Here is a 72,089-nt window from a genome sequence, read left to right on the forward strand (position 1 = left end):
ACTTAATATACATATGTTCTCCAATATTAAAAGAAAACAATTGATTAAATATTTGCTCATTTTCCATGCAGCGAAAAAATTACGAATATTTTTTTACTCATTGTATCCAGCATTGAATAGTTTACAACGCATTGAATAGCTTAGAACGAATTTCATATTATATGCCAACTAAGGTATAAATATTTAATTTTTTCACTTCAAACACTATTTTTCATCCCTTGCACTAATAACGTAGTCGTATAAAAATTAGCTTTGCACCAATTTTTAAGATGATATTTTAACTGTTTATAATTAATTTAAACGAATTTAATACTTAGAAAGAGTTGATTTTTTTTTTAATTTCAAACCATGTTTTTACGGTAATAATTCGTTTCATCAAATATTGTTTCAGCCAATGTTTTAGATAAAGTTTATGATTCATAAAATAAATAATGACGGATATGATAGTATATCTATTTACAAAAAAGTAATGATTATTTTTTTTACTTTCAAACCTTGTTATTGCAGTAATGGTTTGGTAAACAAAAATTTATTATAACAATAGTTTTAGTCAATATTTAGACAGTTAAACAAACAATAGGGTTGGATTATATAGTGTACTGGGTAGGGAAGTATTTATTTTCTCCTTCTAACCCCAAGTTTTTTCAACCCCTTGCAATAATGGTTTGTATTATCAAAAATTGTTTCAGAGAAAAGTTTTCGATAGAAATTATAAGATTTTCAAACAATTTGAACGGTATTGATTGTGTCCTGACTAGGGGAGTTATAAATATTTTTTTGACTTCCAACCCTTGTTTTATCCACCCGTTTAAGTCATGATTGGTGGTATGGAAAACTATTTAAGCAAAATATTTTAGATAATACGGTTGGTTTACAAACAATTCGAACATATTTAATAGTATGCATATTAAGTGAGTTATGAATTTGTTTTTGTCTTTCAAAGACTATTATATTCCATCCCTTGCAGGAATGGTTGGTCATATAAAAAATAATTTTGGACGAAAGTTGTAATAATATTTAAAGGTTTTACAATAAAAAGGGAATGGATTTAATAGTGTAACATTTACTGATTTTATGAATTATTTAATTTAATTTATTTTTAAACCTCTTGCAGCAATGGTTTGGCTTATAAAAAATTATTTCAGACAAAAGTTTTAGATAAACATTATTAGATTAATACGCAATCTGCACGAATTCGATGTTGTTCCTATTAAGGGAGTTATTTTTTTCCCTCTAACCCTTTTTTTTAACCCCTTGTAGTTAAGGTTGGTTGTATAAGAAAACCTTTTTTAAGAAAATTGATTTTGGTATTACTCCTACTAGTTATAATACATTCAAACGGATGTGATATTTTCCATATTATGGGAGTTACAGCGATTATTCTGTTCAAAAAACCTTCCCCATTTCCCCATTACTACCCCCTTTGTTGGATAAATCCCATTAACAAACTCGACCGTGATTTTCCACTACTTGATTTTATATATCAGTTTGGAATTGATTTGAGAAAAATTGCTATAGTTATCGTGATCACAAAATTGTGAGATATATATATATATATATATATATATATATATATATATATATATATATATATATCAATGTTTAAGTTGACGACTGCTTTGGCGTCTATGAACCATGAAACGAAAAACCATATAGAAATTTTCCGAAAGTCGCCCAATGGTAACGGCTACAATAGGTAGTATTTCTTTGAAATCTACTTAATAAAAAGTGTATTTTTTGTGTTGCAGACATTTTTTCCCCCCGCTCCCAATTTATTATTATACACTATGAAACAAAATTTTATTACGCAATCATGAATAACTTGCTAGGTTATAATAACAAATATTTCTACAGTATTAATAGTCAAAGTTATCCAATTAAAGCTGCATAAGTCGTGCAAATAATTGCCTCCCCCTTTTTTTTAGATTATAGCAGGTTAGATTTTATTTTGAATTGTTATCAATGGTAGTGCTATTTAAGATTGCGCAACGAAAATGTGTAGTCACAGGATATAATAATTTGGTGCTAGGTGAGGATTTTAAAACTCTTTTTTTAAAATTCATATTTAAAAATAGTTTTTTTTAGAACCGTCATTGATCGTCCAATCAACTGTTATCGGCTCGACGATGAGTTCTGGGACATTCTATAGGTAAGTAAAACAAAAGCCATGTTTAATTAGGTAAAGTATTTCTCAGATGAAGTTCAGGAGCCACGCTGGTCGAGGGGTGAGAGTCGTCCTCCGTAGCCATGTCGGCAACGCGGGGGCTCTGGGTTCGAATCCCCGGGAAGACATGGATGCAATATTTGTGTTGTCCTTGGCGCTTACCCATACGTAAACAACTTCAACAACAACCACAATCACACAACCACTCGGAGTTACGTGAAAAAAAAATTCAACATTAAGTGTGGTTAGGGGCGCTGGTTGGCTCCATGGTGACTGCAAAACTTGCCAGTGTGCCTCTCATCTTAAAAATAATAAATAATAAATAATTGGTAAGATGATTCTCCTTCTACCAAGGTGACCAGAGTTCGATTCCAGGCGGTAGTGGTACCCGGGGGGTAGGTACTCTAGAAGTGCTCCCCTTTTCTCTACCAACTCATTTCGCCGATGCTCTGTACCTAGGTATCTCGTGCCACTTCATGCTGGTCGGAACAGGCAGGACATCCAGCTCCTACGGCTGTCGAACCCATGCAACTCTGTTGGTGGGGAAACTACATTTAGATTTTCATTATCATTTTCAGATGAAATTTTAATACCAACTCAATACCAAAACTTTGTCGAAGTTACATTCAGCATAATACATTTGTCAGTATGTAACTTCCCAAAATCCAGCTTTATTTTACTCGTGATTATATACAAAAAAAAATTATTTCTTTACTTTGTTATTTAATTACCAAAATGTATATTTTAAAATTATTTTTAAAAACTATATATACCTAATTCTAACGAGTACTAAATATTTTTTGCATTGATTATATGAATATCTAGTTTTATTTTTTAAAGCAAAATTCCAAGTCACATTTTTCACGAGAATTAAACTTTATATATATATATATATGCATAACTTATTTTAATTATATTTTTCAAAGTTTTAATTATCAATACCAATATTTATACAAGACAATGAGTCACATGTTAATTTATTCGATCGTGCAAGATAGTGTCTTCACACTGTAGTTAAGAAACTCACTAATTTATGTATACATTTTTAAAAACTGTTTATATTAAATTTAACGACAAAGAAAATCTAACAAACACATAACATTTTGCTTTTGTCACAGAAGTTTTAGCTTTATGGCCTTTCTTCTTTTACGTGTAGCCCATGTACCTCCAATAGTTAATGTTATTTGTAAACTGTTCTTTAAATAGCTTTCCAGTATTAACTGCGCACATTAATAAGCATTATAAAATAAAATAAAGTTCATTTTTTAAATATTGCATAATCTTTTCCGTGGTTATAGAAACGAGCTTCAACGAAACATACACAAAATTACAAAATTATGCGCCAATTTTTGTAAGAAATACTCAGCAATATCTTGAAAAGCGTATTTAATAAATGCAAAAATAACCATAGCCATTTTTTTCCCTTCAAAATTTACACTATATCTCTTGTACTACTATTACAAACTATCTGTTGGCAACTGGATTCCAAAGGAATTTTTTGTAAAGTACAGAAAATTATTTTCTATGTGATATGTCTAAATGCAAGCCTTATTGATAAGAAGCCATAAAAACTTAATGTGTGTATCACATATGTCGATACGAAAGAAAAAAATAAACCTTTTTCGTTAGCATATTGTGCGCTTTTTTTTAGAACTTTATAACATTTCATTTAGCTAATATTACCATGGGAGTTTGAAAAAAAAATGCACTTCAGTGCTGTTTGGTATTTTGTACTTGTTAATTACCCAGAGTGCATATAGAGTTCACGCGTATTTCACAAACATTCCTTGCAGCAAGCACGCTGCTCACAATCTCCACGTCATGTTTTTTCGTCTTGCCAAGATTCAGAATGTGAAACACGTAATGGATATTCAGAATTATTTTTGTGTCTCTCATATTAATATGTTATAACACATTGAGCATATCCTATGGTTGAAAATAATTAAAATAAAATTTTAAACCCCTAAAAATAGGTAAGTAACATAGGCTTGTAAAGTTTTATTTATTTTTCCAAGGTTGGGTGTAGCGTATTGATATTGGAAAATTTGGCCCTCTGCGTCCTGACGTGTTTCGTGTTTGACAGTGAGGGTCTAAAGGCCTTGTCACACTGTCAAATATTTGTCTTCAATATATTTAACAAAAGTGTTGGAGAGGTAGTAGTGGACGGAAAATGGCATCTGATTTTCTCAATCTATACTAATATTATAAATTTGAAGAGTTTGTTTGTTTGAACGCGCTAATCTCAGGAACCACTGGTCCGATTTGAAAAATTCTTTCAGTGTTGGATAGTGCATTTATCGAGGAAGGCTATAGGCTATATTATATTATCAATAACATTAGGGATCCTTACTAAAAGTCCAATTTAGAATCAAATGCGTTGGAGGGGGTTAGATACAACATGCAGTACACGTACGAAGTGTGTGTTGACGATGCCGCAGGCGCTAGAAGTTATCGACTATTTCATTGTTAGTGCAGTCCTCAAAACCCGTTGAAATTTTGCGGGTACTTTAAATATCAAAAATTGCCTTTTTTTTTCAAGTATATATATTTTGCAGACTTGAAACTTCACAGTAATGTTCCTTATGTTACGCAGGATAATTTTTTCCGAAAATTAGATCCCATGGGTGGTTAAAACCAGGAAACAGTGGGTACTTTGTCTGCATGAGAACAGGATTTTGCATTGTTCATGCCTTCTGCGTCTCCATGGCAACGGGCATCGCGCGGCAGTGGCGTACCCACAAGGAGGGGCATGTATAATGAGCGGCGCAAGAGTGATCTGCCTGTAGACTGCCGTAGCGAAGTACGGGTACATCAGTTGTACGTTGCGTGCACGAGTCGGGAAACCATCGGTGCTATTCATTTTCTCTCCGGAACATTATACAGCATTGTAATAAATTTTCACTGAATTTTTTTATTTACCATTACTGTAAATGGGAGATGTGGCTTAATTTTTTTCCATTAGTATAGCCGTGCGAAGCCGGGTCGGGCAGCTAGTCAAATATATTTGGTCAGATAACTTCAAACATGTTTTTAATCATGTCACAAAGTTGATTTTTGGTGTGAGCTATCTCAAACTTTTCATTTTTAATCTCAATTTTTTGAATTAAATAATGCATCACAATGCTGGATGTAATTTTCGAACTTATTATATATGCACTTATTAAAAATTTTTGAGCATGAATAAATGTCAATCACAATAATATTCGTTTCACAACGAAACAAATCATCATTGATTTTTTATAGTTAGAGAAACATAATTTAATTTTTACGCATAACATGTTTTCGCATATAACATACATAAGCATTATTTTAGTTATTTAGCTGTTATAACATCTTTAATCGTCCACGTGCACTTCGCCATTTTAAAGTTTAAATACCCGTTATGACGTAAACGGATGACATTTCCGTCTTCGCCAGGAGGCAGGATTTTGATTGGCCCGATCGCATCGCACATTCAACATATTTTAGGACCCGTCCTACGTGCAAATATGTTTGTTGGGAACTCATTCGACTTGTCAAACAAACATAGCTGCGCCTGTGACGTTTCGGTGACGTCACAACCGTGTCCAGCTTTATTCGCCGCAGCATACTGGAAGGCGTTGGAAGCGAAAACTTGACGGCGTGGTAGGGAAGTAGTCTGAACTATAAGACCGCGGAGGAAGGATGGGGTTGAGGGAAAGGGGGAGATAGTGATCGGAGGGGGGATGTGATCACGAACATCCCTGCGCATGCGCGGCGGCACCAGCGCGCTGGTTCAATACCCGCCTGCCTCGCAGACTCCAGACGCAGCGAGAACCGCGCACGGATCGCAGCCGGGCGGTGGTCAGTCCGCGCTGTCCGCTGTCCGCGCCGAGGAGTCCTGCTGGGGTCGCGACAGCGCGACGGACGTGACGGACGCGACGGACGCGACGGACGCGACGCGAAAGACGAGATGCCACAAAAAAAAAAAAAAGCGTGTTCGTTGACATTTCGTTTCTTACTCGTACGACACACATAAATAAACCATTATTAGAGACCCGTGAATTTCGCGGATTCATTTCGTGTTATGCTAAAATTCATATAATTATACCTTAGTGCTGCTTCTGTCATTGGTTCTCTGTTAATCTGGAGGACTGAGGGCCAATTAGAGACCCTCACTCATAGAAATGTCGAATCACAGTCCACCCAGTCGAGACGACTCACAAGTCAACAGCCAATGAACAGTTGGCATTTGCCCGAGTGTGTAGAGGATATTGGAGTCTATCCTGGAGGTCATTGAATCCGCGAAATTCACGGGTCTCTAACCATTATACATTTCATTTGAAATTTTGAAGTTATACTTCTAATGCGACTTCCAACAAGGTTGCGTTAAACGTTTAACGCTACCATGGAGAATTATTTGCATGCATTTAAAAACTATTCTTTAATGATGCCAAAGAAGTATAACTTCTCACGCGCGTACATAAGTACACGCACCCATTTTTTTTGAAGTTATACTTCTAATGCGACTTCCAACAATGTTGCGTTAAACGTTTAACGCTACCATGGAGAATAACGCTACCATGGAGAATTATTTGCATGCAATTAAAAACTATTTTTTAATGATGCCAAAGAAGTATAACTTCTCACGAGATTTGAGATAAATATGTTTAATCTAAAGTTAACGATCGTTCGGAAAAATCAAACGAGAGTTAACACATTTCAAAAACATCACAGAAAATTAAGTAAAAAAAAAACTTTACGAATGCAACAGTCCAGCCATTAATCGAAAAATAAATAAACTTTTTTTTTAACAAGCATTTATGTCACGGAAATAGAAAATCTTCCTAACCGTAAGGTATGTAGCGCCCGCGAATTTCGTCGCGCTGACGTCACTGTTCGTCGAACGTGGTTGGCCTGAGAAAACATTTTATTCGCGTCGCGCCCGTCGCGCTTTCGTGATTTCAGCATCAGGCAGCTCCAAAAAATCGATCCACCGAATCGATCTCTATGGTTCCGAACAATGATAGATTCCGAGCGTGAATAATCGCGCTCCCTCGTACACTCGACACGACGGTGTTGCGTAACCTGCAACAGGCCGACAATTTCCGAGCTCCTGTTCACGTGGGATAAATAACAAGCCACGATTATCATACTTGGTTTAGGCATTGAATATATATATATTTATATATTCAATGGTTAGGGTTGGTTGTAAACCAAATACTTTAGAAATCAATAACGGACACACCTATGCTATAAACACATGCCAGCGTGTGACAAATAACCTAGTGCCATGTTGTGATACTGCAATCATTTTTTTTTAGCCATAACAATTAACCGATGCATCTAACGATCTGAAGCGAAGATATTTCCATTAGGAAATTAATTATTACAATTCATTTGTTTAACTGAAGTTAACAGGTTTTGCCAAGAGAAAACAAATTATAATTTACTGTATTTAAGCTCGAATCGTGTAATTTAATTAAACAAAAAGTTAATACGTAGTGCACATATATTCTACTATCTATTTACCTGGCTGTGAAAAAATAGCAGATTTGTTGCACAAAAATCGTGAAGCAATCGTGAACTGGTTTATAGTGCACTTGTGAAAGCACAGGGGGACGCTTGTGCTTCAACATTGCCTATTGTACCACTTTAACACTGACAGCAAAAAATATTCCATTTGATTTTCTTCCAGGAATTTAGGAAATTAACAGAAAGCCATACAAAGTCTAAAGATGTTCACTTGTATTTATTAAATACTAGCAACCCTACGCTTTACTAACCGACTTCAAAAAAAGGAGGAGGTTATCAATTCGTTCGTATTTTTTTTTAATGTTTGTTACCTCAGAACTTTCGACTGGGTGAACCTATTTTGATGATTCTTTTTTTATTTGAAAGCTTGCCGTGTGGTCCCATTTCAATTTGGTCCAGTTCTGACAATGGAATCCATGAGAAAACCATATAAGTCTTCAATTTGCATTAAGTATGTGCGCGACTAATGGACGAATAACTCAATATCACGCTAACCGATTTCGATGATTCTTTTTTTATTGGAAAGGATGTAGTTCAAGAGTAGTTTGATGAGAGTTTGGTTAGGTTCTGATTATGGGATCCATGACAAAGTAACGGAACTCTTCAATTCTTAGGAGCAAATTAACGATACTCGGCCGAATCTTTTATAGACGCTCCGGATATTTGAGTCACCTACCGTAACGTGGATCAAGCTGACACGGTTTGCACGTTGCTCTTCTGTCTCTTTGGATAGACGATCGTGTATCACGCTGAGTCGGTGGGCACGTTGCCCTTCCGTCTCATTCGATAGACGATCGTTGATCAAGCCCAGACGGTGACTACGTTTTTCGATATTTTCCCTGTTCAAAACTTTTTTCATGTAAAGCCGCATTTTCGAAAGTCTATTTTTGCGCTCTTCGCAAGTCTCTTTTGAAATTGTCCTCGAGGTAGATTTCCTCTGTTGAGATAGGCGTTTCTCCCTAACTTCGTTTGTTTCATTTAAACAGCGCTTTCTCATATGAGCAGCACGTTTAGTAGGTTGACCCATTTTCAGACAAATTAGTTAGTGTACGTCGCAGATTCACTAAAAATAAAAAAATAAACATAAATTTTAACAAAAAAAAAAGACTTAAAAAACTATTTCATAACAAATTAATATGCACATAAAAGTAAAATAATAATTGCGTATTCTTCTAGAACTTAATAATCAACTGACTTTTTATACTCATTGATTATTACGATAATATAATGTAGTTACAATTATTGTTATTTTTGCAGTCGGTGTCAGCCAAGGAAATACTACAATATAGGGGAGACTGGGTACGGTTGTGCAAATTTTCATTTGATCGCCCATAATGTCGTAAGTATTCCAGTTAGCTGGAAGTAAGGTGTTTTTGGTAGTGAAATGGACATTTGCCTACAAATAATTACTACAATTTTTTCTTTAAGTGCAAAGGTAAACTTATAGGAACCATTTGAAGAAAAAAAAGGAAATGTCAATCGTCCCCACCCCAAGGACGGTTGTGACAGTGCCTGTGGTCGAAAGTGACAGGTTCAAAAATACACATAAATGATCTTTAATCAGCTTTATTGCACGTAACAAATGTCATACATTATTTTGTGATTAAATACATCGGTAACCAAGAAACATTTGGATCAATTTTGTAGCATCTTCAATTATTAACAGTCTTCACATTAATCAGCCAATAGGTTACTAAACTTAATGTCATCTTAAGATTAAAATACACATAAATGGTCTAAAATCACCTATAAGGCAAGTAATATATGTCATACAATCATATTGTGGTAAAATACAGGAAACAAAGTAACATTTGTATTACTTATAACTAATAAGGCTCTATAGCATCTTTAATTATTAACAGTCTTCATATTAATTAGCTAATAGTTAACTAAAATTCTAATCAGCTGTATAACAGCTTAAATAAACAATTGTGTAAGTGAACATGCAACAACAAAAACAAAATCAATAAAATCTAAGGAAGTTCTTACTTCTAAAAAAGTAACCTACTGAGATCTAGTCAAACTCTTCACAGTTATGACAAATGTAATGGCGACTACCATATCTGTGCACTCAAAGTGGGACCAGAGCTTACATTTTCCTTGGCATTTGATCCATCTAAAAGAAAAAAAAAAACAAACATTGTTTACTTATGTCACAACATTACCCAGAAAATATGGCAAAACCGTACCCATTGCATTAATTCGCAAAAAAAAAAAACAGTTGCCATGACTATACCGGATAAACTACGTTCAAAATAATCATTGCTATTTAACCACTAATGTTTGTTTTTACGAGAAAAAACACTTATCTATCTATCTGTATTAATAAAAGAACAATCACACAAAGAAATCGAAAGAAAACTTACTTTTCATGGGAAAATAGTAATGTGGAACTCTGCAAGCCGCTACGCAATACTGTGGAACACGTGCGGACAGGCACGCCGCTCCTCTCTTCCCCCGCACCCCACCCCCCTCCCCCAGTATTCCTTATAGTTCCGCCAATACGACGACTGTCACGCCCGTACCCGGGCACAATCGTACCCAGTCTACCCTACCTAGCAATAATAATACGAGAATACTGTAACAAATGTTTTTTTTTTGTTTTTACAAATTAACATTTATACGAACGACAATATACCGTGAGTACTGTGACCGAATACCAATACCTAATTAAACCCATTTACAAATTAACTTTTATTACGACAACATACTGTGACAATATCTGCGACCTTTAAACGACATAAATACCAATACCTGATTAAACCAAACAAACGAACTTTAATACGACACCACATATGCTGAGACATAATGTAGCAAACGGTGGTACGAAAATATAGCCAATATTAAACACAAGGACTTACCGTAAGAAGGACGGTGTGAATATAGAACGAGAAAAGAATCTGAAACGGTTCGTAATGAAGTGACTGGTATCTGGCGCGGCGCGTGCCCGCGTGTCCACTTGACAGCTGCCCTCCCGCCCCGGCCCGCTCTCGCCTATCGCCTCGTCAAGTCGCGCGTGCCTTACCTATGACTAGAGACCCGGAAAATTCGCGGGTTCAATGACCTCCAGGATAGACTCCAATATCCTCTACACACTCGGGCAAATGCCAACTGTTCATTGGCTGCTGACTTGTGAGTCGTCTCGACTGGGTGGCCTGTGATTCGACACTTCTATGAGTGAGGGTCTCTAATTGGCCCTCAGTCCTACAGATTAACAGAGAACCAATGACAGAAGCAGCACTAAGGTATAATTATTTGAATGTTAGCATAACACGAAATGAACCCGCGAATTTTCCGGGTCTCTACCTATGACTATGTACCTACCTTGGCTGACACCGACTCCAAAGATAACAATAATTGTAACTACATTATATTATCGTAATAATCGATGAGTAGAAAAAGTTAGTTGATTATTAAGTTTTAAAAGAATACGCAATTACTTTTTTTTTTTACTTTTTAGCGCATATTAATTTCTTGTGAAAAAGTTTTTTTTAAGTTGGTTTTTTTTTTAAAATTTGTGTTTATTTTCTGTCATAGAAAAATACAGTTGTGTTGGGAATAGTAGTCTTTTGAATTGCTAAGACATTTTGATAGCTGGATAGCAATTTGACAAAAAAAATTGGTTGTCCGTAAAGTCGGTTTACGGACGATAGTTTAACGTGACGTCATAACAAAACATTGATGAATTGATTGCATAGTTTTATGAATAAAATTGAATCGTTTTTATTGAATTATCACTATTTTGTATGGATACAAAGGAGTGAAATGAAATCTACAATTTAATTGATAAATTTACTTTTATTTGCACTCATTAATTCAAATATGTTTATTAATTTAACGTAGATTATTTTAACTATAACTTTTATACATGTTTGCTATTTAACTTCTTCCAATCTGTGTTATTCTGTTAATGATAGGACGATGATAGGAAAAGTAGGAAACGAATGGGAGTGTTTAAAGTTTAATGTGCCTCGAAAACGTCAAATCGATGGTTGTTCCAATCGAGTGGAAGAGAGATAGATGCGGCGCAAGCGTACAATGAGCGTAACGGGACAATGTGCGTAACGGGACACTTTTTCGTGCGTGAAGCCGGCGTTCATCGATTTATTAGACGTTGTCACGTCAAAAATATCGTATTGCGCAGCCTTACAAAAATTTGAAAATAAATATCAAAGTTGCACATATAAAGTTCTGGTAATTCTATAGTATAGCATTTATTTGATGTATTAGTCATGTATGAGGCAGCGTAAGCCACGGAAGCGCCCTAAAAGCGCCTATTTACGACTTGATTACAAAACATCGAGATTTATCTACTACGTTTAAACTTAATTAATGTACTGTACACATAAACTTTCGGAATTAAGTATCTAACTGATGGTAAAAACCACATAAAAATTCATTGCGTAGTTAAAGAGAAGTAAGCGAACAAACAGACAGAAGTGGATAGCGCATATATTTTGAACTATTTAAAGATTATTCAGAACTGAATTTAAACAAGATTTCTTTTAAAGAGTTTGTTCCCTGCTTAGTCAATATTTATTTACAATTTTATGCATTAAGAATGCAAAGATAGAATTTTCATTGTAAGTCAATGTTTGAATAGCCATAATTATTTATTTAAGATCTTACAATAATTTAGCAGATTAATTTCATTCCATTATTTATATTCCATCATTCATTATTAATAACTGGCTCAGGCTCGTGAAGGCCGTGTCAAGAGCTCAAGAGGTCTGTAGTCATCGAAGTGAGGCGGATTAGTCCGTACTTCAAGTCTACTTTGCTGCCCAATGAAACCCCGATAATCGAGGCTCTACTTACAAGTTAATTATCTTTCACGAAATGTTCAGTTTTTATGTAGAGGTTAGAGCCAAAATTTAATTATATATGGCCAAGAAGCTGGGTTTAAAATGCCGTTAAATTTTTACAATATTTATCTAAGACTTATTTAATGCATGAAAATAAAAAAATATGTGGATATAATTGGGATCTCGCTTCTGGTTTGTATGTACAAGTATACTACTCTGTTCATGCTTGTAATGCCTTCAATTTAAATGACAGAATTATTCTTTTTGTGTGACAATTATATTTTATTTCGCGGTTTTCTATCATTCCCACATTTTTTAAAATAAATTTTATTGCGTGCTTGAAATAATTCAAAAATATTATTATTTTTCACTTTGTTATATATGTACCTCCAATCTCACAAGTAATGTTTACTAACACATCGAATTTCACATTTCATCGAATCTCACGTTTGGGGATTTTGTTTCGCCGACAGCCAGGTAAGTAGAGACAAAAAAAACAAAGATAATTAGATCAATACATTGGAGGATGAATGGGCTACGGTAGCAAGGAACAAAAAATGCCAAGAGTGAATTCTTAAAAACCACGGAAAAAGAAATATCCAGAATGGTCAAGCCGGGATTCGAACATGCGTCGTTTGTAATGCCAGTGGAGTGGCTTAACCACTGTGCTACTTCCCTCCATTACGTAACACAAATACAAACCCATCAGATCGACTGCCGACTTTATGGTCATAAACCGAGACTACCAAGTAATGGAACTAGAACGATTCTCATCATCATGGTCTTGCGACGTTCACGTTATTATTTTTGATGACGATCTGGAATGCAACTCTGTGTACACTCGAATGACCCTTGTCATTGAATCACGAGTTTTTTGACAAGCCCCGGAGGACTGGAAGATTATGATTAGAGGTACGGAATTTTGAAATAATGCATAACTTCACACTCTCACACTGTGTTCATGATTGGACGGCAGTTATTTGGTCACGCCCCTCTACGACCACGAGCCAACGAAGCCCAGCTAGGAAAGAAGTAAGCGAATCAGATAGTGCCAATTAACAAGGATAAAAATTTTCTCGCTAACAAATCAAACAATGAGAAAGGAAACATGGATTAAGCACACCTATGACTTTGAATAATACTCTGTGGTCAGAAGAATCTGTGGAATTTCTGGGTCTCTAACAATGATAAACAGCTTTAGAAGGTGAGATGTTACAGCAGCCAATGAACTTACTGTGCATACGTTCATCGAGTTGAACCTTGCAACAGAAAATTACGAGAATAGTGCGGGGGCTCTACTCATTACTAGAGACCTAAAATTTTCGCGAATTAATTTTGCGATAGGCTAGAATCCAAATACGTTTGCCTTTCTGCTTCTTCAGTCATTTTGGCCAAAGTTTATCTGAAGGAATCTGGGCGAATGAAAAACCTTCAACAAAAGGACTATCAAATCACGAGCATCCCAGTTAACAGGTGTCACGCACGATTCATTAGCCAATGAGCAGATGTATTTTCCCAAAGAGGATCATTGAGCACCGTATAGGACATCGAAATCGCGAATTATTCCGGCCTCTACTCATTACTAACCGTTATGGCACATCAGGCTCCAGTTTTGTGTTGCAGAGGGTCCTCGGTGCTGGTTTCAATCCCAACTTATCCGAACGACTCAAATTAATGAGCAACGAGTAGAAAAAAAAGTGGCGCTTAGCCAACTATAATCCAGAAGTTGATGTCCTATTAAGTCCCTGCGCAATTGCGCAAGACCTTGCGAATTAATTAAGGGGCCAAAAAATAAGCAAACTATGATGCCGAACTACTTTTGGAGCGCGTCTTTAGAATCTACTTCTTTTAAAGTAAAAAAAAAAAGATAAGCTATTCTTTTCGTACTCGCCAGATATGTCTAACATCTAGTCTTTGTAACGAACAAATTCGTGTGTTCTGATGTTGCAAATATACTTATAATACCAAACTCGGACACGAAGTTTAACGTAGGATTCTTTAAAATAATGCTAAGCGTGATAATTATATATGTAAATGGTGTATTCAACTTCATTTCTGGACGCGAAACACAGGTAGTTTCCGCACCCGCCACTGGATTCGCAGCCATAGTAGTTACGTCGACTATTGAATCATTTGATTAGCAGACAGAAATTTCAAACTTTATAACTAAACGGCTCCGAGAAAAGTGATAAAAACCTGAAAAATACTAAACCCCTGCTTTAGGCTTGATTTTCGTCACGGAATTTTATTTAAATACTGCCTTTAATTTTAAAATTCATTAAATAGTTAATACTATGAAGTTTTTCCTTGTATTTGTGAACTTTGGTTTGCACCATCCACCCCAGATGGCAGCAACGGGGTTATTACACATTTCCGATCCTTGACTTCCATCGCATTTATTGCCGTATCCCAAAAGCTAAGATGTTACATATCAAAAAATGTTATGTATCGAAATTGAAGTGGAGTCGACGCGGCTCGAACAGCAGTAAACTCTGGGTCTTTGTTATGAGAATCGCCATATCTGGCGCTCGTGTGCAGGGAACACGGCACATCCTGCACTCATGGTTGGTTGTATACTTTGTCAATATGGTGTTCCACGTAACCGGGATCCAGTGTATATACCGTAGTTCACGATAATGGTTCTAGCAATATACATAAGCATTACCTGACCTCTGACATATGTTCATTGACGTGTCTCCTTCATCTACATGTCCTGCATACATACTCCCCAATTTTGACGCGTATTTGAAGTACATTCTGTGTACCTTAGCGTACCTCGTCCCCTTCAGAGTGTGCTGCGGTATTTCTCGACCCCTCCTCTGTCTCATCCGAGGGATGCTTCCACCCTTCTTGCTTCCTGTAACTTTTTTTTTTCAAACATGTTTGTTGAAAATTGGTTTTTCTCCCTACGGCTCAGAAGAAAATTAGTTTTGCCTTCCCTTGTTTCCGTCTCTTCAATTAACTCCCGCCCCCTCGCTGCGTAGAATGCGCGCACGTGTCGAGACAAACTCACGCGGGAAAGCAGCGTCATTAATTAAACTGTCGATCTGACGCGATACCACGCCATACGTTCAAATCGTTCCACGTGCAAATATTTGTCACTGTTCGTCATTCCTTTCCCCTTTATTACCGTTTCCGTGACCATTTCGTGTAGAACATAAAAAAGAGTAGTTTGCTACACTTTGCTTCAAAAAATCTCACAACACCCGTCAACACCATTCAGAACATTGGCAAACACAATATAACACAGCCGCACCCCCATAAACTAATAACTAACTACCACCCAGGCAGGCCACCCTGACTGGGCAGCAACAGTTAACCACTAGCAACGGACACCAACCAAAGTGCCAATGCAGTGACCAAATACGAACGCCCAGCACAGTGTCGTAAGTGAAATAGTTCAAAGCAATAGTGCTCCATAATGTATACAGTTGTAATGTAAATTGTTGTGTAAATAATGTATATTAAAAAGTGTTGAAAGTCAAGAAAAAGACATAGAGCCAATGAAGGCTCCAAATAATAAAACAAAAGGTTTTTAAAAAATTTTCCTTTTATTCAAACCAATACTGTAAATAATATGAATCATTGTAAATAATTATAAAATAACTTTGGCAAAAGAGCACTGCGTGCTGGGGTGCCATTCCAAAAAAATGTCCAAAACATGTAAAGTGTGAATATGTATGAATAAAAACCTATTAAATTGTAAAAATTGTACACTTGCGCTTCATGGAACAGTACTTACAATATTAAAAAAAAAGCTTTTTCTCTTTGGCAATTCTGATTTCGACTCTTTGTTTTTAACTTAAAACGTCTTTAAAATCACAACGAAACATACGCGGACCAGAACAGAAATTTGTACAGTAACGAAAAGGTCTATATCGTCTTGCTTTAATAATTCCCTAACTATTGATCTTAGAGACGTAAGTGCGGTGTCATTATTTAACGTATACAGTCAACTCGCTGACAGGACCTTGAGTTTGCGTCGCGGGTGGGCGGGGAAGGGGAACAGCGCTGATTGGTCAAAACCGACGCTCTCCCTACTTTATACACAGCGCAGCTCACGACTCAGACGTGATAGCGCGGTGATTCGTGTGTTGTGGATCGAGTTCATTTAAATCGCTCTATTTAAGCCCAATATAGTGTATTTTGGACAACATTTATAAGCAAAAATGTAAAGTAAGCCTATAAAAAGTATACAAATACAGCCCTGCAAGAGCCAGCAGGAAATATAAACCACGCCTATGGTTGGCAAGAGGCGGCTATGGAAGGCCAGTGTCTCTGGAGCGGCGCGAAGCTGTCACGGCTCGCTGAGTGAACCAGGCCGACTCCACGAGTACCTCCACCGCTGTTGTCCTGCACCAGTGGACATGTCGAGTGAAGATTACACCAAGAGCGACTCGCTGGCACAGACGTTTCACGTTAAACCAACGGCCTTGTCTCCCGACGCAGCCGCACACAATTTGTCCCTGAAAACACTCCAGGCAGAAGATGAGATGGTCTTCTGGTTTCCCTTTTACCTTGTATTTTGATGTTGTAGGTACATGAGACATGTCAGTCCCTAAGCATCACACCGTCGTGACAAAACTAAATACAAAAAAAATAAATGTAAATGTTAGCTAGTACAACCTCAATACACAACTTTCACCTACAAGAAATGATGTAAATGTAGGGGGTTTAAAATCATGTTGATCATTTTTGGACATTATTTGTTTTAAGGGATATTCCTGTATATTCATTACCACAACACTTACGATGCGTAATATGTTACACAAATGATTATGTATATGAACACTTACGTGGCCTAATACCCCTTTGAAATAACACTGAAGGCTTTGTCTCTCTCGCTGTTTCAATTTCTGATGTGTAAACATTTAAGCTCTCAGTATCCGGCATCTGGTAGGAGTAATTTCATGAATGGAACGGAAGTCACATGAAACTGAAATGTGTAAATATGGTGCTTGCATCTGTAGCGGATGGCGTGAAACAAAGTTCAAAAATCCAAAAATAAACTCTATAGTTTTAACCGATGAATTTTAACAATTTGGGCAGTATTTTATTAAAGTTATTTGTTGAAAATCAAGTCCAAAGCCGGGGATATGTTTTTTTTCAAGTCTTTTTTAGTCTGCTAGAGCCGTTTCATTGTATAGTTTAATCTTTCGCTCTGCAAATCGAATGATTTGATAGTTGACATAACTGTTCCGATAGCGAGTTCTAGCGGCGGTGCAGAAACTACGCGTAGTTCGGGTAAATAAATGTATTTGAAGACACCATTTTCGTATATTTATCACGCTAGGCAATATTTAAAAGAATTACACGTTAAATTTCGTGTCCAAGTTTCATATTATAATTGTATTTGCAACATGATAACACATGAATTTGCTCGTTACCGAGGTCATATGTTTACACATCACTGACGACTATTGAAAAACTCGCTCACATTTTTTCTCCTTTTTTTCCTTCATTATTAGTTTCTTTAAGGCCTATTTTAAAAATATTATCAAGATACATCACTTGCAATTGTTGATCTGCTATAAATATTTTAAACAAAAATACACTTAGTGCAATATCATGGATATAAAAGGCCCGTAAGTGTTCGTATTTATCATATTTTGCGCGCACTTGATCATCCATTATATTACACGATTTGAAGACCCGTTGAAAATGTTTATGGCACAACAAAAAACGCAAAGGATATGTAAGGTTGAATATTTCATAAATAGCCCTTAAAAACAAATTATGAAAGAAAACTGTACAATACACATGGCGTGTAACACTGAGCCGTAAGCTACTAAATGTCTGGTGACGACAATTTCTGACGAAATACAGTATGTCAATAGAAGAAAATCTTAGTAATAAATTGTATTATTATCAACTGTAAGAGATGTAGAGTGTTCGTTCAAGGTCACAATTAAATAGTAACTCAAAAAGTTTTAGATAAGCGCATACGTGAATACTTCTTTGTTGTTTTCTCGCTTGCAGCGCGAAAGAATGGCTCTTTCCCCAATTAGTACAGGGTGCACCTGTAAACTTTATTTGGCAACCGGATGGAGCTCCTCCTCATTGGAATCTCTTTGTACGAGAGTGGTTGAACGTCCAAGTCTCTGACAACCATGAGATTGGTCATAATATCGAGATGACAGAGCGCTTTTTCGCTGGCCTCCTTCCTGACATAATGCCATGCGATATTTTTACTCTTGGGGCTTTATAAAATACAGTGTCTACGTTCCACCGGAAACTAATTATTTGCTAGAGTTGAGACACGGAATTGAAGAGGCTACTGCTTCTATTACTCCGGACGTGTCAATCAAAGTGTGGTAAGAATTGGACTTTAGGTTGGATATGTGCTGTCTAACTAAAGGTGCGCATATTGAACATTCATACGACCAACCAGGTTAGCTTACCTTCACTTTGATGTTTGATTTATTGTTCATAATCTAATTTAAACTGTTTTAATATATCATTGAAACTAGAACATTATTTTATGGCCATTCTGTTTGAAATGTTAGAAATATATTGTGATAAAAAACCTTCAGTTAGTAAATATCACAAGAAAATTAGATAACCGACGTGGAATGCGAGACCGAGCTTACAAGATTACGATTGTTCTGAACAGTCAGGGTGTCAGCTCAGTGCTCATAAACTTGAGTAGAGCCGGAGGGTGGATTCGAACCCACGCCCTTCGTCGCACGAGCGTGACGGGTCGAGCTGGATTCACAATGGCGCGAAGCGACGGACGTGAAAAAGGCAATTAAATAACCAATCATGTTCGACATACCTGTAACGACAGCGCGATAGAAATCCGCGAACGCTAAAGACTTTCCGATTTGAAAGACAAAAGTTTTATTCCTATCACGTGGTGACCACGAAGTTACTGAAATGAGCGTCAGAATTTTCGATTTCCAAAGATGGTTAAGCTGGTACATTGAAAAAAATATCACTATTCGTGTACTATTAAGGTTCTGTGAACTAAATTATTTTGTGGAATATTTTACTACTTTCACGTACAATGATATTTTATCGAATAAATATTAAATTCTGAAACAGATAAAACAAATTCAAAAAATGAATGTTTGTTGTAAATGGGTTGCGTTTGTAATAGCAAGAAACGTTTTATAACTAGTGGCTTGTATCTGTTAGTTGCGCAGTTATAAATGGCATGCTCACATTAATGTGATATTTTGCTGTTACGCTATCGTGATTCCCGCACTAGGTTGTAGGAATCGGTGACTTTTCGCAAGAGTTTCGGAAATATTGTTTGCGCAAGCGAATGCAACATATTAATAGTCTATCTTTTTTTTAATTATTAACGTTGAGCTTCACGTCTGGTTGACCACCAGGCCATTGTAGAGGAAAATACTCAACGACACAATTCGGTCATGACTAGTTCCTTGAGGCCGAGAACGTCGAGTTGCCTACCTTCGAGGCTTGAAACCAGTCGCCTACCTTCCAAATTTAGTACGAGTTGCCTTACCTCCAGGCATAGTACGAGTTGCCTAACTTATAAGATTACTATGAAGAGTTGCCTATCTTCGAGGCGAGCTCTTTGCATTTCTTGGCATGTCTTATCAGGGCAGTTCCACAAGACAGACGTTGATTACCACATCTCTCACACACATGAGTCTTCTCTATTTATTACAATACTAGCTGCCCGACCCGGCTTCGCACGGCTATACTAATGGGAAAAAAAGCCACATCTCCCATTTACAGTAATGGTAAATAAAAAAAATTCAGTGCTAAAATGTATTACAATGCTGTATAATGTACTGGAGAGAAAATGAATAGCACCGATGATTTCCCGACTCGTGCACGCAACGTACAACTGATGTACCCGTACTTCGCTACGGCAGTCTACAGGCAGATAACTCTTGCGCCGCTCATTATACATGCCCCTCCTTGTGGGTACGCCACTGCCGCGCGATGCCCGTTGCCATGGAGACGCAGAAGGCATGAACAATGCAAAATCCTGTTCTCATGCAGACAAAGTACCCACTGTTGCCTGGTTTTAACCACCCATGGGATCTCATTTTCGGAAAATGTCATCCTGCGTAAAATAAGGAACATTACTGTGAAGATTCAAGTCTGTAAAATATATATACTTGAAAAAAAGGGCAATAAAAAAACAAATTAAACACAGAGAGAGGAAAAAAACAATAGTTTAGGTTTGCGATTTAAAGTGATAAAAAGTATTTAAATACTAATTGAACTCTTATGAGGGTACTGATTGCTTCGTTGTTAATATCACACGGGTGTTTATTACTTGTATGGGAAAATTAAGAATGATAAGCCATATAGTGCGAGGCAACAATGTTAATAGGCAATAGGAAAAAAACTTCTAGCGCCTGCGGCATTGTCAATACACACTTCGTACGTGTACTGCATGTTGTATATAACCCCCTCCAACGCATTTGATTCTAAATTGGACTTTTAGTAAGGATCCCTAATGTTATTGATAATATAATATAGCCTATAGCCTTCCTCGATAAATGGACTATCCAACACTGAAAGAATTTTTCAAATCGGACCAGTGGTTCCTGAGATTAGCGCGTTCAAACAAACAAACAAACTCCTCAGCTTTATAATATTAGTATAGATATTTTATGATGCCTTGTATTGACGCTGTATACAAATGTCTTGACACAAAAGGTACAGATGGCCTACGGTGAAGAACCATCCCAAGCATTCGCTTTCGCATAATTGTATAGTTATCGTATTATTGTTGTTTCATTAAATTTTATTCGTTAAGCTGTATTAGCAGCATGTTTTTTTTTTTCATCTTCTCTGAATATTTCTGCAGACGTTTATTTCCGAGTGTAAAATACTGCATTGTATTTTTTTTGTAAAGGGAAGAATATTCATGTAAAATTACAGATATTTGTAAATTTTTACACTTAAATGAAAACAACTGTATCACTTCATGTAATAATGTTAGCAGTAATACTATATTCAGATTCTTACCCTGGCATTTATGCTGGGTGTTATCCTAGTACCTCCAATAAGCAGTTATTTGTAAACTGTTCCCCGACTAGCTTTCCAGTATTAACTATGCACATTAATAAGTATAGGCCTAATAAAACAAAATAAAGTCCAATTATTGAATATTCGGTTATATTTTCCCATGGTTTAAAAAATTGTTTGAATGAAACATCAACTAAAATATAATATCACGCACCAATTTTCATAAGAAATATTCAGTATTATCTCGATAAACGTATTTCATGTACGCAAAAATAATCATAGCCATATGTTGCACAAAGTTACAACATCTTTCTTGTAGCATTACGAACTAGTACTTGACAGCTGGTTTCAAAAAAAAATCGTTTTTAAACGTAGATAATTTTTTTCTTTGTGTGTTTGTATTTTGTTATAAGTTTGGTCTGTTTCGTAGGGAACGTAAGCTGAGCTCAGTCGCAGAGGAAGCACGGAAGTATAAATATACAAATAAGTACGTATCCACGCCGGCAGATTCCTTCGCTCGAGGAACGGGCCAGGCGCGGTTCGGAGGGAAGGGCGTATCTGCCTGCGACCTCGAACCCGCCCCTAGGATCAGACCTCCGGGTCCTGCATTGTCCCTGAATTCCACCTTCCAGCCCCCAGGGCGCGGGAAGGGGAGAGACGAATACGCATCTGCGGGCTCGGGCGGCACAGGGGTGGACAAACTCCCGCTCGTGTTGCGGTGAGATCGCACACAGCGCGCTCCGGCTGTTCAACCCTGTGCACCGCGGCACTGCGTCGGGGGTGCTGTTACAACTTAGAAACACGCAAGTTAGAAATTTGTCAGGCCCAAGTTATGTGGTTATAAATTGCGATACTTCTAAGTTACGTGTTTCTAACGTGTTATACTTGAAAATTTTGTTTTTTTAGCTATAACATTTCCTAGTTGTAAGTTCCTTAGTTGTTGCAGTTGGTATAGGTTATGATTTACTAATTTTTTTTGATATTTCTAAGTTATAATGGTTTTAACTACAATCAAACTTCAGTTCATTTAGGTACTTCTAATGTCAAATGTGAATGTTTCTCACATGAGCCTTTCGAGTCCAAAATTGATTTTCCATATCTGTTACCGTAAGTTACTAATTCCTAATTTGCAGTTCTAGGTTATTATTACGATGTTTCTAAGTAATATTGGTTACTACTATTGTGTTTCTAAGGCAGCGGTACCTTTTTTCAGCCAGGGAACCCTATGTTGTACTTTATTTTCTTTCTGCGGAACTCCAACTTCTTCCAAGAAAGTTATTTGAAAATAATTGTGGCTGCTTTATATGACATTCGTAGAGACCGGAAAAATTCGCGAATTCATTTCACGATAGGCTAAAATACAAATAGTTATACCTCAGTGCTGCCTCTGTTATTGGCTCACAACTCACCTGGATGACTCTGAGCCAATGAGAAACACCCAACCAAAGCTTTAACGAATCACAGGATGCTACGTTGGGACGTCTCACAAGACAGCAGCCAATGAGTGGGTGACATTTGACCGAGAGTACGTAGAACTATGGAGTTCATCCTACAGGTCATTGAACCCGCAAATTTTTTCGGTCCCTAGACATTCGTCCTGACTCACGGAACCCCTGTGACCCTGCCACGGAACCCCAGGGTTCCGCGGTACACCTTTTGGGAACCGCTGCAGAAAATTATTATTCTTAAGTATGACAATTCTTTTTAATGTGGATTTTTTTTTTTAGAATTATGATTTACGACTTTTCTCAGTTGTGACTAAGTTATGTGTGGGCCGAATAGCTTCACAGCAGATAGTTCGCTTCTGCATCTGCACATCTTGGAGGCTCAGGTGAATATGTAACTACTTACATTCGGCTCATTGATACAGACAACAAAAATTGGTAAAATGATAAAGAAACATTTTAGAACTGTTAACACCTACAATTGGACTAGAGTAAAGTGTGTGTTACGTTACTTGTTACGCTTGGGTTTCCACCCAACCGTCGCGTGGCTTTGTGAAGACGTGTTTCTTCGTAGCCCCTGTTGGAACACAACCCGCAATGCTCCAGGAGAGCCTGGAAGTCAGAGGACGCGCTAAGATGGTGCGCGGTTGCCAGAGAACACCCAGTTCAGTTGACCTCCACGTCACCCGGAAGTTGCTCCAGCTCAGATGTGTTGAGAGCATTCCAGGCCTAGAAGACCGTTGCCCCTGGCGGGTATACCACCCCTCTCCTCCTGTCAAAAGTGAGAGGAGGAGAAGCAGCTTGACCACCACCGAGGAAGCTACCGACAGCGGTACTTACGCCCGATGGCTTCGTCTCCAGTAGTGGTAAGCCCGGCATTTCCCTAGTTCGGAGGTAGACTCTGGATGCGCCGTCAGTGGAGTCGCACGTCGTAAGAAGCACTCGGAAGTGAGCGAGTAGTGACCCGCACAGCCAGTAAAAAGTCGTTTAACTTGTGTGAACGGCTACGTAAGCTGATGAGCCAAGCAAGATGACGTGGGCGTGGCGACCTGTCGGACATACTCGCCGCACGACTACGGGAACGAGTTACACTACAGAGACCCTTCACACTTCACGTAGGAAACATATCCAGACAACAAAACACCACAGCACCTTCTTTGAAAGAACATTTAGTTAGTTACCTGGCGAGCCATCTCTGTAATGACAGTAATGACCTACAGGACTCGGTGTGACAGCACGTGACCGCGCTCTGCTTCACAAGGAACAGTCAACTGGAAGCCTGCCACGTCACCAGAGGCATCGCACTGACAGTGTGACCTTACCCAGGCAATATTTATAAAGATAATTAATTCATATAATGCATATATGTTAGATTTTTAGTATTATTTTCCCCAGTAATTGAACTTATATTTTATTTATTAAATGATTTTAATAACTTGTTTTATTTATTAAGTTTTTCTAATGGTGTTCTATAGAATGGTTTAAATATTTAATGTTGAACTGATATTTTACTCTTTGCACTGTGTAATGACATGAGAAAATTACAAATCGGCCTTGTGCTAAATTTTGTTTGTATTTGAATAAATAAATAAATGTTAATTCTTCAAAATGCCTCAACTCAGCAACCAATTTTCAAAAGACTTTTTCTCCAAGATGTACAGTATATTGACTATAAAACGTGTTTGAAGTTAGGTATTCGTGCCCTGTCGAGTCATAAAATCTGCAACGTCTTCTGCATTGGAAGCCAGTGGCGCAAAGCTATGGGATTCGTAATGCTAAGGAAGAGGGAGGTGGCATAATATAGAAGGGTGGGGATTGAGTTTTTAAATTCCAGGAAGCGAGGGAGAGGCTGGCTCCCCTGGAATATACGCTCATGCTGTAAGCTGTGGCTTAATAATAAAAAAACAAATTCATGAAAATGAACACTTATCTTCAAACACGGTGTTCACACTTTGTCCACACCATATTTATCAAATATTTGTTTGAAAATTGTTTTGTACTTTAGAGTAGGTGTCGTGGATGATCAAAAGAACGAATTACACTGGCAGAGTAGAAGAGTGTGATGATATTTACATAAGTAGAAAGTTTACTCATGTTCACTTGCAAGCGTTTTTACTTTATGTATATGGGTGGTTGCGGCCAGCAATGATTTATTTGGAGGTGTTTGGTTCCAAATAATTACTAGCTGAAGTTTGAATTTTAAACACGAGCATCGCTGCTTATGAAAGCTAAAATAATTTATTGTTTTATGTACCTTTACTGAACGTGATATTTTGATTGTAAAATTACCTGCAAAATTCTTTCAAGATTGCTCGTGATATTATTTGTTAAATTATAGTTAAAGATGTTGTTGGAAAAATTGTCCAAGTATAATTTTCCGGAAAAATATAACCACGTATAATTATTTTTCTAATACCAACATAGATTTCAATAATTTAATATATATTTATATACAAATATAATAGTACAACCTTTTGTAGCCGGTACGCTTGTTGTATAGAGTTTAGTATTTATCCTCTATTACGAACTTTTTATACCACATGAAGAGGAAACAAATTTAAGTTAAACAGTACGTACAGAACTGTGGAGTATGCCTTCTATATAGTATAATATCTCTTTTTGTACCACCCTATGCCTCAATTATTTTATTTGGTTTAATTTGTATAAAAAAGTTGATAAAATTTGGTTTGTGTGAAAGTATAACTCTCTGGAAACTTCTAGGGTTTTTCAAAACCTTTTTTGGGTACATTAGCGGAAAAAATTCCTAAAAATGTTTTTTTTTCTTCGGAAAACTAACATTAATGATTATAGTTGTTGTATTGTTTCATAAAACTCGACTGGCACTCCAAGTTACTGTTTTGGTAATCTTGTAAGTTAATGCTAAGTTGTAGCCAAATTAAAAGTATTTTCGTTGGTTTTAGAAAAATAATTTTCAATCGCTACGTTGCAATTTATTTTCCTATTGACGATTTATAAATATCACTACCGGAAAAATGTTACTTAAAAAAAGAACACAGAAAATGATTTCCAAAAATACCGATATACATTGATGGTGACAAAAAAATACAATGTTTCTTCGATAATAATTTAAATGGAAAATACAATTTTAAGTTAAAAAATAAGTTTTGTTTAAAAAAAATGTGTGCGTGACCGCTACACCTATTGTAGGTGACACTTCACACTTCAATAATTCACTTGAACGATAAAAACAAATGTAGTCTACACAATGGAGGTTCACACTAAAGGTTCATAATCATGATGAAGAAAAACCTGCAAAGAGTCTTACAGTTGTCATACTCTCTACTTTATTCTTTGTTTCCCCTCCCCGGTATCCATCACCTATTTCCTGAGCTATGCACTTTTCGTTACGATCTGGTAATTCATCGCGTCGACTTAACCTACCGGCTGTGTGCAAAGAAGCTTCACTTCAAAAAATTTGTGAAGTGACAGAAAAAGGCATTTCATTTTAAGATATGCAAAATATCAAAATGAGATATCAAATAAATACTTATAACTAGTCGGGTGCTCGTGACAATATTGCCCGGCCCGAGACTACACACACTGGCACAAGGAAAGGAATGTGTTGGAAAAAAAGATGGGAATACCTAAGGGTGGTAGGGGGTTTGTAGAGGGGGGGGGGGGGGAGAAGATAGCAAGTGCAGGGTTATGAGGCTGGGGAAGAAAGAAAAGGCTCGGCGACCGGCACCCCCTGTCCCGAGCGGCCAATGGCAGGAGGGCTTCGGCACAAAGAGAACCGCAAAAAAAAAAAAAAAAAAAAAAAAACCTTCCCGCCTGCGAAAAACGCAGTCAGGGGTGGCAACATGGTTCACACGCACCTGACAGTCTGCTAAACATGCAGCGCACTATAAACCTATTTTATGGTGTCACGTCGAGAACAAATGAGCAGATAAAAGACCACATACTACAATTCTGCAATAGGTTTTCAAAGTCACACTGTTAAAAATGTTCATCCTAAATTTACGAAGAGCTGGTTACAAATTATCCAGGGATCTTCGTAAATTTACGCTATATTCGTTTATTTACGGATACTAAGTTTATCGACTGTGAACATGAGTCCACGAAAATAACTTTGGTATATTAGCCAAATATTTAAAAATTATTAAAGATTAAAAAAAAAAAGTTCTTATTTCTTCTACGCGTGTATTTACCCTTAAAACAGAACATGACAGCCGAAATACGGCGTAGTGTCTATGAAGATCCAGCTATCTGAAATTACGAAGAACTCTTCGTTTATTTAAGGTAAATTCTTCATTTAAATTCCGTAAATCTACTGTAATTTCTAACAGTGCACAGTAATAAATCTACAGTACCCGAAACAGTTTGATATGGACGCAGGAAATTTTTCTAAGGCCAGTATTGAACTATCAAAGTTGTCTAACAAAGATCTTTCACAAACTATGTTGGCCAAGAAATGTATCAATTTACTATACTACCTCAACTTTTATAAAAAGAAGACATTTATATCATAAACGTTTTATCATACTTAGCCTATTCATTATAAGTTTTATAAAATATTTCGCGCAGTTGTTTTGTGATCACGGACAACGTGTTGGGCTGTGGCAGCCACAAAGCTGATAATTTCTTAATACGAAGGGTTATAAAATGCTATTTGAAGTTCGTTATCGTGATTATTAACATCAAAAAAAATACCTGGAAACGTGTTGGTGTTCTCAAAGAAAGTGGACTGCCCGTACGCTATGGCAGACCAGAAAAATAAATTGATTGGATTGTAACATCTCGTACGTAGTGTTATAAGTCATTTTGTGGTAGTAAAATAGCTTTTTAGTAAATATTTTATTCAAAAGATAGAAAGAGTGAAAACGATCTTAGTCAAAGAACTATCATGGTGAAACACCGAACAAGATCACCTACAACCCAACGACGTTTTTTTGTCCCAATATCAACAGCCTGGGAGGGCAGCGATACAGGATTTTGAATCCTAAAATCTCAGCGTGATGGAAATGTTGCTCGGAAAACTTCCCCAAAATATTTCGAGAGATGTGCTAACTTCCTCAAGGCGATATTCGCCATTTGAAAATCAGTTTTCGGAATGGTATTCGTACAAAAAAAAACATCGTGAACTTTTTAAAATTAAACTGATATTTCGGCCATATATATATATATATATATATATATATATATATATATATATATATATATATATGTCTCAATGTTAGCACGAATTGAAAGTATGAAATTGTATACTATGCAATTTTTTAACTTATCACAATCGTTTTTGTGTATTGTTTGTCACTAAACTCTTAATTTATAAGATATCATTCATACATAAACAAATCTGTTTTCCGGAAACCCTGAATATCTCATGTTTCTAACCATTTGTAAAAAATATAATTTTTATTCATTTACAAAAAAATTCTTATGGATGAAAATTTGTAAAACAAAACAAAATAAAAACACATAATTCAAAACTGCTTCGCCTACCACACGATCAGATTCTGTCAGTTCATTATATGATTTAAATATAATTTAATCTGAAGATCCTCACAATTAAATAAACAGTTATTAAACTGAACAAAAATCTTAAAAAAAATTACCGATATGTATATTATGAATTCATTTGAAACCATGAGGAAAACACAAATTTATAGAAGCATAATAATTTACGATAGTCCCGCTCTTCATACTATTAGAGCTGTGTAGTCATCCTGGTCTTCTTATAAAATACTATTCACCCAAAGAAGGTAAATAATTGTACTTTACGCGCAGCAGGCACCATTATCGGAACGGTGGCGTAGAAACAATCATCTCCATTCTCACGCAACTAGGCCATTAAAAAAAGTGAGTGAGTTTTTCAGTACTCACCAGAAATGTTTAACATATAACCTCGGTAACGAGCAAATTCATGTTTTATCATGTTACAAAAAATATACTTATAATACGAAACTCAGTCACGGAATCTAACATAACAATTCTTTAAAAAATAATGTCGAGCCTGATAAATATACGAAAATTGTATTTACAACCACATTTCTGGACACGAATAACACATAGTTTCCGCACCCGCACTAGAATTCACTGCGGAGCATCTACACCACTATTGAATCATTTAATTAGCGAACCGAAATTTAAAATTATATGATGAAATGACTCCAATTAAAGCGAAAAAGACTTTAAAAGATACTAAACTGCGGCTTTAGACATAAATTTCGACAAGGAATTTTAATAAAATACTGCCTATCTTGTTAAAAAGCATTAAACTGTTTAATACCATAAAGTTTTCCTTTGGTTTTGTGAACTTTGGTTCGCGCCATCCGCCACAGATGAAAGCATTGTGGTTACACGTTTCCGTTCATTGTGACTTCCGTTCCATTCACGAAATTACTCCTACCAAACGCCGTATACTGAGAGCTAAGATGCTACACATAAAAAAAAAGAAAGTTTTATATCTCGTGAACAGCTAGTTCATTACAGACGGTTAGACATGGCACAGACCCAAGTATTGTAAAGAATAATCTCAGCATTTGCCTGGCAGTTTTTGCCTGACATTTTTTTTCTCTCGGGGAACCATGGAAAACTGATATTATGGCGGGGTCGGAACTCAAAACCGAGACCTCTGGAAAGCGAACTATGGTCTTCCTACTCCCCCACCTCGTTCAGTAATTAGCAGCGGCGGCCCTAAACTTTTCTGAGTTATGGGCTATTTCTATATTGGAGGACAACCCCGGTAAATTGGAAAAAAAATACTCAACCGATAACTTAAATTTCGAAGATGAATTTGCTTATTATTCATCCCTACTAAAATTATAATTGCAAAAGTGTGTTTGTCCATTTGTCCTTCTTTCACACCGCAACGGATCGACATTTTTTTTTTGCATATATGTTGATCGTTTATGGACAGGAGAGTGACATAGACTACATATAACTATAAAATTTCTTTCCTAAAAGGATGAGAAATGGGTAAATTAAGGTTTTTATAATAGAAAATCATAGGAGGTAGGTCACATATACACGAACAATGAGTTTGTGTCATTTCTCTCTGTCCGCCACACGGTCATATAGTAAGGTCTGGCAACTTCCTATCCTTCTCCTTGGCGAAACCCATCCGCTCAGTGAAGCTCACGGCTGCTAGCGAACTGAAGGCGCTATTAACAATTTAGTTTAAAACTTCGTGAATAGATGGCGTTGCCTTGAATTTGTAACGCGCTATCGTTTGGTGCGTTCGGCCCGTCTTCCGTAGGGGTTACCTGCCTTTCCACACAATTGAGCTGAAGATTGTAGTCTCAGTTTTGCTAATGCGTAGCCTTGATGCACCCAGGCAGTGCAATTTGTGGGACTTTAAAATCATAATACCTCGTTTGTCAAGTGTATGTCCAGACTTTAACTCGGTAGTGATGTTTCTTATATTATGACGTGTTTAGTCTGGTACATCAGCTAGTTTTAAAATATTTTGACATTCTTTCCTGATAAACTATCCAAGTTCAGTGTTATAAATCTTACGATAAAAGTTCCGGTAGAATCGCGTCATTACACGTGGCAATAAAATCTTTGAATTATTTTTTTATAAGAAATTATGAATTGAAATATGTTTTGACCAGCACATTAGGTTACAAGATAAAAAAAAAACAATTTTCCCCATTAATGTATATATTTAATAAAACAATATACACCAAAAAAAATCAAAAATTAAAAACAGCAGCGCGTGGGCTCGGTTGACACGGGGCCCTCTGGTAATTGGGACATTTATTGGTATCGATGCTTGCAGAGAGAGAGAGAGAGAGAGAGAGAGCGAGAGAGAGAGAGAGCGAGAGAGAGAAAGAGAAATAAATAAAGGGGATAACGATCTGTACAAGATAATTACACAACATGGAAATTTGATGGATAAATAATATTGGTCTTATAGATTTTAAGGTCACGAATAGAATCATCATTATTGTATGTGTTAGGAAATGCAATTCATAACAGACGACGCTAAAGCAAGAGGCAGGAAGCTGAGCAGAGGTCGATAACCCCACAAATTGCTCTGGTTCCGTGTCCCACACCATTAATAAATTAACAGCGAGTGCGCGGCTGCTTTAGGCGGCGTTGCCAAGCCAGAGCAGTGTTGCCAAGCGGGAGGGAACGTACCGAGCTAGGTTTTATGAGTACGCTACGCCGCAATTGACTTAAGAATTGTCAGAAGACGGCATGCTGTGACGTAGTTGAAGTCACAATTTTTTTTTACCTCACCATCGTGAAACTGTTACGCCCAAAACATTGTGGAAGTGGTGCTTCATCGCGTCTGATGGTTAATGAAATCGAATTAGAATCTCCATCGTTGAACACAGTCACTTCCATAAAAAAAAACAGTCAATTAATACTTTACTTCAGCCAAAGTTTTGGGCATCCCAACAACATGGCGCAGACCATGAGCTGATTAAAATACGGTTTCACCTAGTTTGCCATGTAATCAGGCAGACGGGGTTACCACATGTTATAAACAAATATTATCATGGAGGTATTAGTCTATGAAGTGGTGTCTGCTCTGAAGTTTAAGTCACTTTGGGTAGCAACTGTACAAAGTATAAAAGTTTGAAAGGAACTCACTAGAAAGAATAGTAAAAATGCCATTCTGAATTGAGTATTGTTAAAAATAAAAGATGTTAACAACACATCGACATGAAATTAACGTTAAACTCCATTGTATATTACAAAAACAAATTTTGCTATCCAGATGAAAATGTATACTGAAAAGGGGGCTTAATTTTGACATTAATGATTAATATAACAAAAAATGGCACATAATAACTACTATTACTTCCCATCTTCACGGAATTAGGAAATAAATGTCATTCTAGGACTAGCCTTTTATCCTGTCGTAAACTTGGTAAGCAGGCACGTGTAAGGAAGAACATTGCGTTGGCCGCGGTCTTTAAAAGTTCTGGAGTGTTTCGTCTGAATACCAAGTTGTGGTTCATGTTCAAAGAAAGCAAATTCTAGTACATGCAATTTTCCGAGATACCCGTAACTTCGAGAAGCTCGCTTTATAATTTGTAAACAATATATATAATATTCGTACATTGACCGCGACAGTTTTATTTTTAAATTGTGCGCAAAATAATATTCTTAAAAATGGACCTAATCGTGAAAAAAATAAGAATTAATTTGTTAGAGGATATATTCAAGTTGCTGCATTTTCTGATTAAAATTTAATAATATTAGAGACGGTACAATACATCCATCGTAGCAAACAAAACCGCGGGATTGTTTGTTTTTAATATATTTCAATTTGCGATTCTAGAGCTTTGAAGATTTTTCTGTCTTGCTTGAGGTTGATGTTAGCTATCACATATCCGACCTGAGCAATAACGACATCAAGAAATATACAGAATATCCCAAAACTCAGTGTCAAGACACCAGTTGATACGCCAATTAATCACGGTTACGAATTAAATTTTTTTTAAAAACAAGTTGTGATTTTAAGTTTTAAGATTTTTATAAAATATTTTTTATCCCTACCCTACACCAAAGTATCTAATACTGGTACTATAAATATTTGCAATATAATCATAAATAACGCTATTATTGATAACAATTCAAAATAAAATCAAACATGCCATACTTTTGGGCGGAAAAACTTATTTTTACGACTTGTGTGGCAACAATTTTTAATCGGGTAACTTTGACTATTCATACTTCAGGAAAAAAATACTTGCTAAGTTAGCAAATAATTTTTTCACAGTATGACTGGTCAAATTTAACCTCTTAAAAATTTTTATCGAATAAGTTTTCCAAATATTTTTTTTCCGTAAAAGCATAACATGTTTGAGTTTATGTTAAATTTTTATTAATAGTAGGGTTATTTATAATTGCATAGCAAACATGTTTAGTCACAGTATTAAATAATTTGGTGCAGGGTAGGGATTTAAAAAAAAACTACAAATGAAGTCTATAACTCGAAGATTACGATACTTTTTGAACTATGCTTTTTTTTATCATAAGAGTAATTTACTGGCCCAGCAACTGTTCTCGGCGTGACGTTGAGTTATGGGGCAACCTGTACATTTCTGCGTATAGATTCCGTACGGCCGGAAAGTAATAAACCACCAATTTGCTCGTGAGCGAATCAACTGGCACAATGAAAGCATCCTTCCCTGGCTCCCCTGAGACCCCGGACGCACGATACCTTCACTGACGAGGTAATCGCGTCACCATTGTGCACCGCGCGGGGGTCGCCGCCGGCCCGGTTAAGTGAGTTAGGCGACACCCCGCGTACACCCTCGAGGCGCTAGGCGGGCAGCGGCGCTGCAGGGGAGCGCGGCGATTAGGTCGTCATCCACACGGCGCTCCAGGCCGCAGTCGCCCTTGTGCCCACCGCGTCCCTGTGCATTGCTGTCGCCGAGGAGTGCTAGAACGATAGTCTGGCGTGTGTTCTTGTGTGTACGTTATGTCCGCTTTTGGACAAAACCACAAACCTGACCACCGTTTGACGTTTTTATTTCTAGTGATTACTACGGTCTACGATTTGTCAGAAATACGTGTATTTTGGATAGATAATAGTTGAGTAAATAAATGAGGCAATATTTGAAATTATTTAAACTGCTCTTATAAACATAAATATTGTTTTTGTGACACAGTGTCATACGCCTCCAAAGAACATACAGAAACACACACACACACACACACACACACACACACACACATATATATATATATATATATATATATATATATATATATATATATATATATATAGCACAAAATATGTAACATTTTGACTTATCGTAGATCGTAGTTTTGCATGCCATTATAAAGAACTTCAAATGGTGGTCACGTTTATGGTTAAAAGTGCCTTTCGTCCAAAAGAGGACATAACGTCTTATACCTCCGAGGTGCAGATACAAAAATACGCGATTTTCAGTGTCGTCGCCGCGATGTGTGCACGCAAGCCCGCCTGCGAGTTGCCCAGTGGCGCTCGTCCTCCGAGCGGAAGAGTTGGTCCGCACTCCAGGTTGTCGTCAGCCGTCATGCCGCCGACACGAAGACCTCGGCGTGTCGACGATTAAGTATTGTAACCTGGGGCGATAGAAGTTAACGAACAATTTATGCGGCACTTATCCATATTCCTCAGGAAAGTTAATTTGGTGATGGAATATTTCCTATACAGAAGTTGGACTTGGAATAATTCGTGAGAGAATCCATTTTTGTGATGGAATATCTTCTGGTCTGTGGAACTTTTGATTATTTTAGAACGGCCAGAGGAATTAGTAATTTTTCGCCAGTACTGTGGACTTAGTTTTTTGAAGAGATCGCCCAAGGAGACTCAATTGTTTTCAAGACGCCATTGGCCTGCAAGGGAGAACGACACTGTTGAGCTGGCTCGCTCGGCCATCTCGTGCATAGCAAAATAGTACTCGGACGGCTTTTCAACATAATACGCACCAACAGTTATTTACGTAACAGACGTATGAGTTTACGTTACGTAAACGCAATGTGATCTGCCGAGTATGCGTAGGTTTCAGCGCCGTTTGCGTTCACAATACATTACGCAACCTCAGGGGCGCAACAACAGGGGGAGGCAAGGGTATTTTGCCCCCCTCCCCCCTCTGAAACCTTGAAGTGGGGGCAAACGGGGGCAAATAAAGTGCTGTGTAATCAATTTTTAGATAATAAAACTGCTTAAATAGCACCATTTTCCACCTTGAAATACAAATTTTCCCGGGGGAGGACCCCCGGACAACCCGCTTCAATAGGGGGGATCGATGATACTTTAGATAAAGGTATATTGCCCCCCCCCCTTTGGAAAATTAGTTGTTGCGCCCCTGCGCAACCTCCGTATCGGTGTTGGGTAAGTTTTAGGACGGCACGAGTGACTGGTGCGGACTGTACGAGTGTTTGTCGTGAGAAGGGTCCTGGTGTAATCCACATTGGCCCTTGTGCTTGAGGTTGAGAATCCTTCTCAGACGTTGTTTCCAAGGTGTTCACGAGCGGTAACGAGGCGAACCAGTGGCCAGCTTCAAGAGACAGCCGCGACGTGAAGTCCCATGCCAGCCTCGGTGTACAGCTGGTGCGCCGCCATTACGCTTACCCGCCGAGGACTTGCGGAGTCACCGAGGAGCTGCACAGCGTTTTGAGGACTCGTGAGGCGACTGCGTTCTGAACCTTAAAGCACCAAACTTCGGGAGCGGAAACTTTTGTAAAATAAACAATATACCAACTTCCATGGTGTCTAGTCAGTTGAAGTATTTATAGACTAGAACAGCTTGTCAGCACATTTAGAGTCCTTTTCTATATCTGTGTTGATTCGAATGTTTCATATTGTAATTTAGTATCGAGTTTGTCTTGTATAAAGATTGTTTTATTTACACTCAATTTTTTTATTAGTTACCTTCATTTTCGCTCATATTTGTATTTTCAGTCATTCAAGCATTTTAATATTACTTGCTTTGATTTTTCATGTATACTAATGTTCACGATATTTAAAGGCAATTATTTTTAATGCAATTGTGTTTTAAAGTTTTTATTTTTGGTTAGAAATGTGTTTTGAAGGATAAGAAGTAGTATTAACGACTGCTTGAATTCTGTTACAGTGAGTACCCGGGGGTCTTTGCGCAAATTGTGGTCGCACCTTATTGTTGTTGATTATTATTCTGGTACAATAAAACAATGTTAGCACGACTCACCTCGCTTTCATTTTGTAACCCAGTACGATTATTCCTTACAAAATATTTTTTTTAGTATTATATATACAAGTACTCAATATGAATCACTAAAGTATATTATATAAAAGCACATATGTAATATTTACTTGTATAAAGAATTTTTTTTTAATCCTGTCAATTTTAGATGCCTGCTGCGCACCCATCGAAAAAAATTCATGCTCATAATAGTTTTCATAACGCGCCTAAAAAGTATAATTTCAAAAAAATTGTTTGTCAAAATTGTGCCCACTGAAAACGCAAATGTCAGACGTTCCCGTCACGATGAATATTTATATCTATGAAAGACACGTCATGGGAGATAAAAAATAAAATAGGTAAAATATCAATGTCGTATGTGAAGTAATTTATCTGGTAAAAACATTTTATATGTCTATAAGCTTATAATAGTGCAGAACCTTTATTGTAAAACTATTATTAATATTATTTCAGTTATTAATCGTTTTAAAAGTAAATAGATGCATAAATAACATAAATTAAATTTTTGTTTCATTCAGCACTTTGATTAATTGTTTTGATTTTAAAATAAGTATAATATAGACAAATTTGAAGTAGCACAGTTAAAAAATAAACTTAGATAACGTAAATAGATTTTAAAAATGTATATAAGGTTTATCTGTCCAACTGTATTCGATTGAGAATATTAGAAGCCATATTTTGCCAAGCATTGTCAGATACAGTTTTTTTTAGATAAGAAAAACTTAAATCAGTACAATATTTCTTGGCTCTGCAATAAAGTTGTCACAACTATTTAGGAATTTATTTTTTAAAGATAAAAATTGGAGACAAAAATTTCACAGTGTGACAAGGCCTTAAGATTCGGTCTCACGCCGAGTTTGCTATATTATTTTCTTTCAATTATTATTAATTGAAGGATTTTTCTATATTATTAACCGGAAGCTCTATTGCGTTTGTTGGTGGGTCACAAATGTGTTTTCGACAGATATTTACTACACAAAATAGTTTTCATTACTTTAACAAAATATGCCATTGGAAACTAGTTGCGAAGAAATAGTTTGTAATACTACAAGAAAGATATTGTAACTTTGTACAACACATGACAATTGTTGTTTTGCAAATGTGAAATATGTTTTTAGAGATATTACTGAGTATTTCTTACCAAAATTGGTGCATAATTTTATATTATAATTATTTTCATCTAATATTCAACAATTTTACTTTATTTAGTTGTATCATGCTTACAAATACTGGAAAGCTATTCTGGGAACGGTTTACAAATAACTTTAACCATATGAGGTACTGGGACAACTCAAAAGCATACATGCCCGGGTAAGATTTCAAACCCAGTATTTCTGCGAACGCTATTTTGTAGTGATACAGTTGTTTCTATGTAAATGAACAAATTTACAAATATCTGTAATTTTACATGAATATTTGTTCCTTTCCCCAAAAAAAGAAAAATTCAGCGTGGATGTTATTTTCGAGCTGTGAAAGGTCACGCAAGGAATCATCGTATGGCGTGATAATATTTAGTAAATATTTGTCGAGAACTTTTGGTACGAAACACACACTGCAAGATCGCTATCGTGATGAATCTACGACAAGAAAATGTAATAAGCGACAATGCGTGAGGAGCTGAGCCTTATATTAAGGATGAGTTCTGTTGTTTCTCAGCTTGAGGGGTCTGGAGCCTGCAGGAGGGGAGGGGGGAGGGAGGTGGTATGACTGACAGTGCACACAGTGTCAGCTCGCAGCCGGTGGCAGGGTTACATTGCCTGGGGGGGGGGGGGTGAGGGGCTGTAGACAATAGGCCGCCTCCCAGGGGGAGTTGGGCTCGCTGATCAATACCTCGATAGGTCGAAATACACGCGCGATAAGGGCTCGGTGCGAGAACCGGCCAAGCGCCGACGTACAGCCCTCGCCTTTACCATGGCACGGAAAAGGAGACATTTCACTATCACGTCTGCTGCTTCCACAATGCACGGAAACATAATTTCGAGGTTGCGAAATATTAATTTAACTTAAAAAAATACATATTACGCTTTGAGATCATAGCACAGGCATAATTTAAATACATATTAAAAATAAACTATACTTCAAATCTAGAACACTAGATAACCTTGAAACACTTTTTAACATATTTAGAACACAAATATGGCTACCACCACAACCAAATACTCGACTTCTACTGGTCGCACGGAGCAACAGCATTGCCGAGCTATTTCTGTGAGACCCGTCTCCATTTACGCGGTGTCATGGCAGAACGGGCCTTAGAGCTTGCTTCGGGGTAATGCTGGAACCACACTAACGGGACGGCGAGATAATAAGATGGCGATGCGACAGCAAATCATCGCGTTATTGGGAACATGCGGTTTTCACCCGCGCGGCAATCAGGAATAAATTATATTGTATAACATGATTCTTCCTGTTGCGTACGCACCAAATATATGACAAGCCATGAATGCTTGCATGTTTTCTTAGTATACACGTTCGAGAGAGTAATTTTTTTAACTTAAATTTTGACATTACATCACAGATTTCAGATAAAACTTTATTAATAACACCTTTTTAAATGGAGATTAATATTATAATTACCAATACCCATGCTTAATCATCTTCGAAAACATAATTCTGATCCAGAAGGGGGGGGGGGGGCTAAGGGGCTCAAGCCCCCTCCAAAAGCATCTGGGTCCACTATTGTTTTAGTGTTTGCCTTGATAAAGCCTAGCCTCAGCTGCGTCAAGCCCCTCCCAGACCAAAATCCTGGATCCGCCACTGTAAGCAGTTCAGTAACACTGTGCCCGTGACGCGATGGAGATATAAAATATTTCTAATCAGAAGATCTGTTGCGTCCGCCAATTTTGTCGCGCTGACGTCATAGATGTGTCGAACGTGATTGGTTGGAAAACTTCGCGTCGCCGCCGTCGCGTGATTGTGATTACAACATACAGGTAGTTTTCACAGCCTCCACTTGGCGGTACGCGGGATTCTTTCATAATTTGAAGCTTGCAAATTTCGCGCTGTTATCGTTATTTGAACGAAATATGCAATGGCTCATGGGTAGTAAGCTGAACACGCCACCTAAGGACAATAAAACCAATAAGAAAGTAACAACGAAGGAAGGTAAAATGTGTCGGCAGCCAACGAACGAAACCGAAGGAAAAAAAAAATATAATGCAAGTCCATTAACCCTTGAAGGGTGGCAGAAGATGAACAACAAGATAAAGTATGGTTGTTCATTATGATTTGATATTATGTCTTTAATTTTAAGTAAAAAAACGTTCTTACAAAAATAATAGCTCTAATAAATACATGTAATAAACCAAAAGATCAGGTAGCCTACATGAGTTTCATAGAAAAATATCAGGAAAAAATTAAAGGGCATGATAATGGGCGAGAATCTGTAGGATTGCCCGGGGGTGGGGGTGGGGATAACGTTTACCAGTTACATTTCACAGTTAAGATTTCACAAGCCCAAGAGGGTTCTCTCAGAGAGAGATTTTTGATTCCCGTGGCGCAGGAAACCCCCCCCCTCCCCACCCCCAATTTCATCCTCGGAATCTACACCCATGGCTGTGATAAGCACATTAAAAGAAATTAATTATATCACTATCCTTATTTAAAACATCAACAAATTTAAAAGAGTCGCAAAATAAAATGTATCAACGCCGTCTATAACTACGAGAGCATAGGCAAGGAAAATGACGACGTGCGATCAATAACTGTACTTTTAGTTATCCATCCGATGATTACGGAAATTAATTGAAAATCTTCAGTCCCAAGGGTTGTCGGCAGACTCAGAGAGCGCATACGGGCGCATGCTTCCGCTGTGGACCAGAACGAGACAGAAGCGAATTGAGTGTCGACGGAGTGAACTGGAGTACGCCGAGAAAAAAAAAACTCACCTGTTCACGGCAAAATCCGCCACGTTTTAACCATTCTGTGAAAACAATCCGGAGATAGAGCGCAAATCATCTGACCACTTTTCTTTTTTTTTAATTTTTAAAATAAAATACGTGTGGTACATTGGCAAGTTTGACAGTCAACAGTAAGTCTCCCTTAATGTTGTATTTTTTGTTTCCATGTAGCCCCGAGTCGTTGTGTAGTTGTAATTGTTGTAATTGTTGGTGTGTGGGTAAGCGCCACAGAGACCATAAGGACAAAACAAATTACATCCATGTCCTTACCAGAACCCCCGCACCGGAACGTGGTGCGTTGCCGACTACGCTACGGAGGCAGACAACAATCGGCCATCGTTGTTGTTTAGGCAATGACATTGTGGAAGTGCATTGGCTTGTAGAGGCCACTGGTGTCGGTATCACAGCAGGTTGTAAAGGCGACTTATCACAAACTATGTTGGTTACCTATTTCATGTTCTCTTCATTACTACTACTTAAGCGCTATTACTAAAATGATAACACGTTGCCACCATTGCACTCGTTGTTCTTTATCAAATACAAGAAGTCCATAAAAAGAATGTCCCAGTTTCAATGGTATATTTCAAAAGTTTAATTTAGACTATTTACAACAAATCATTCATCAAATTAAAGGTAAAACTAGCCTAGTTTCTTTTTATCCAAATGTTCAATATGTGCACCTTTAGCCATACGGCTCACATCCAACCTATAGTCCGATTCTTCCCACACTTTGGTTAACACGTCCAGAGTAATGGATGTAAAAGCCTCTTATATTCTGTCATGAATATACATGCAAATAGCGTTTTCATTATTTCTTGACGCAAATCACTCGTAGTTTCCGCCTCCGCCACTAGAATTCGCTGCCGAAGCAGCCACGTCGTCTATTGAATAATTTGATTAGCAGACCGAAATCATAAACTATATAATGAAACGGCTCCGATAAAAATGAAAAAAAAAAATTGAAAAAATACTCAATCTCGACTCTGGAACTAATTTTTGACAAGGAATGTTAACAAAAAAAATACTGCCCATCTTGTTAAACGTAATTTATTAGTTAATTCTATGAAGGTTCCTTTTGTTTTTTGTTTTTTTTTTTTAACTTCAGTTCACGCCATCCGCTACAGATGGCAGCACCTCGGTTTTTACATATTTTTCATTCCTTGACTTCCGTAGCATTCACTAAATGACTCCCACCAAATGCCGTATAGATGAACATTTCAACAATTCTTTAGGCTTAAATATCCTTTGAGGAGTTATTTGAAAACAGGCAATGTGAGCGACCGAATACAACGCAACGCTCTGACCGACTCACAAGCAAACAAGTGATTCATTTGACAATGTATTTTTTTCTGTTAGCCCTACCTGGCGTCTGCTTCAGTTATCATTACGAAAAACTCCTAGTTAATATTTTCGCGAGCCTAGTTGACCTGTTATGGACCGAACACGGCGAAACTTTCACATTCTTAGATATACTGAAATTTTGATATCACGCTACGTTTTATTCGTAAATACATAAACACGAAAATAAGACAGTTTAGCACCGTTAAAAATGTTTAACCGAAAATACACGATGAACACTGGTAAAAAATTATCCCATGAGCTTAGTAAATTAACGGGTGTTGACTTACTGACTTTGAACATGAACTTACAAGAACAAATATTAGAGTATTAATGATATTCTTAAATAAAATTGTTAAGTCTCCAGTAAAGAGGATATACTTACTTTCTAGTGCTTGTTTACCTTGTTTTAATAAAAGTTTTTATAAACCATCAGTTATCTCGAGCTACGAAGATTATTTAATGTGCATTCTTTGTTTAAAAGTCCTTAAATTTACTGTGTTCTTAACATTGTGGATATAAGCCAACAATTTTGAACAAACAACGTTTTATAAAACATTAGGTGGTAGTTTATTGAAATGGTGCTAACTCAACTGGACTTATGCAAAAGCACAATAGGGTAAGTTATTTTTTGATTGAAAAATACACAAGTAAACGTAAAAACATTTGCTCTAGCCTCAGCGATAATTTATTGTCGCCAAATAACAAAATATTTGTCTTTAATCTGCCTTTTTATACTATAAACATACAACAGTGTTGGTATCAATTGTCTTAGGCTAACTAAAAAAGAGGCAACTTTTATTTCATGAGCGTTTTTAGCCAAACCTTAGCTTTTCGTCCAGTTTTCCATCAGTTTTATCAGTTCTCCGCATAGATGAGACACTAGCAAACCTTTGTTTTATCCACTTCACAATTATAATTACTGTTACTTTTCCACGAGTGCATTAATATGAAGCCTTTTTGTATGTATTTCCAATTCCACAGCTCGGGAAGGAATCTGTACGTTTGTACAAATGAAAGGAGATTCTTCCTTTTCTATGCGGCCATCTGTGAATGTTCAACGCAACTGACGGGACTGAACGTTCACCTGCACATTTATTGACATAATGAACTTTTCTGTGAAAAATTTAACTGAAATTCTGCATAATTTCAAATACGTAGCCGAATCTTCGTAGAAACTACGCCGTATTTAGACTCACAAGTTGAATGTTTTATTCTCAACGCGGATAAAAAAAAGAGTGTTCTTACTGTGGAACTAAAGTGTTTTAGAATCTTTATATTAGTATATTGAGAATATTCTTTTGGATTAATGTTCAAAGTAAGTGAACTCAGTGTTCGTAAATTGAAGGTGAATATTTTTAACAGTGTGAGCGAACTGTCAGCTCATCGGAGGGAGATGAGGTCCCAGGGCTCGGGCCAGATACCGTATGGAACTGCGCAGTTGACTCAAGTTAATCGTTCCTTGTGTGACATAGTGTCACACTGACAGATAAACTGGGGGTTGTGATTGTAAACTTCTCTCGTCCTCGTGCGAACACAGTCTCGTGTGCAAGTCTCGCTGTGATGCGACTCAGGGGAGAGAGGGTTCCTGCTGGCCTTTCACCCCCCCTCTTTCACCCTCACCCCTTCACTGTTCCTCCACAACGACCGCGGGTGGGTGGGCCGGCAGCCAATCAGGAGCGGGCAGCGAGGGTGGGAAAGGGCTGCACGCAGAATTGCAGCGCTGTGCAGGGGGATTGCGTGAGGCCCCTCTTGATTGAAACATGTCTCTCGGAAAATCATGCCCTTTGCTGAGCTAAGCACGGGCTGGGAAACAAGCGGTCATCGCACGGCGAGGCGCAGGCCTGGGCCGCGCTTCAACATTTCCAGCTTAGGCATTGATTCACGAAAGAATCCCTTAAGTTCGGTCTCACATACATAACGTTTTTTTTTTTTTTTAAGTCATTAATTTTTTCAAGGGCTAGTTATAACATTTTAACTCAATGTCTACCTTGCATTTTTGGATCTGCAACAAATATTTTCAATAGATATTTACTTAGTGTCCTATCATGGGTGTAAAAAGGCGCGCACGTTTATGTAATTATTATTATCATCATTCACGCGAGTTTTTACATTTTTTTTGTCGTTACTTTTATTTGAGATTTCGTTTCAAATTTTCTTAACACATATTCACTAAAAATTGTTACGAGGCTGCTAGCGACGAAGCTGGCCAGCCAGTCGACGCGCCAGCCCGCGGGTCGAAGAGGGTGGGAGAGGCGTAGGCAACTCCCGTCCCTCCCCTATCTCCACACGCATAATACGATTAGCGCCTCTCGGTATCACCTTCTCGAGGATTCGGAAGGCTCCTAGATCCATTGTGCCGAAGGGGTTTAACTAGAACGCCATTGGTCTCGCAATTTCGAGTGTTAGGTCGGGAGACTGACGACGCGTCACTTCTGAGGGCTGCGAGACCTTTCGAGGGCGAGACTTGGAGGTATGTCAACACGGAGGCTGACCTGCGGCGGCAGTGAAGTGAAGAGGGCGAGTGACCCCTTGGCGAGCGATGAAGTGGTGACGAGAGGGCTTCGGGACCTGCGTCGCGGCGCTGACGAGTGAGTGGTGCGAGGCAGTGTGCTGGGACAGTCGTGTGCGCTAACAGACAAGAAGTAGAGCCACTGTCGAGTCGAGCTCCAGTGGGAAGAGTGAGCAGTGGACTTATTAAAGTGTGATTAATTTGTGAATAGACAATTAAATTATTATAATTTTATTAATAATGTAAAATTATCTCAGAAACAAGGTTTTAATTAATGAATCAGCTGTCCTTTCGGAACTCCATTTCCCCACACGAAACAATATCACATCTAATAGCGGTATAACACCAGACAAGTTTTAATCATTATGATAACTTACGTGAGCTTTAATAGCTCGAAAATAACATTTTTAATAATATCTGTTGAGAACATTTCTGACCCAATAACAAATGAAACAGAAATATTGGAATAAATAACGTTTTAACAATATATGTTGAGAAACTTTCTGACATAATAACAAATGAAAGAGAGCTATTAAAATAATTTTGCAGGGAAAGATTTAATTATTAGTAGCAACAAGATTGTGAACTCGGTGTGTGAGACCCAGAGATTAGGAATGGATACCGATGGAGCATTATCTATCAGAAGTGAAACCGCTTTTTCCCCCAGTTTACTGTGATATGGCGGTCGTATGTTTAATCTGTATCAGATGTTATAATCTACGTTTATTAACGACTGTACATAGTAAAGATGTTCAGAAGAAAATTAGATGAAATGATTACAGGTTAATATGTTCATACATATTAAAAGTCCGAAACGAAACTTGATAATTCAAAAATAATTATATGAGTTCACATTTTTCTCCAATTTAACCTCTAATACAAGTAAGTACAGCTGATACATTTCTATAAAAAAAAAAGCCGCCCCCCTCATCTATAGAATTGCACCTTATGCTCAATCTGTATATTTCCCTAATCTCTGGTGAGATAAATCCTTAATATGGGAATATTTGAAATCCACGTCTTGTTTAGGACGTGTTTCAATTGGCTGATTTTGTTCACAGAATGTTCGTGAAAATATGTAATAACTTATTCTTAATAGTTTGATTAAAGAAAAAAAATTAATTTTACTGTGCGATATTTTAGTAACTGAAAACGTGATGCGGGTGATTAAACAGAAAATTTTAGCCTTCTGTGTGCCTGACGTATAAAACTTTAAATGTTCCTAAACGCTTCACTTTAAACACGGGAAGCGTTAACGCAAGCCGAAAAGTTGGCCGATGCTTGCGTTTTTTTTTTTTTTTGCGTCTTGAGTACTCAATGAACAGCTATTTGAAAACGTCTTTTTTTTTTTTTTTTGCGTTTTTTGTGTCCTTTTGTTTATTGTGTACAGTTGATTAACAAGGCCTGAGGCTCAGAAATGGGTGCCCAGTCTTTCCGTCATCCAGTGGGCTCAAGTGCCGACCGTAACGATTTATAGATTGGAAGACTGTACATACTGTGAGGAAACAACGAATTTGTGGACTCCTCAACGAAGAATGAATATAAAATAAAAAAAGGATAAATCGTAGTCCAAGATAACTATAGACTCTCATAGACACTACCCCGGGTACCGACTTACCAACTCTATTGTGTTCCATGAAGGATGAAGATTTTTTGCAACTTTTTTATGTTTTGAGGATTTCTTAAATGTTCCGACATAATTATTTGCAAGTTTCATTCCAGAGTAAGCAACCTTTGAGCCCTAAATATTTAACATCCCTTGATCACTTATAACCATTGTTCGTCTTCAATTAAAGGTCAACATTTTTTAAAGTGTAATATATTTCGAGTATCTGACTCTGCTTCAAAAAGAAAATAGTCTTTTTGACATTTTGAAATTTGGTGTGTCTAATATGAGTAACGCATTAAAAGCACTTGCCGGTGATTTGAATTAAATAACTAACATAATTATTGTTTATGATTGGTTTCATCACTACGGTAATTTTTTTTTAACGGTTTGAGCATGAATTGATAGATTAAAATGTTATGTTATGGACTTTTGAATTAAGAGTTTGTATGTAGCCTTTGCCATAACATTCTTTATTATTTTTTTTAGAATATCATAAATGCAAAACCAAATTTTCATTTTTATGAATAATATCTTAAAATTAAAATTATGTTTACATTATTAATTCAAAACTGTATAGAATAAAATAACATTATATTTGTTCAATCTAGGATTTAAATATAAATTAACATGTATGTGTATAAAAAGATTAAATAATAACTTCTTAAAATGATAAAAACCTTTGTAAATAATTACTAGAGACATGCAAAATTCGCGGATTCATTTCACGATAGGCTAGCATCAAAACAACTATACCTTCGTACCACTTCTGCGATTGGCCCACATTTTATCCGGGAAACTGTGAGCTAATGGGAAACACTAAACCAAGAAAGTGCCGAATTACGGACAGCCTAGTTGAGACGTCTCACGCGTCAGTAGCCAATGAACAGGTGTCATTTCCGCGAATATTTAAAGGACTGTGGAGTCTATCCTAAAGGCCAATGAATCCGCGAATTTTGCAGGTCTCTAATAATTACGCATGGTTATAATACGATATTTATTTAAAAAAACACGAATTTATTAAAATAGAGGAAGCTATTCCTTTAAGCTAGGGCAATTGCCTTCGCTTAGTAATTTCTAGAGACCTGCAAAATTCGCGGTTTTGTTGGCCTTCTGGATAGACTGCACATACCCCTGTACACTCGGGAAAATAACGCAAGTTCATTGGCTGCCGACTTGTAAGTCGTCTCAGCTGGTTCGTCTGTGATTCGATCCTTCTTTGGTTGAGGGTTTATAACTGGTTGAGATTCGTCCAGATGAACAAGTAGGTAAGCCAATAGCAAAATTATCTAAGAGGTGTATGTGTTTGAATTCTAGCCTATCGCCGAATGAATCCGCGAATTTTGCAGGTCTTTAGTAATTTCGCACATGGAGAAATGAAGGTTACCAACAACGTTGCAGTGCAACCCCCCTCCCCCCCTTTCCCACACTGACCCCGTGTCCTGCTGCGTCAGGCGAGCCGCAACGCGAGTCCCAGGAACGGCAAAGCTCGCATCACGTGACTCGTCTCGAAATTTAACAGTTCTCGGGAGAAAAAAAAAATGCAGTGCCAGTTTTACCCAATTTTCCCGACTGTCATTTTCCGAAGCAAAACACGATGCTTGTAAACGAACACAGACGACCACCTGAAGCTGTTTTCTAACACTGAACGCATCACTACAGTGGCAGAAGGATACTTTTACCATTAGTACTATGTTTATGAACTGTCAGATTTGAGACTCGTTACACGACACAGACAACAAAAGTAAATTAAATATGTTTACTTACTTATTTATTATTTTAATTGATATCTCTTTCAACAACGATGTCATTAGAGGTGACACGTCACGCAAGTCAAAGGATTTGTGACCTATGAGGGGGGATGGGGGGTGGGGGGGTGTAGAGCATCCGAGCACCAACCTGGAATGATTTCGGAAAACTGTAGGAAAATATAAATCAATATGGCTGGTTCAAGATTTAAAACCAGGTCCTCGTACTGAATGCAAGTAAAAGGGTAAAATAAATTCATTTTTTTTAAAGGTTATGCACATAATTTTAAAGTCTCCTTAAAGGTGAACAAACACATCTTCAGTACCTGTCAAAGGTTTAGAACCACAATGAAATACTTACAAAACATCCCTGTCCTTTAAAATTTGATGCAATCATTTGTAATAAATATTTTTCCAAAGTGGTTTTCATCAACAAATGTTTCTTATAAATTTAAATAATTTAAAACGATTTATTTGTTTGCAAGTTATTAAATGTTTTAGAAAAGTACAATTTTTGGTGCATTAATTTATTTGGAAAAATATTTAGGAAGAATAACATTTCTGGTATCTCAGTGTTATATTATTTTTCGAATTACCTTTTAATATATATATATATATATATCCTTTAAATATAAATTAAAATAACGACGGTATAATTTGCATACAACTTAAAAAAAGAAATTTACCTTTCAAGAACTGACAGCTTTAATTTTTATAAATTGGCAACACACACACATATATATATGTGTGTGTATGTGTGTGTGTGTGTAATCATGTATAATAAAAATTGAACCAACAAAACGGGGTTTGCATCGTTTCTTTTAGCGGGGAAGAAATTAACAAAAACTAGTTTTTATAAAAGGTTTTTTTATTTTTTTCAATTTTGGAAAATTTCAGGCTTATGTTTTTTAAAACATTTACTTCACAATTATTTTTAAAAATCTCTATACATTTTTATGTTTTTAATTTTTCTTGCAGTACAGTTAAGTGATAATTAAAAAAAATACTATATAAAACAATAAAATTTCAGGAAATTTATTGCGACTACAGTAGTATAGTAAAGGAGCTCCGAGCCCAGGTTCCAGGCTGTAGTGGTGGTGGTGTCAGATGTTTTTTTTTACCTACATCTCTAATGAAGTCATAGCGGTCATCTTGGATGACCTTGACCATTGACTTTTGAACTTAAATTTTGCCCTTGACCTTGACATTTGGCTTTGACTTTTGCATTTGACCTTGACATTCGCCCTTGACCTTTCACCTCAGCAGTCATCTTGAATTCCGCCATATTGAAATCTAATGTCCCATTTCTCTAATGTTATACTTTTAGTTACGGCCATCATATAGACATCAAGCGCCCCAATCCCCGAACGTTGAAATTTTCGTTACGGCCATCATCTTACATCCTAATGTCATCGCTGCCGCGGTTTTATTCGATTCTAATGCCATGTTCGCCATCTTTTTTCGTCTGCTGGAGGCCGCCATCTAGGATTACATCATGAAACCATATTGTTTTTTTTCTGTTCCTCTGGAGGCCACCATCTTGGATACCGACATTTTGTTTCTGCTGTTTGTTCCTAGAGAGCACCGGTATCGCTCTGTCTCAGGCACGTAAGGTCGATGCTCCATTGCCTGCCAATGTTATTGTGGTCCTTATCGACATATTAAATATAATTTTGAAAAAAAAAAAATACAAAACACGTTTATACTGCGGTGTTTCGAACCGTGACAGCTCGGATCTCTCGGTTAGATCACATACACCTTTGACCGCACGGCCATCAAGATCTTTAGCAGGCTAAGAATTAAATTAATTAAGATCACACATATTTGAACTCACGGTGGGCAGGTGAATTCCTTGGAAACATGATACTATGCGATGTGCTCAACTTGCTAGCTGTATTTTTTTTGTAACTGGAAAATAAATATTAATGTAAAATTACAGATATTTGTAAATTTGTACATTTACCTAAAAACAACTGTATCACTACAAAACTGGGTTCAGATTCTTACCCGGGCATTATCCTTTGTGTTGTCCCTGTACCTCCAATAGTTGAAGTTATTTGTAAACCGTTTCTTAAATAACTTTCCAGTATTAACTGCGCACATAATAAGCATGATACAACAAAATGAAGTCAAAAAAATGAATATTAGATCATCTTTCCCATGGTTTAAAAAATATATGTTCGAATGAAACATCAATTAGAGTATAAATATATGCGCCAATTTTCGTAAGAAATACATTGTAATTTAACGCAAAACGTATTATATGCAAAAATAATCATATCCACGCGTTGTACAAAGTTACTATACCTTTATTGTAGTATTAAAAACTATTTCTTGGCAACTGTTTTCCAAAGGAATCTTTTGTATGAGTACAGAAAATATTTTTCTGTGCTGTTACTTTACACTGTTCCGCTTATTTCTTCCGATTCAGTAGTGAGGAAATATTGGGGGAAGAAGCATCGAGATTAAAAAAAAAAAAAAAATATTTAACACCCATATTCCTAAGTGTGTATGAAATAAATAAAACACGAACAAACTCGCTGATAACTTAAATGACAGGATATAATTATAATTGAAAGCGTTACAAGATATTTAAATATTTAGCTAAGCCAATAATTAACTATAAAAATATAACTTCATATTTTCAAAACACACAGAAGGGGCCAACAAAGATATAACAAACTACGAAAAATGTTAATATCACCAAGTAGCTAAATGCCAATTAAGAAAATATAATTGGAAATAATTTTTTGTGTACGGGGAAAAAAAAAATATTGCTTTTTATTTTATGAAAAATGCACGGTGGCTGGCAGGAAATGGCGAAAGATGTATTGAATTTAATTTGGCGTAACGTTAAGTTTTTTTTTTAATACATCCCTCGTACCTTCCCCTAGAGTCCACAGGACCACGTGAGCCCTGACTCAACGAGCAACCCTATCTCTCAGGTTATTGCGATGGATAAAAAAGGGTTTAGGGGGAGGGGAGGACAGACTATGCGGGAAGAATGCAGAATGGGGCGAGAAACGAGAAACACAGTGCGGGTTGCGAGGGGATGGGGGTTTCACCCTTCCATTCCCTCCCCTCCCTTACTTTTCTGCCTGGGGGAGGGAACTGCAAGCCGAACGCATCTCACCTCCCCTCTCAGACCGTGTTACACGGTCCGGCTCAAGGAGTATACAAGTGAACAGATTTCTCTCCCAGGTTAAAAATAATTCCTTATTGTTTTTTTTTTTTTCCTTCTGTGAACAAACGATTTTGATACTACCAATCGCACAGCACTGGACAAAATAAATTTAGTTTTATCCCAAACAATATCTGGATCTAGTTTGTTTACAGAATTATTCGGGTTCAGAATATAGGTCCTTTAAATACATTTATACTTTTTAATAAAATATCGTCTAATTTGTATTTTCATGTCTTGATATTCATGTCATAAAGTTAAGGATTTTCATGAAATTTTATTGGAGACTGGATGTGGTGTTCGTTGATGGTCTTAAAGATAACTTGGTTAATCTAGATGTTTTACAATACATAACCATATTTTGGTTCTAAAATAACAATATTAATCTACACATACATATACGCCCATCTAATGCAATATACCCAAATTGGCTATATGAATGTGGTAGCTTTAAATACCACACGTACGCATATAGGAGTTTACCATTAACTAGTGCCTTCAAGAATGAACTGATACATTTAAACACACGGGCACACGAAAATTAACGTAAATTTTGATATTTTAACTTGAACGTTTACCGAAATCTCCCGATTCCTTTACATATAGGAATTGTAAATTATTTAATAGTTATGCATCCTATTTATTATTTTAAATACATTAGATATGCATGTGAAAACACAACGATATTTTGACGAGAGTGATTAAAAGAAATTTCTTTCGGAACAGCCTACAGGCGTAGGTAGATTTCGAAGTACCAATTTATTTTGGAAATTATTTGGAAACTTCCATAAACTACTAGAAAATTTTAAGAACTTAATGTAGCCTAAAAATCATCCTATATGTTCGCCAATATTCAAAAAAAGATCAATTAAATTTTTATCTTATTCCATGCAGCGAAAATATTTTTAATGTTTTTAACTTAATGCATATAACATTGAATATCTAAACGAATTTCATATAATGCTTATTAATGTAGTTACGCAATTATTTTTGATCTTCAAACACTATTTTTCATACCTTGCACTAATACGTGGTCGCATAAATATTTTTTTGGACAAAGGTTAAGGTAACATTAAAATGATTATGAATAAATTACGACGAATTTGATACTAAGAAAGTTATAATTTTATTTTAATTTCAACCCCTATTTTTACGGCATAAAATTGTTTCAGCCAATGGTTTTAGATAAAGTTGAGGAGATTTAGAATAAATTATAATGGATTGATATTATATCTATTAAAAAAAGTAATGATATTTTGTCTTTTTACCATTGTTATTTCCACCCGTTGCAGTAAGGGTTTGTATTATTAAAAATTGATTCAGACAAAAGTTTTAAATGTATTTGATAGTGAACCTACTAAGGAAAATATTAGTTTTTTTTTTTTTAAATTTCTACCCTTATTTTTTCAACCCCTTGCGACAATGGTTCCTCTAATCAAAAATAGTTTCAGACAAAAGTTTTGGATAAAAACTTTAAGATATACAAAATATCTGAACGAATTAGTTGTTGTGCCTACGAAGTGAGTTTTTTTTTGACATCCAACCTTGTATATTCTACCCCTGGTAGTAAAGGTTGGTCGTATAAGCAATTGTTTCAGACGAAAGTAGAAGATAATAATTAAAGGTTTTACAATGAAACAGAACGGATTTAATAGTGTACATAGTACGATAATTATGAATTTGATTTTAATTCTTCCTCTATTTTTTCTACCCCTTGCAACAATGGTGGTTCGTTTTATAAAAATTGTTTCAGACAAAATTATAAGATAAACAAACAATTTGTACAAATTAGATTTTGTGCCTACGAAGGGAGTTATAATTTCTTTTTCCTGCAAACCTTATTTTTTCGATCCTTTGCAGTTATGGTTGGTCATATCAAAAACGTATTCAGACAAAAGTTTTTGGTATTACTCCTACGAGTTATACGTTCAAACGGATGTGATATTTTCCATATAGGCCCTATGGGAGTTACAGAGTTTTTACTGTTTTTCAAAAAACCTGCCCCAGTTGTACCCCTTTGGTTGGATATTGCCTATTAACGAACTCAACTGAGATTTTCCACTACTAGATTTTATGTATCAGTTAGAAAGTGATTTGTGAAAAATTTCGACAGTTATCGTGTCCACAAAACTTTTGAGTTGACGATTGTTTTAGGGTCCATGGACTATGAAATAAGAAACTAAATACAAATTTTCCAAACGTCGCCCCACGGTAACAGCTACAATAGGTAGATAGCGTTTCTTTGAAATATACCTAAAAATCAAGGACTCCAACCAGATTTTGTAACCTTTGTTGATTTACACTTTTATTTTAAACATTTGTAAAATAAATTTGTAACCACCAAAATGTTGTACGAGTCAAAATAATCATAAAGAAAGTACAGTTATAGTTAGTTCACAAGTCACATTATTAGAACTATTTATAATATAGATCAAAATGTGAATGGCATTCTGAATTTGGTAGAGACGAATCGTTAATGTACAATAAGCATTCGTAGTCCCTATCTAGTGGCAGCCCTGGTCAGACTGGCACTCGCGCGTGAACACTAGTGATGTAACGAGTGTCAAATTTTTTGGCATTTTCGAATGCGAATATTTAGTTTTCCAATCCTAGGTTAGTATGAATTGTCGGCGCGACCCACGTTCGCCCTAGCGTCATCCGCTAGTACTCCCGGTGAAGCCACCACGCATTTATCACCGTTTGCATCATATTCCGGGAGTTGCCGAACTGATCTGAAATAAGCAGAACGTTTGTTTGTTTCTTTGTTTGTTTGGAATTTAACGACAGATCGAAAACAGGAACAAGTGAATTTTGAGGTTAGAGTGTGATTAGTGATATTTTAAGATGAGTAGATCAAACTGTAGCGAAATATGGAGTTATTTTTGCATTTTCCGACGCTGAACGAGTTAGATGAAAACTGTGTAGCAATGAATATTCATGAAAAGGAAGAACTACAACGACTATGTGAATCATTTCGAAGTCTATGGATAAAATCAAGTTTTGTGAACTGGAAAAATACGTAAAAGGAAAACAGCATACAGAACTCTTGCTTTGGCATCTTCTTCCCACCAGAGTACTAAGTACTCTAAAAAGATGTTCGCTTCAGGAAGGTGTCGAAAATGTTGATAATTCTGTAAGTGTAATTTTCACATAAAACAAATTTTCTTCTGATATTCATATTCGCAAAATATTTGCATTAATTTTGCGAATGCGAATGCCAAGAGATATGCGAAAAATCTCACATGCGAATGCGAATGTGAATATTCGTTTCATCAAGAGAGTACACCATCGCGACTCGTGTGCGCCGCCTCCCCACCTCCCACCGTGGCGCCTCTGGGACGCTGCTGTGCGCATGCGCCCGACAGCAGTCTTCACATTCACTCTTCCTCAGTTACACGCCCGAGTTCACAGGTCCAGGAGACTGTAACTGAAATGAAGGGCAAGTTAGATTGGATCAGCCACATCAATACCTTAAAATCCATGCCACGCTTCCCGAAAGCAAGAATTCCAAAGGTGCAGAAACGCGGATATCTGTGGAGTGCAATTGACGATGTGCAAATCTATACTGAAATCACAATAGCGCGACGGCGGTGACGCAAATATTTCCAAGCAATCACGTTCGACAAATCTATGACGTCAGCGCGACAAACATGGCGGACGTGACAGACACAGACTTCCTGATTAGAAATATTTTTTTTTATCTCAATGGCGTCGCGGGCGCGAGGTTCCTGAAATGCTTGTAGGAATTTTGTTTTCGAAAGATGGTTAAACTGGTGCATGGGTAATGCTTTTATCGTTTTTGTATTTTTTAAGGTTTTGTTTACCAAATTTAACTGTGAAATCTCCGAAATGCGTTTACGCACTGTGATTTTTACAATTGAATGTTAAATTTGAATTAACTTATTTCTCTCAAACATATTGATTAATGAAACCTACAAGCATTGATGGCTGGCGTATAGTTGGTGCACATGTAACAGCAAGAAACATTTTATGTGCCATCGTTTGTTTTAGCTGTCACATATCGCCGTCGCGTCTAGGCGCAAAGTTGCTGAAATGAACGTCAGGATTTTTTTTTATCCTGTGATTGCTAAACCAGTCCATTAGTAACAAATTCTTTATTAGAGATTTTTAAATACATCTGTGACATATTTTAATACGTTCATGCACAATGATCTTCAACTTTAAAAAGTAATAAAATTTTGATTGAGCATATATTTTTCTCAAACAAGTTATAAAAACTAAATTGTTAACATCGATGGCTGAAGAATATGTAGCGCAAATGTAATGACAAGAAAAGTTTGTATCTAAAGATGCTTGGCTTCAGACGATGGCCGCTAAAGCCTGCGATCTTTATTAAGTTTATATTAGGATTTATGTTATATTTTGTCGTTAAATTATAAACCGCACGTTCACAACAACGCGATATATTCGGCTGTCGCAACGCGTCTGTCGCATCGCGCCTGTCGTGCTATTGTGATTACAGCGTTATCTGCATCAGCGAGAGTCACCATTGCGTGTCTCACACGAAATGAAATCTCGCTTTGAAAGCAAAATACAAAAACGCGAGTTTGTGTCGACATTCGCAGGCGCATGGAATGCCACATCGTCCTTGCGGGACTGGTTCCTGGGTAATGCCTGGTAATCACGAAGGTTGCTGACAGTCAAGCCAAACCTAGCAGTTAAAACCAACACAAAGCTAAGGTTGCGTGTGACTAGATACACTGACATTTCTGCTAGCTGTAACTAACTTTATATTAATGGTGGGGAAAAAAAAGGTCAGGAGAAAATTTTTGAGTGGAAGGAGTTTTGTTTCTCCAAATTAGTTTTAGAGAAGAATTATCACTAAAGTATGTAGTAGTAATGAATTATCGTGTTAAAAATAACTATACGGATGACGACGGTATTTTATTTGAAACGAGTTGAGCCTTTTACTTCAACTTTGTTAGTACACGCACACTGTTTTCAGAGGAAATAATAGATATTGAATTAGGTAATAATTGCTTGTTTCAGACAATATCAATAACTATTTTCGTGTATCCACCACAGCTGAGTGCTAAGTGCGGTTTACGAAAGAAAAATGGACTAGAGTTCATGAGTGTTTGGAGTTGCAATTAAAACGCAAAGCACATGACTCGAGAATGTGATCGTGTAATGTGGAAGCGATACCTTCACCTCCACTCCATTCCCCTACAGGGCCCGTTCCAAGCACTTCGTTCAGCCCGTGAGTCATGCAACCTGGCAGTGCAGTCGTGAGTGACGGGCAAGTGTATAGCTGCAGGGGCGGCAATGTCCACAAGCGGTGTATTCCGAGCACCTGAAGTGTGTTCCAAACTGATAGTAACAATGAGCAAATACACACCGATAACACCGATCGAGCCCCGAGATACCGCCGAGTGGCATGTTATTGCTAGCAGCGCTGAGTGTTGAACGGACACGTTAGCGTTTGTTAGGTTAGTTTAACTTACATAATTTATTTAATAGGCGCCAAATTCTCTTGCCTTCATAGTTTTAACTCTAGGCAGGCTGGCAGGCTTTGGTTGGAAAACGATGAAAGCCCCCCCCCCCCCAAACAGTACTGCCAAAAACCAATGCGGACAGCAATATCCAAGTTCTCGCCCCCTGCTTAGTAGTATCTCTTCTTCCTGGACCATCCTTCTTTTTCCTGTAACCAACCTGCTGCCCTATGCATGACTTTGTACCCCGCATAATGATCCAAGGATTTTCCCTGTGTCTATGCAGGTTTTACCTCGGCCTTACTTAACTATTAATAGTATAGAGTTTAGATAGTAGGGGAGTTATTAATGGTATCAATGGCTGCCATGGTTGGCCAATCGCCTCCTAGCACATGATGCATTCTACTCCTCCGGTTTGCCAAAAATCCTGTATGATTAGGTGTTTAGGCTTGGGCCTGAGACGTACTTAAGAGTCTTCCCTACGTATACCCCTCCAAAATACACATAGTTTTTAGTTAGGTTAGGCAAAAAATAAAATGTTTTTAACAATGCACACTACCCAAACCTCACACATCAATTCATCACTAACGAAAAACCATTTCCACGTTAGATGGAACTACCTTGTTAAAATTTTGTGATGGAATCCAATTTTCAAGGCCACTGTAAAAATAATTCACTTGTGAGGGCCTATTGTAATTGTGGTGACAATGGGTTGACAAATGATAGTTTAAAGTTTACCTAACATAAACTTAAACAAACATTGCTACACAGAGACGGTTAGTAGATAGCCATCGTCAGATCCAACTTCATTTATTTTGTATAATATTTTGTAAACGAAGAATAGCTTAAAAAATGTTTTTAAACCTAATATTCGGGCAATTCACAATATAAAATTATTCCTTAGATTAGGTAATTAATGCCGTGTGATTATTGTATATTTAAACTCATAAATATAAAAGTGCATAAATTATTTTAATATTAACAAAAAAAGTTTAAATACTTTAACGATATTACAAATACATTTTGAAAAATATTTATGGAGCTGAAAAGGAAGTGTTTGTTCCAAATGAAAAACCACCCCGATCCGGCCGGTAATCGTAGTCGGATCAGCTTATGGACTAGGAGGGGGTACGGGTATTCCCCTCTTTTCCCATATTTCGTGCTGTTGTGAATGCGTGTAGGAAGGAGGGCTGGAGCTGGTTGCTAGGAGGGAGGGGGAGAGGTGCCTGACAAGTGTCTCCGGCCCGCCCCTGGCGTGCTAGCCGGCGGTGAGTCATCTGGGTGACAGGCAGGTGTGAGTGCGGGGAGTTCTGCGGGTTGGAACTCTAGGGGGCGCTGCGAGCTGGTTTTTATTCTTGCTATACGCGAAATCGAGGCTTGGAAAAAAACATTAACAAGCCGCTGAATGTTTCTTATATTTAGTCATTTAGTATTTCAGTTGAATTATTTTCTACTCTATGGCTGAGCAATTGTTATTAATTCAAATATTATAAATTTAATATTATATTGATTGTATATCACACTTGCTAAATCGTGGTAAAATGAAGAAAATATCAAAAGTCGAGATTTATGTTTAATATTCCCTAATTTGAAGCGTGTTTGGATTACGCCCACCAAATGCCGCATATCGAGAGCTAAATTGTTATGCATAAATAATTATTTAACACTAGTAGGTATTATTCCAAGGTAGTTGATATTGTTTCGTGAGACTATTAGAAACTGTCTTCGCTAAAGTGTTGAGCTTGAGGAAGATGTACACCATTAGTCATTCAGTGAAAGATGTCGAAGTACGTGTTTTTGGGTAAAGTGTGTTTTAAAGTATTAAACTTTTTGGTTTGTGACGGTTTGTGTCCTGAAAAGTTTTTCACCCGAGTTACGCACTAAGCAGTATAAACATGTCACTGTTACTGGACTCGACAGCTAATGCGCTAAGATACTGGTATATCAGGGAAAAAAAAACGTAATGACAGTCATGATGTGGTTTCCCAATTGCCCTTTCATGTTAAAAAAAAAATTGGACCTGTGTTGAAAGAGATTTTAAAGAAGGAAAAAAAAAACTGGCACAGAGAAAGCTGTCGACGAAACAAAACTTCGGCAGCTCTAGGCAGGGACGATAAAAAAAAAGGACCATAGCAGAAGTCGGGGGGAAAAAATGCAATAAACCACCAGCAATTTCCCTTTTCTTGCTTCCCCTTTCCAGCCAGCTGTATGGCACGGGATTAAAAAAAAAGCGAGAAGTAAAAAAAAAACTGGTCGCGGAGTTAGATCAGCTCGGCTCCTCACGCGCGGGGCGGATGCGATTTGTTATCGTAGTTGTGGCAACACTGGCTTTACTCCTTTCTATTTTACACTGTTTCCCAATCCTACCACCGCTCGCTCTGTCTGATATAGTTGGCGCATACACTACTAGGAGCGCTGGCGTCGGACAGCTCGATTGACTCAGGAATCGACAACGGGTTGAGAACTAAGGTCGACTTAAATCGAAAAAAAGATTAATAAATTAAGGTCGACTGACGTGGTTTAAACATTTTTGAGTATTCTGGCTCGGGTTACAAATATTTTAGCCTGCTTTGGAGGGGAGGAGAAAAAGGACGATTTTTCACAACCCTGACTGACAGATTTTTTGAAACTTGCCAAAAACATATATAGAATGAAAGGTCGCCTTTAAGTTCTGTCAAGCCAATTCTAGTTAGGCTTTTGCCTTCCGTATTTAATACGGTAATTTAGCCATACATTTGTTATATACCTCCGATTGACTAAAACCGTTCTTGTAAGTAATAATGAGATAGTTATTGCACACAGTAAATAGGTCTTCCTTGTCATTCGTAACAAAAATATGCTTATATATTTATTTGTTTTCAGTTTTTTGTAAAAAAATATTTCATTTGCCCACTTAACGCATGATTAAAAAGTTGAGAAAAACGTAGTTTACACTTCAAAATTACTTATACACACGCACATCAGGTCTTTTTATGAAATACAGCAGTTGAATTTGTAAATGCCCTGCTAAAATTTATTAAACTCATGAAATTTCACGCACAGAAAGTGGAACACAAGTAATGCAATGATGCCCACTACGACTATGCACAACACACACTGAGATATAGCACACGATCGGTGCTCAGAAATTTTGGACAATCGTACGCATGCGCCGAGCACTACTTACGTGTAGCCAATCAGGACGAGGTATCGCCGAGCTATTTTAATTTTTTATGAAGATGAATTCATTATAAGTATGTTATTAAAATTATCACTGGAGGTAGCTGTCATTAAAAAATATCTGCTTTCCAGTTTTTAATCTTTAACACATTTATAAAAGCATTTGCCCGTTTTTTATAAACTTACGTATAAAAATATTTTCGTAAATTAATTCACTCTTATTTCTTATTCTATTACTTTGGATACAGCATGGAAAATATTTTAGAAAATTAATAGAATGTCAAAAAATATATATTCATAATAAAAATATAAATGTTGAAGTTTTACACTAAAACAGTTGATTTAAAGTTATCTAAAAAAATACGAAAATGAGCAAAGAAAATGTTTCGTCGCTACTGATTACTTGATAAATAACAGAACAGAAAAATTACTAGAACATAATCTTTAACAGTTCAACATGGAACACCTCAGTTTTAATATATTCAATTTAAATTAGAAGATTTAATAAAATATTTAAATTCGTAACATCATTGAAAATAAATATGTCAAAATATGTTAAAACGTTTCAACCCTAAATAAAAAATAAAAACATAAAAATAAACTTTTAAAAAAGTGAATAATAAAGATATTCATCATACTTTCACTGTTTTGAGAGAGCAAATATGTAATAAACCCGACAATTTTATTCTTTTTATTTTTGAATTATCAAAATTTATTCCTACTCTGTTGCAAGTGATTGTTTATAGTTACGAGTTTCTGAGTTGATATTATTCAACACTGTTAAAAGAAGTTTTAAATGCAATGAAAATAGTCTAATTCTTTATAGCATACTCTTTTTTATATCCATTTCTTTAAAATCATTAGTAAAGTAATCAATGTAAAAAATGGTCAATATTTCGACAGCGATTTATCTCAATATCAACATAACAATTACAATTCTAATGTTTATAAATCTTTTTTATATCAATCCAAAAACAGATTTTCAAGAAAACCCAATTTGAGATAAAATGCCATGAATAATTTGAAAAAAAAATTTCTTTAGGAGTATAAGACAATTTTTTTTACCGTTTAGGAATAAAGGTGTACCTATATGGGAGTATGAATACGTAATATTGCGTGGCAACGTTTATGGAAACAACAAACGGAAAAGATTACTTAAATCTTAATATTGTATCCCAATCTTTCAAAAGAGTGTTTTATCACAAGCAGAAAAAAGTTCAATCAAAATTCATTACCAATTTTGTGATTATCTGTAAGTATTTAGTACATACGAGGGGTACATGTCAAAATTATATACTGCAAACAATGCGATTTTTAGAAACTCCTAGCATTGAAATAAATTTAAGCTCTACTATATATTTTATTGAAAAATTTAATGCGTTATTAAAGTGAAGGAATGATGTGATTTGTAAATGCATTGTGATTTTTTTTATTTTTTTGAATAATAATTTGTACTATCCGTAAAATTCACTGTTACTCATAAAAAAATTACAAAACTTATTTTGAAGTGCTTTCAGAGTTTAAGTACAGACTTTGCAGTCTATCCTAAATTAATGAAAACCCTTCTTAATTTCATCTTTTTAGATCATTGTGCATCTTATCATATTTATAAATGTGTGCAATGTGAGTTTCACCTCTCACATTCGATGAGTAGGTATTACATTCAACACATTTCAAAAGCAACAGTTTTTTAAATTTTTGCATTGTAATTTTACATTATTTAAAGTTTACCTTTGCACTGCATCACATGACATACTTATTTCTTGACAAAGATTAGTAATTTTACTTTGCCAACTTTGTCAGATATTTTGTAAATTATTATGAGATATTATGCAGCTTAATTAATTATTATCGCTTATTAATCATTATGCAGCTTATGAATCATTATCCCGTGTGTAGGTGCTAGTAAAAAAGTTAAAAAAATACTTATGTTCGTGTGTCTTTAAAAAGTATTTTATCTTGGACTAGCATAATCAAGATACAAGAATCAGTTGATAAAATGTTGATTAGTTCATGCCATGTTACATATCGTTCGAAATTTCGTAATTTATGTTTGGTTTTTGTACTTGGTAAGCTTCAAGATAAAACACTTTGACTTTCAATTGTTTATAGCGTGCAAAGCTACTCATGACAGCACAATGATTTATGTCGTATTAGTTTGACATGGAATACGAATCATGAAATACACTGATTTGTTACAAAAATAAATTATTAATGACTTCCATCATCGTTATTTATTTAACATTATTCATTCAAAAGAATAATTTTGGGTTAAATTTTCACTAACCACATCCGGATAGCAACTGTCATTTTGATGGTGACAGCCCAGGGTAGCAGTAGGTATGTTGTTATACATTATTTAATATAATATAAAATTCTTATAGTTCTGCTAGTGAATTAGCGTGAAATTTAATAATGAAAATCTGGCAACACCTTCAAATGGTAAAAAGGGAAAATGAGAAATTTCGATGTGTGTATAACAAAAGCGTGCAGTGATTTAAATTCGATATCCTAAAGGTGATTTCTGCAATGGTTCATTCCAGAATAATGCCATTATGAAACCAAAAAACATCGCATTTCTTTGTTTCGATTACGGAAATTTTGCGCAATAACAATCCATTCACACACCAGAATGCTGTTTTTTGTTGTATGTAAATGCCATACGCACTAAGCACAGTTTTCTGCAGGCTTTTACAAGTACGAAATTCACGAAGTCAGACTACTGCAAGTCGAGTGAATAATTCAATCAGATCTAGTAATTGTGAGCACTATGACAAGTAAGAGCTCTGCTGAAGAGTGAAAATAGGGGTACGTAATACTTAAGCTTAAACGAAAGCGCTCAAGAGACGGAAAATTTATATGGTTATTTACATATTCGAAATTATCATGTTGTTACGATTATTAAAACCATAATTAATAATCGTCGTGTGGGAAACTACTGGGTTCGTAAATGGATAGCCCAATTAAAGATTTTACTACATAGTTTTATTGATTGCCAATATTTACATCACTAGCAAATAATCTTATAAAAATGGCAAATAATCAATTACACTTAAAAAAATGTTTATTGCTCAGTCACTCGGTTTTTACTCACCGCACACCTCGCTGGGCCGCACCTCTCGCGCAACTCTCGCTGCAGCACCCCTCGCGGTCCTCCGTCGTAGGACTCCGTCGCCGCACTCCGCCACCGCCGTCGCACTTCCCTTCGCCGAGAATCCGCTTGACGCTTCGCTCGGAACTTCACTTGGGACTCTCCGCACCCGCGGCACTCTCGCCACCCAACTATCGCCGAGAGACTCGCTCGCCGAGGAACTCCGCCGCACCCGCGACACTATCGCGCAGACACTCTCACCCAGCAACTCCAGCCCAGACTCTCGCCCCGAAACTCCGCCGCACCAGAGACACTATCGCCCGAATCCACTCCACTCCACTCCACTCTCGGAGGCAAGCGTCCTGGCTTATATAGGTCCAGGCGCCACTTCTAGAAGTCACGAGCGCGGCTGGGGCCAGTCGCGTCATCCCGCGCCAACGCGACGCCAGAAATATCGAGACGCGCGGCGGCGGCTCGCAGAACGCCGCGGCTGTAAGGTGTCAGATAACGCCGCAAAGACAGAGCGTCGCTAGGGGAGCGGAGGGAAGGAGGGGGAAAGTGACGATCCTTCTAATATACAAGGAGCGCGCGGCACGTCTCACGTTGTGGCGGCCACGTGACATCAGTGGCCGTGCGGGGCCGCCAGCCAGCTCCGAACCTACACGCGCCGCGGCCCTGCTCACGTTCGTAACAATGTATAGGATTGAAGAAATACATAATTACTTTTATAAACATTTTAAAAATTTTCATTCAATGCCTTTACTACCTATGGGAAAAAAGAAATTGTTAGGTGTATGGATAAGGACGTATGTTTATTTTTGACAGTCGGTTCCTTGTATTTAAAAATTCTTTGATCTTTCTTTCCCCGGAATAAGATTTTAGCCAGCCCATATTTAAAATAAAAAAATAATTTTAAGTCGAAGTTCTTTTTTACTGGGGATTCTAGCTAAAAACAAAGAAAGTTGCAACATTTACCTCCGCGCGTGCTAGCGTCCAGGCTGCATGTTCCCTGCGGCCAGCCACGGAGACCCCTCAGCCGGAGATGCTCGGTCTCTAGGAGGGGGAGGGGGAAGGGCTGGAAGCTGGTTAGTGGTGGGGGAACAGTTCTCGGGCACCTTCTGGTTCAGGTAAATGATCGCAACGAAAATTACAGATTTGCATGCCTTTTTATGTGAAAACTATTATTCGAATATCCTAAATATCATATTTCAAATAGTCATACAATTTCCATAAACTATATAAAATTAATTAATTTTAATTTATTTTAAAAAAACTGTCAGAATTTTAACATCTTTATTTATGTTTCTAACAGTATTATGTAGAACTTCTTTTTCAGTTCTGCACTTTTTATTCGTATATTTTTACACATTAAAAAAATTATATGTTCCGATGATACTAAAACAAGCTATGAGTCATCCAAATTTTACATTTTTCCCATCGGTATATGTATTTATATAAGACAGAGACTTAAATAAAGAAAAATATTATCCGAGATACATAATAATTATGCTATTAAGTAGCCAATGGCATTCGGTTTTAATCAGTAAAGTTATATATTTTGTTATTCATTTAGTTCTCTCATCTTGAACTCAGTGGTCTTCAAAATGTTTAAATACTGATAGCTAATTATGAAAAATACTTTAGTTAAATGTCTACAGCTAAATAATTTTTCACATAAACATTAATGAACTATATGGTGCCTTTCTAGCACATAAATACGCTGTAAAATATTTGAAATACACGTTTTTGCAGAAAACACATAAAATGCTATGGAACATTCTATATTGCTACCAATCATTTCTAGCTCATGTAAAATTATAAATAGTTACTAAATTTATCAAACCGTTTTGCAATTTTGTTGTACTAAAATAGTGATTTTTATTTGGATAACTTTGTTTAGCAATCCTTTACTGTTCAATAACTCACTGTCCTTCGATGTTATTTTGTTAATCAGTGGACTCTCACAAGTTTTTAATACTAAGTTTTTTGATAATGATTGTAGGCTTTAACACTGGAAAATAAGTTTGTTTTACGTAAACCTTTCATACCTGAATCTGTGTCATATTATTGGGTTACACACTGTACAAATTTTGATGCATTTGGTAGGAGTAAATTCGTGAATAAAACGGAAGTCACATGGAACGGAAATGTGTAACCACAGTGCTAACATCTGTGGCGGATGGTGCGAACCAAAGTTCTTAAGTAAAACTTTGTAGTACTAACTGTTTTATTAATATTAATAACATTCTTTGTCGAAAATCAGGTCCAAAGCACGGGTTTTGTATTTTCTCAAATCTTTTTCGCTTTTATTTACACAGTTTCTCTTTGTAATTTAAATTTTTGTCTGCAAATGGAATGATTCCGTAGTCTACGTAGCTTCTCCGGCAGCAATTCTAGCTGCGGGTTTAGAATCTACGTGTGGTTCGCGTTCAGAAATGTCGAAAACACAATAATTTGCGTATATTTCTCACGATTGACATTATTTAAAAATATTCTTCGCTAAATTTCGTGTCCGAGTTTCGTTTTTTTGTAACATGAGAACACACGAATCCACTCGTTACTGATGTTAGATGTTACACATCACTGGCGAGTACTGAAAGACTATCTCACATTTATCTTTTGTAAAATTACATATTTAGTACATATTAGTGTATTTTTACATTTTTGTCGTGTTATTCGGAAAACACTAGCAGTATGTGTATTTTCACACATTTATTGTGCATAATTACTTTTAAATCCTGTAATGTTACACCAAATATAGGTTTATATTCTAAAAAATTAATATTTGGTGTAAAAATACACATTTGACGAGTAAATTTACGATTCTTCTAATAATTTGACACTCACAATATCCTGGTACAATTCCATTAACATAAAGAAAAATAACTCGTTATGTTGTGATATTATTACACCCAGGGGGAGTCTGTAATTTTTCACATGCAGTATGCATTTTAAAACACTATTTAATCACTTTGTATCTCTATGTGTCCACCAGGAAACATTCCGTGTGCAAAAATACCACAACTTCTACACCAAATGTAAGTTGATATTCTAAAAACTCAACATTTGTGTAAAAACATACAATGGTGCCTTGTAAATTAACGCGTCTTTTCAAAATTTTATACCTACACAGAAAAAAAAATCGTAAAATTATATACACAAACGTATAGTGATTTTTAATTTTATTGTGTAATTTTTGAAATCAACATTAGTTTGCGTAATTTTAAACAAAGTATATTAAAAAACTAAATTATGTTACAGCTTCGGTAAAAATACACAAATGTAAATATTTTATTTCAATAAATTACGTGTTAAATAACACATTTGGCTGTAGGTATATGCAAAATTACACTTACAACAAGTGTTACATTAATCAACGTCCTAGATTTTATCAGTACACTGTAGTTGTTTATACACACTTACGCCATTGTAAAAGTACATAAAATTTGCCACAGTAAATTGACAGTGAACAAGGAACTGCAAAAATAAAATTTATTTTAATATTTATACTGACGAAAACCCATTACATTTACATTAGGTTACGAAATTTTTACTCCAATTTCTCTATATTTATTATTCTGCACGATTGTCGTGATGTTTAGATGCTGGGCTAATAATCTTAAACTCGTGAGTTCGATCCTCTGCTAGGTCACCGAGAATATAGGAAGTAATAAGTTTATCGTTAGAAGGTGTTAGAATACAATTATATATAATTTGCACATCATTTAATAATAGTTATAATCTATAAAAAGAAAAAAATATTTTTGAAGCAGTGCAAATTAACATGTTCAGTGTTATTACATATTTAGTAAATGATACAGTAAAATGAACTGACGGTTGTGGTAAATTTACAAATGCATGCATTTGTAAATTTATACACCAACAGCTATGGTGTATTTACCAAACTATAGAAATTGTAATTTTATACTAAATATGTGTGGCAGCAAAGACTCCACCAAAGTTAGTGTATTTCACACATACATGTTGATGTATATTTATATTTGTGTTGAAGTAAAAATACATCAACACGTGAAGGTATATGTAAAATTACACAAACATCGTTGGAGACTCTAATGCCACATACATTTTTTGTAAAATTACACAATTTTTTTTTTCATTTACAGCGTAATTTTGTATAAAACCAAACAAAAAAAAAAGGCTTTGAGGTGAAGTGACAATTGAAAAAAAAATACCAATAACACAGACGTGGGTCGTGTGCACAAAATTAGACCGCTATGTTTTCGAATATACTGAGTCACAACAACGCATAGTGTGGTCGTACGTATGAGACAGAAAGCGTACATATAGGAGGGATATAAATTAATTTTATTTCTGCTATGGATGAATGGAAAAATGGCCAATAAGAGCAGGTAGGTTGATATTTTGGCGGGAACCGAGAACTATTTATGTTTATCATAAATGGTGGCAAGAAATCATTGACATATTACTTGTTTATTACAATTATTGGCAAAACGTAACCAACGATACATGTAATAAAAAATAATCATGTTATAAGGTTTAAATGGTTCACACAAAATAAAAGGTAATTTACTACAACCTAAATTGGTTTATATATTGAATAACTATTTTCATAGGCTGCTGGTTAGCTGTTGTGGAATAATGACCATAAAGTTTAAGTATTTATTTAAGTACATTACTTACAGATGTAGGATACATCGTGAGATTTCTTTGGCTAATGCATAAACATTCAATTGAGATTCACCTTCGCACAGCCGTGTGCATAGACTTCTATGCGTTCGCTTATGTTTTTTAACTATGAACCCAGCATTAGTTTACAATGGACGCCTGCTTTCAAGGCGCTTCGCATTTGGTCAACATTGAATTTTACGGCTGGAGTTACAATAGCATATCGCCTCCGTCCGTCCGTCATCCGTTCGTCGATCATGCGACATGCAGCCAATCAGAGGGCCCAAAAAAGTTCATCCTTACGTCCGTCAAAAGTTTGGCAAGCTCACACTTCTGACGGACGAATGGCCTGTGGTATTTGTGTTTGTTTTTTCAGGTATTTTACATAATAACATCGTAGTTGTTGAAAATTATATCCAAACAATTGAATCATGACTGAATTTCTCCGAGAATTTGCTAATACAATACGTGCAGGAACTCGACATAAATAGCAAACAACATTGATATAAATCTGAGAGTAAAACATGGATTGTTGGCAGCACTGATTTAGAAAAATATTCTGATGGACGGAGGAAGTATTGTTTCAAATCGCTTGGTTAGTTGCTTGACGAACGAAGTCTTGTTTCAAATCGCTTGGTTAGTCGCTTGACGGATGAAATGACGGACAGAAGGACGTCGGATGGAGGCGACGGACTACAGTATTTCCGGCTTGCCCTTCAAAAGATATTTCCACCCAAGGGGTCTGCACTGAACTTTGTTTCGCATTTCCAATTGTAACAAACTAGCCGATAACCCGCAGCTACGCTCGCATGATTTCAGAATATTGCTAAAATCCTACCACTGAAAGAAAGGTATGTGAATAATTCCAGATATTTTTACTAAATAAATAGACAGAATACTTTTTCAGGTGCATAAAATATTAATTTATAACAAAACTTTTAAAAAAATTATATTTTTGAATTGTTATGTGTAGGCATTTAAAATTCTTTTTTTAGTATAAAGTATCCGACTTTAAAACTATGTTTTATAGTGTTCGAGGATATATTTTACCTTGATATAATTACACTTACCTCCTTTTCTTATCATGGGGTAGACAATTTAAAAAAAAGTGTTAAACACGCACCTTAATCATTTTAACTAAGATTATGCCATCGTTTACACTAACACTTTTATTTACTATGTTTAAAGCTATGTTTAGAATAATGAAATAATTATACCTTATTACAATTATTTAAGACTATTTGATACACTCGCATCTAAATTTGAAATTTAGAGAACATATATCAAATTCATTATCCAACGTATTAGTTGATTCTTTATTTGCTTAGTATTGCTTAAAAAAAATTCCCCAAATTTTTTACCCCATTCCACTTTTTTCACACGGATGAATATAAAAATTCAGTACTTACGTACTAAATATTGCAATATCCTTGAACCAAAAAAAAAAAAATCCCTTTTTTTAACCGCAGATGTGAACTCCAGAATAATAAATTATAATAAACTTATATTTTTATTAAGTAAAATTATCTTGCAAATACTGATCTAATGGATTCCGTAACTACTTTTTTTTTAATTTTAAATTAATATTAACCCCTGGTACATCTTAAGAGGTGATATTTCGGAGAACTTTGAATAAGAGAAGTTATCTAAAGGTATGTTTATTTATCATTTATAATATGTAAAATAAAGTTTATTTTAATATAATATTTTTGAATGTGAAAACCATATTTACAATATTTGACCTTTTAAACAGTAGAACATCCCCAAGTTGGAAAAGTGAGTTGTTAGGTTTTGAATGTTTATGAATCCACATAACCACATAACCTACATCCCTCTTGATTAGCTTCAGAGATACGACTTTTATAATCAAAAAAATTGAGTACCCTTTCACCACATTTGCAGTCGAATATAGAATAATGGGATCGGTGAAAGCACGATGATAAATCATATTGCTGTACGTTATTCTTGCTCATTTTCTTACCTTCATCTTAATGCTTAGATATAGATTTATTACTATAAAAACTAACGTTCCCCGTTTCACTGCCTTTGAAGTTGAATATCAAAAAAATCGTAAAAAAACTCTACATTATAATTTTTTATGTTATCTATGCTAAGTTTCTTACATCCAGCTTTATTCGCTATAAAGATATGATTTTTTTATAATAAATCAAAACATACAACTTTTCACTCCTTTGAAAGACGAAATCTGGAAATTGAAATAAAATACAATAATTATCAACCTCTATATGCTTGTTTATTCTTAATTTATAACCCTTGCATATAGTAGATTCGGAATTATCCTTATTTTCTTCAAACTAAACTAAAACCCATTATATCACACAAACACCCCACAAACTTGGATTTAACTTTACACTACACCTCTCCCCCCTTAATATCTAAAAAAATAAAATTGCGTCATCTGACAAACGCACGCTAAGCCCAAAAAATGTAACATTTCAATGGACTATACTGTCACCAGCATACCTATCACAGCTATCCGGTGCGGAAGCAAAGGCATCCTGAATGCCCGGCCAAATAGAGCAATGACTTTTCTTCAGATGGCCGCCAATTCAAAGGAAACAGTCGATAGCGCAGGCATATACATTTTTGCAGTCTAATGAGCGATAAGATTATTAAGCGAAAAATGCATGCCCGTAACATTAACTCTAGTTCGGTTAACACCCGTGGGAATTAAAGCCATTACGTTTACCTTAATATGCAAGGCGAGTCTGAATTCGACCAAATATCTTCGACTGCTGGTTCATTACCACAAAATAAGTTGAAAACATCTATAAAACGTATGGTCTAATATGCTTTCCAAGTCTGGTATTCGTCTTTGAAGTCTGAGCAGAACAACATTTTTTATAGTAAATAATAAATTATTTAAGATAGAACACTGAGCTTTTAAATTATGTTTAGTTGATTGGAGTTATACAACTACTGAGAATGTTGTCGCTATATCAAAAATTATTTCATTGAAATAATTAGGGGTAATAACATGTCCCAAAAAATTTTGGAAAAAATAGGTGTTACTCCTAATTATTTAAATAAAATAATTTTACTACATCGACCCAATTCACGGTGGTTGTCGAACATCATTTAATTAAACATAATTCAGGCACTCAGTGTTCTATTCTAAATACCTTATCTATTATTTACAACAAAACATTTTTTATCTTCATAGTACTTTAGTTATATGTGTATATATATATATATGTGTGTGTGTGTTTTTTCAACTTATTTTGTCGTGATGAACGTGCAGGCGAACTTTGTTGGTAGAATTCCGTCTCTACTCTGTATAAACGTGAGTCCGCGGGGAGAGAAGCGGCAGTCGACAGTCGCGACAGGTCGACCGCGCAGCGCGATTAATCGAACGGTGAGCTAGCTGCCACCTGCGGCCGGCCAGCTTTCACCCCCCTCTTCATCCCACCCGCAAACCATTTTTCAGGCGCTGGGGTCCCGGAAGTGGCCGCGGCAACGGCCGGAGACAGGAAGCGGCTTGTTTCCCGCCGGCCGGCCAACTGCTGCCTGACATGCATATTCCGAAAAAAAAAAGCTTTCGCAGCAGCTGTGGCGACTGGCGACTGGCGACTGCACTCCGCTGCCAGGGTCGCCAACATTCGGTACCATTTTAAAGTGAAAATTCTTTACAGGTGATAGGGCAAGTCGACGCATTGACCTCATCAGAGCTAACGAAAAAAAAAAAAAAAAAAAAAAAACGTACCGAAGGTAAAAAATATATATATGTAAGCGATATTTCAGTACTCGCAGAGATGTGTAACATCTAACCTCGGTAACGATCAAATTCATGTGTACTCATGTTGAAAATACTCTTAAAATACGAAACACGGACACGAAATTTAAAGTAGAATTATTTAAAATAATGCCGAGCATGATAAATATACACGAAAATTGTGTTTTCAGTTAAATTTCTCGACGCGGATCATACTTAGTTACCGCACCCGCCGTAGAATTCTCTGCTGGAGCAGCTACGTCGACTATTGGATCACTTGATTAGCAGACCGAAATTTCAAACTATACAATGATACGACTCCTATAAAAGCGAAAAAGACTTGGGAAAAATACTAAACCCCGGCTTTGGACCTGAATTCGTCAAGGAATTTTATTAAAGTGCTGCCCATCTAGTTAAAATTCATTACACAGTTAATACTATAAAGTTTTCCTTTGGTTTTGTGAACATTGGTTCACGCCATCCGCCACAGATAACTGCAGCTTGGTTACACTTTTCAGTTCCATGCAACATCCGTTCCATTCACGAACGTACTCCTACCAAATGCTGTATACCGAGAGCTAAGATGTTACACAAAATAAAAAATAATACGCTAAAAGTTTTCTGTCCCTCTATTTGTTAAGTTTCACTTCTAACGCATGATGTGAACATGCACACATTTTTAAAAATCGTAAACTTAATTAAAAACAGCTGAAATGAATCTGCAACCGTTTTTGCCACACGTTTAATGGAATTACAATTGCATTGAAAATCGTATATGTATATTGCTGGTTCATTAACGCGCATTAAAAAAAAAAAGACGTTACAAACAGTTACCACAGAATAAAATATCATACTCCACTCATAGAAAACTAGTGAACAAAACTACTCATGTCAGTATGTGAATTCTCGAAGGTCCCTAGTAAGGGACTTAACCTCACTTCTATGTACATTCACTACCACTCTGCTACTGCATACAACATGATTCGTTAATGTATAGGTAAGTGGATCTCTCAAGTGAAAGAAAATTAGAGAGCTGAAAAAATAATAACTGACTTTATGTTTGAATTTTCGGTAAAATAGTTTGCAGGTTTCATGGCCATTGTCTAATGAAATATCTTGCTTTTTGAGTTTAGGTTTACGTCGCTGTTGTAGGTTTTACTGACGTTTAAATCATTATTTTTAGCAGGGATCTTCAGGGTTAATGATGCCTGCTGCAATGCAGAGCGAAAAGTCGGTGCAATCCTATAACTGCGACGCAGCAGCTGAACCTCAAGAGCAAATATAGTTTATTGGATTATGGATAGTTTGACACGCTTAATTTCAAGACAGTTTACACGACTATTTTGAGAAATTTCAAATGCAATTTCAATTTTTTTTTACGATTATTCCCCTCAAAAGGGTACAAATTTCTGGAAAATAATGCCCCACCTCCTGAATCGCTTGGGATTCTTTAAACTGATGTCAAACTGAAAAGTTTTCCTGCATGTATGAACACTGGCCAAAAAATTACACATATATATGTATATATATGTATATATATATTTATTAATTTTAATGCGATCATGAGGCAAACAACTAAGGAGAAATTTTCTGGAAGTCGTACAATGTGAATGATTAGATACATATGAAAAATATATATATAAACTAGGAATATCATACATGGCTGCAGCCAATGAAAGGGAGTCACAGACGTTTTTATGTACAAGATTTGGTTTGGAGTCTAGCCTGGTGTCAGAAAATAATGATAATTTTGCTTGTCTATGCATATAAATCAAACCCCTGCTTTGGTGTTGGTGGCTTCAAGTATGTCAAGAAAAATCTCAGTGCTTTAGCAATCATTATTTTTGATGGTTACAGTGCGCACAAAAACACTACGGTTAGGAAATATGATCGCCTGTATAAGCATTTCCCTTCCCAGTTTTAAATAACAGCGGATAAATCTGTACTATAATCAAGAAAACATTTTTGCAAACGCTTAAATCTAAAATTCGGTCATTAGTATCTTAGAATTTTAACAATAAGGACATCAGTGCTATTTCAAAATTGAAAACCTCGAATATTCAAAGGAAAAAAGTACTCTAAACCACGTGTAGGTGTGTTAAAATAATATTTTTCTCCATAAAAATATTAGAATCATTATTTAATAAGTAATAGCCATAATATTGAGAAAAAAATGATCATAGAAGACTCAAAACCAACAAAAG

Source organism: Bacillus rossius, chromosome 3 (assembly GCF_032445375.1).
Source record: "Bacillus rossius redtenbacheri isolate Brsri chromosome 3, Brsri_v3, whole genome shotgun sequence".
NCBI classification, from domain to species: Eukaryota; Metazoa; Arthropoda; class Insecta; order Phasmatodea; family Bacillidae; genus Bacillus; species Bacillus rossius.